Below are 66,301 nucleotides of genomic sequence, written 5' to 3'. Positions count from 1 at the left end.
AGGTACCCTTGAGCGGCCGCAAAATTACGAAAGGAGCGGTACATCCGTAGCCAAAGAGCGCATAAAACTTCTACCGATGATTGTCTCTTAAAGTTGATAGCCAAAGTTATTGTATCAATTTTATGGGAGTAATGAAATCTTGCGGCCTGTTAGCTATTGATAAGTGAATAGATTCCCATTTATTCCACGACAAATCATCACAAAAAAGTCTTTACAGATACGTTCGGCATGAGTTCTTTGGCCAAGTCAAGATTTTGATGGCTATGTAAAATCTATCGGAAATGGAGTATGCTCGAAATCCCCTGCAGCTTTATTCGAAACGAGCTATAAGTAGTTTCGCGCGTGTCGCAAAATGCCTGGTTTGAAGAGCAAGACAGATCCTGGTCTGCTAAAGACACCCCATCTCCAGAAGCGAAAGAGACATGTATCGTTTGTTTATTTATTCTACTCTTATCTCGACGGTCTTTGGCGGAATGTTTCAGATCATTGACCATAATAATCAATGTTTTGTGTATTCTACGGGGAACTTCGACTGCACCGGGATCTCGGAGTCGTTCGCGCCTCTTAATGGCATATCATGTTCCAGTAAGTAACGCGATCCATTCCCGAGGAGAAATTTTTCTGACATCTTTGAGACCTCAACCCAGAAACCAAAGGCACACACTCTAATTCATCGTCGTTTAAAGCCATACTATGTGACTCTGATCAGGGTACCGCATGGGTTGAGGTACATCGAAGCGGCTTGATCAACTTCCATAATGAAGAAGGGGATGCGGCAAGTTGCAAGGTCGCGGAGCCCCTGGTTAAGGGAAGCTTGTGTACCGCCAGCAATAAACCAAGGACTTCGACGAAAGGCATTGAACCCCAACTGACTTCTTTGTCTACCACAACCATCCATGTGTCAGTGACAGCGCCATCGGCGGCCCCGACTACTCCCTCGGGCCCAAACAGCTCTTCGAACACGACAGATTGCTGAACACAAAAACGTGTTTGATTTTTAAAGCTTTTGCTGGGCTATGTTACTTCTGTTCTATCAATCAAGACTACCATTTGACTATGAAGCCCTAAGCCCAGCACGGGTCTTTTCTTGCACCTCGCTGCCCAGGTCTCCGATTCACAATTTACAAGCAGCCTACCTTTTTAGCACAAAAATGAGATGAAATGGAATAAAATCAAATAAAAATTCGTTGTATGCCTGAAGCTTATATCAGAGCCCTGCTCCTATTGAGATAACACGAATATTCAACCCAATGGATCTGACAAAAGGGAGCCAGAGTTTCAAAGCACAAACTGGTTGATTGGTGTCTAATGTAATGATGTTGTCTGCTTTTACTATAATTCCCGGGCGATAGGTCGATCATTTATTCCTTGCCACTACATTTATCGGGATGGGCAACTTCTTCGGGGGTTCATGGTTCCAGAGAAGGGTTCTAGAAACCGCGGGATTGATAGCATGGCTAGTTTATTGGTGCCCTCACGCAGTCAAGAGGAGCAAGAAGAGTGTGGTTTGGCCGTAACGGGTCACCTGTTGCTGCGGTCGTAGACCGTAGCGTCAGATAGGGCCCGTCCGCGCTCCCCTGAAGGGAGGCAATGTGTTTGTATTGTAGTGGATTCTATATACAGAGGGAAGGCGGGAGGGACAAAATCAAGACTTGACTGCGTGAGAGATGACGAGCTACCCGCAGAGGCAAGCAACTGACTCTCGTGAAGCAGTTGTGGGAGGAAGAGGCCCTCAGTAATGTCGGTGTAGATATCACGTGAGGCTACAGGCATTGTGAGCCTCACAATGTGAGGCAACCCCAATAAAACCACTCCCTATATCAATATTTACTACATGCATCACACGCGAATTACATTAAAATGCGGCTATACATTATTTATTTGTAACCGGTGGCAGGCGAGGAAAATCATTTTGGAGGCAAAAGCAAATTCATCTCACATCTTCGGGGAAATATTTCATACTTTAAAGCGGCCGGGACCTCAGACGCAAGCCATGAAACGGAAGGGGTGGTCATGGCGTAACATGAACATCATGTTCTCGAAACTTGAATCTTCTCGATATTAGAAAAAGCCGGCCAGCCCTCCAATGTCAATCGACCGCGAAACTTAGGGTCGTAGGCAGGACTCGTATTGTCCAAGGTTGCTACATAACGGTTGCAACCGCCTGTTTTGGCATGAGTCTGGTAGTGAGCTTTCAAATTGTCCGAGCGTTTGAAGCTGCGATGACATTCTGGTACCCAGCATATGTACGGTCTTTCATCTGAGTGGCAGGTCAGAAGTCTCTCGAGGGCCGTTCGGCGCTTGAATTGACGGTCACAGCTCTGGTATGTGCATTCGAACTGTCGCTGAGGTATTTTGCGTTGCAATTTCCGGAAGCTCCAGTCCGGAGGTACCTGAGAGGAAGAAAGAGACGCGGCGTTTGTAGGCCCTAGAGAAACTGGGCTCATTGCAAGCACTTCATTGCTGTCAAGTCGCTTAGAAAAGTGGCGATTGCATAATCCCGAGGCCAATATGCGACGGGGGAGGTCTGGGCGGCAAAATTCTGAGTGTGTGATAGACTGAGGCTGCCAGTAGCTTGATACAAACGGCGAGCAGATATACAAAAGAAAACGTCGATATGCAAATCGGCGGAAGTAGGGAAATTTTCCTATTTCTTTCCCAGAAGACTTTTGACAACGTCCCGTTGGTTCAATTTACAAGTATAGCAAAAGTGCAAAAACATGTTTGAGCGACATCTCATTTATCACTGTTTCAACGGCTGAAGTGTCGGTGATGGTTCCACGCTGAGACAGCCAAAGCTTATTCCGACTGTCACTTTTAAACTTTTCTCTTGTGCGAGTTTCTTCATTTTTTGTCAGTAATTACCAAGTTAACGTTACTTCACTTCTTTCAAACTGTGTTATTTGTTGACCACATATTCCTTGCTAATAAAATATTGGTGATAACAACATCACCAAGTGTCGAGCATTATGGAGAACCGAATTTGCGGGCTTTATCGGTCTTCGTGGCTATAAATTAGATGAAATGGAGCTTAAGCTGTCCATGCCACATCTATTCAGATCCTCAAATATATTACTTTGAACAGGGAAATGGATCCTTTTGCTGCGTGCCACGACATAGAAGGGGACGGAAAGACCGATTCCGATCCAAATGCAAGCGCAGATGAGCGACTGAACCCGGAATTGGCAGCTGAAGGAACTCCTACCCAGGTAAGAACTATTTTAACCTCTAATGTCGTACATGATGCTAATCAACGCAGCCGGTCTCCCAGCGGCCAGTCGACGACGAACAAACCCCAGCAGCAGAACCCTTCCAGCCGATACTACAGCTTCTTGCAGAGCTTGAACGGGATGATCCAAAACTCGCCTTTCAAGCAGCTCGAATCTTGGGACTCTACCGACGACTTTGGGATTCATGCATGTCGAAACATACTGGCAGTGAGAAGCTCCGTCAAACCAACCAGGAGTTGAAAAGAGAGAATACACGGTTGGAAAATGAAAAGGGGCTGCTTCTGGCTCATCATGACGAGCAGCTATCTCAGTTCGATCATCTCAATCAAGCATTGGAGGCGTCTCGGGGACGATTGATCAGCATTCTCAATGACTGGGAGCAGTGCTCGGAAGGCCAAGTGGCAGGGCTGATGAATTGTGAGCGAGGTCAGTGATAGAATCCTGGTCAATTTATCTTCCATTGTACCTACGAGATAGTCAAGTGAATTGTGGTGTTTGTCCAATTTTATGTTTTGCCCTTTGATATTCAAAGTCGGATCCATTTGACCTCACACGTCACACTGTATCAGCAAGGACTTGATCAGATCTGGAGATAGCCGAAAAGATAGGTTGGGCGGTTGATTTGATAATAGCTGTAAGAAGAAAACCAAACTGCTCATGTTTGCCGATGGAAGATCCCTATGTGAAAGGGAACCATACATTGATAAGAAATCACGTTGACACAGTACAAGATAAATAGCTTATAGGTGGCTGGGAATTGAGGTCATGGAAGGAATTTGAGTAACATCACAAGACAGCGATTGATGGGGTCGTAGAGCTTTGCTTTGCTTCATATACATGGTACAGTAAATCACATTTCCAGGGAAGTTCCAGCTGAAGTTGTACTATCGAAAAGAATAAAGATTTCTAAACGGACAAAGGACGTATGGCTCTGTGCATGAATCAAGGCCTATCAATGTGATAGTAAGGGAGGTCGATGGTTTGCAAGGCCGACATGACATTCACATGGAATGCCTTCACTGTCCGTTTTTGACTCTCTAACTCCACTCCCTGCCGGTTGCAGCATTGGAGGAGACTATCGGTCTCTTCTTCCAGCAATTCGTTTAACTCGCACATCTGACGCCGCTCATCTTCGAGCCGGATGCTCTCCGCCGATTTCACAACATAACTTTCCCATAGACATAGATACAAATCCAAGAGTCTTAGGGCCGGTAGGGCGAGGTCGCTATTGCGGCGCAGGATTTGCTCAAGTTGCGTCGTAGGGAGGTTGCTCACTGCGGTAGAGCCTGAGGCGGGTGAAATATCCTCTGCGTTCGGGTCGTCGCAAGTGTCCTCGGAGAGTCTTCGCTGTCTCTTGGCTGGCCGGTCGGCTGGTGAAGATGATGCCGCGAGTGGATTCATTAGGGAAGAATGGGAGAAAATTGAGCGTGCACAACAGAGCGGGTTTCCATAGATTTTAAATAGAGCATATTAATCTGGAAGGAGCATATTAATCTTGGAGAGAAAATCCCTGCCATCAAATATCCTGGGCCCTTCGTCACCCGTGTTGCGTTGACAGACAGTCCACGCACGTTCTAACCTTTGATGCACGACGTTGAAAACCCCGGGGCAAGAGCAACGCATTTTCTGCAGCTTCTCAAGGCAATCTGGTTACCACCACGTATTGTGAGTTCAATGGTGATCTTCCTTTCATGCTCGCTATACGCTGCAGTGCAAGTTGCGCATCGTGTATCAATGCTGGTCGGCACTTTTCTGTAGCCCATATTCAGTACCTCAAGCAGCACTACCTCAGCACCCGTCCACGCAGACTACCCGCGTCCACTATGCCAGGGACCAGTGTGCCTTCATCCATTCACAGCGGGCTCTGCGATCATCGATCTCATACTGAATGGCCCTTCGGATACCCTCGTGTGTCGCGATTGCTCGTGCGACTCGCAAACTGTACGTATCCACCCTTGGATCCGCCAACAGAGCGTCGACGACAGGGACATGGGCGCCTTTGACTGCCAACACCAACGGAGATTCCAGCCATCGGTTCTCCAGGTTGGGGTCAATCCCTTTGTGTCTTAACAGAGTACGGACTATTTCCAGGTCACCCACACGGGCGGCAATTCCCAGAGCCGTGTCATGCATCGTCAAGGTACCTTGGTTGATTCTGAGTCACTGTCCTTGCTGCACTAACAGCCTCACAGCCTCTAAGTGGCCTCCTACCGCCGCTTGGCAGAAAGGAGGATCCATTAAAATTCCACCCGTATTGATTTCGATGCCCTTCTGATTCATAAGGATTCTCATTGCGCTCACTCTGCCTGCAGCAGCGGCGGCAGAAAAAGGGGTCTGTCTTGCAGCGTAGATATTCAGATCAATACCTGGCGCTGCCAACAGCTGCTTCAAAATCGTGGAATCCAACCGAGTCGCGGCCTGGTGTAGTGGTTCCGAGGGTGTGTCTAGCCGACCGGAGCCGCCGATCAAGTTGGCATCAATGTTCTTTACAGCGAGTAGCCTTTCCGTTATCTCGTCATATGACAGTAACGTCGACCACCAAAGCGGGGTCTTTCCAGCATTATCCACACAGTTCACGTCAGAATGAGGATGCTGGAGAAGGAGGTCAACCACTTCCAAGCGTCGACTGCGGACAGCAAGATGGAGTGCTGTCGCACCATGGCTAACGATCGTCGCCACACCAGGACGTTTTTGTCTCAAGAGCACATTCACAGCATCCACCGATCCATGAAGAATCGCCTGATGCAGCGCTGGCACATCGAAATTATCTTGTACTAGGTGAAAATAGTCTTGCCCCTTTAGAAAAACGGCCCTCATAGACGGCCGGTTATATCGGACGGCCCATGCCCAGGGCGAACTGCCAGTTTCGTCGGGTGAGTAGGGGTCACTGCCTTTGGACAGCAACAGTTCCGCCAACCCAATTTTGCCCCACCAGACGGCAAGGTGGAGTGCGGTTTGGCCTCTCTGGTGCCGAAGATCGACTGCACAGTCCGTCAGTTCCAGTATGGGCCGCAGCGTCGAGCATGAGCCATATTTGACTGCACACCACAAGGCGCTTTCGTGCTCACGGTTTTGGACATTGATATCTAGCCTACTACTTTTCAATAGGAGCTTGAGCACGGCGGATGAAGAGTATTTGAGCGCTCTCATGACCGGAGTTCTCCCACGAAAGAAGGCATTGACGTTTGCTCCGTGATGAAGCAACATGAGCGTAAGATCAACATTGTCATCTTTGGCGGCTAGGCCAAGAAGATTGCTGTTCTGATATTCGATGTTGAATTGGAGAATTCCCGTTCGTAGAAGGTGGTACAGGTCTCTGCAGGATCTTGCAAGAGCGAATTTTGCGCTACCATGTAGGTATGTGGCAATCATCAACACTATTTCTGGAGGCAAGTCTCCGATTTGAGACTACTAATCTGTTTAGTTTCCCATGGGCAACACGTCGTGAGAAGACTTAACGAACCATGATGTAAAAGAAGTGTGAGAGGGTGTGAAATTGGGAGAAACCTGGCAGAGGGCCAAGAGGCACGAGGGCAGATTTATGAAGGGCTCCAATCCTGAGCCCAGTCCATCCGACTAGAGCGTCCAGCTATAGGTCGCATCATGCTCCTGGGATCTCTTCGGTGGATCCAGGGGTTTACCTTCTGATGGCAAAATCAGCATTGAAGACCCAATGCGCTTTGTTACTCCTGGGAACGCGGAAGGTGTTCCCCGGCTCACTACAATTCTCTCAGCATGTCACAATTGATGTGACTCCGACCACAGGCTATTTCTGTCCAGAGAATAAGGGGTGAAAGTGTCAAGGCATGCTGAGTGCTGCGACGCTCCAGATAATACCATGCATTTTCAGGCAGCATCGGATCCAGTATGTCGAAATGGCTCACTACTTCACACTTTAGGAGCCGTACAACTCGCCACCAAAGCCTTGAAGAATGTCAAAGAAAACGCCGTCTGAAGAATACCATGGCCACGGTTGTTGGTGTATTTAAAGTAGACTCAGTGTCGCTTCGATTGCATCTCACTTTTATCAAAGTTTCATCCAAATCAGATATCCCCAAGCCACGAACTATCTCGACCGCTCTTCTTATTACAAATTGCTTCGCCATTTTGATAGAAGCAAGAGAATACATCTGCGATCAATCCGATTTCTTTGATTTATATCCGAAGCCATGACAGAGCCTTATGGAATGGCAGCCCCATGCTCCAGAAAATTATGGCGGCCCTGCATCCCCTGTCGCATTTCCAAAAAAGGATGCAGTAGAGATATGCCCGCTTGTCAGTCTTGCTGTGACCGTGGGCAACCAGATCTTTGTTTGTATGAAGAACGGGTCCGTTTGGCCTCCGGGCAGAAGACCTTGGGGCAGAAGACAATGCCGCCAACCCAGCCAGAAAGTTCGAAGCGGCGAAAAGCTGTCTTCGAGGCCGAGCGGACGCATTATAATGAGGGAAATGAGAAGACCATCGATGCACAAAGGGAAACTTGTGAGACCGGGAAAGTTTTCAATCAAACGGGGTATGAATGTCAATCTCCATCTACCGACGTCTTCTCTTCAAGATATTTCCAAGCCAGCAACGGCCTGATAGAAGATTGGAAAAACGAAGGCGAGGAGCGGCCGAGCTCTTTCGGCTCTTGTACAGCGCAGTCATACTTTGATATGGCACTTCCGGTAAACTCTGCAGTCTCGTTGTACATTAGCATTCACGGCTCACGATATCCCAGGTTTCCTTGCCGCCTCGGCTCCAACCCCAAATTCCAGCACCTGGCACTCCTTCAGCCGAGGGCCGCCACACCTTTCATCAGCTCTTACTGGTTCTAAACTACTTATTCATTACTGCAATGCTCCCTGGAAATGAAGGCTCCTTGTGGGCCATAATATACCGCAATGGCCATGATTGGGAGAAAAGCTTTGTTTTGCAGTACTGTCAGTTGCAGTCCTGTCAGTTGCAGTCCTGGCTCACTGATATCCGCGACGCTTTATGCGAATCTCAGGGCTTGCATACCATGTCCTGCGAAGACTTGGAAATGCAGATTTGATATATTCTGTTCCTTCTCGGACAATACTCAACGCAAGAGTCTAGCCTTGTTCAAAGGTGCTTCGAACGGCCCTGTTTTCCTTACAGACCATTCGGTGTCGGAGCAAGTATCGCTCTGATATACTACGCTTTCATGGGTATTGATGCTCTGCATATACAGGGCTACGAGTCGAAAGAGATCTGGTTACGTGACGAGCTATTCTATTCGACTATGCTGGAGCATCTGAGAGTATCACTAATATTCTCCTCTGACCTCTCGATGGGGCAGCTGCAGTCTATCCTCACAAGCCTTCAAAAGGCGTTCCAGAACGAAGAAGTCAGGGTTGCGGCGGTACTGCCCCAAAGAATTAATGTCAAAAACAGAGCGGAGGTGATAGACTATTACACGCATGCATTCTTATCGTTAGATCCGCTCCTTCTTCCCAGAATCTCTCTAGTTTGGGGGATTAAGTCATTTGTTAACTGTACCATTCGTGATTTGGCCACTACCTCTGTAATTTTGTTCTACAGCAAAAGTCTGATCCGAGATCTAGAAGAAGATATTAAAATAATCCCTGAAATTATACAATCAAAGCCCGATCGTATCGTGGTCACGGAAATATTTTATGTCAAAGCGTGGCAGGAGATTTGTCGGGGTGGCCGCTGAGAAGAACTGTACATTAATGTATTTTATGTTTCTGTCGGACCTATGGCATAACGGATGACCTAGAAGGGGCTGGTGTATTGACTGGATGATCAGATACGAGAAAGAAGTCTATTTGCTTAATTCGAATAGAAAGGTCTATTTTGAGGATTTTCGATCGTATGTATCATAACCGAGAGAGTAGGCTGCGGTAAAGTTATAGGAAAAGAATCATGTATGCCCTGCTGTGGTAAAAAGTACTGAAGTTACTGAGCTCGGTTTGATGGCATAGCTAGCCCGATGGCTATTATTTCCTATGCAGCAGAGACAGTATCCAAAAAGACTTCTCTGTGGCGAGACTGAGAACCTCTTTCTACAATCACAACGTTTCAAACTTTGGCCTCCCTGCGGGGGCTGAAAGGGGCCGAGATGTGTGTTTGTGTATCATTAGTTGCTAAACTGGTGAAATTAGTTTAAGTCTCAACGATATAGTGCTAGGTGAATTATCACTGAATGATCTAAATTATGATCTATTACCATCCTATTTCAAAATCTGTTTTGAACAACTGCATAGCTGTATAGCTCGGCGTGATTGCTTTTCTCTTGATATCATCTTACAAAGAAGTGTCTTAGTTGATTTTTTTATACTACATCACCCCCCTATACAAGACTTTGGATGGCTAATTTGTCTATCCCAGCTTCGCCGCATTGCTTTCAGGCTCGTTCTGTATTCACGACTACGAAAAAATGGATCTCGATGACAAACTATTGTACAGATACTCAAAGCTCGACTTTAATCGCTTCCGTAAAAAGCCCGTCGGTATGTGATATCTGATTCCGGCTATGGCAAACATCAATGCTAATCCTGATCAAGACAAGCCTCTATCTCCGATGCATCGCTCCTCTGAAGCTTTTGTGAACCGGCTCCCTTTTTCTATATTCGAAAACCGAGGAGATTGTCTGGAAATAGGAGCAGTCCAAGCTCTGTGGCCAGAGCATCAACACTACCCTATAGTCCACCATCATGCCACAGGATCACCCTTCCAACAGACCTGACAGGGCAGACAGATTCGTTTCTATGCTGAATGGGAAGTGTAATCGTGAAGCCTCCGGCCTACCTGACGAATCTAAAGCCGGAGGAGTATCAGGTTGGATTTCTGCATACAGGAAACCTGACAGATATAAAGATCATTCTCCTTGGGTTACCCGAATGGAAAAAGCCTTCCAAAGTCCGGGAAAGTATGCTTGGTTTTGAGAATTTGCTGGCCAGGAAAAGTTTTCCACTCTTCTATAATTGGTTAACCAAATTTTGGATCTCAGATTCGGTCATTCTCGATCCACGGTCAACCGATGAAACTGAGATGATCAGTAAGGGAAAACGGACGGCAAGTAGTCAAGATTTGAGGTACCTTTGTGCTGGCCTTCCATCAACCACGATGGGACCTCTTTTCAACACGCTTGTGACCTTAGGGGAATGCAGACCCAGCCTGCTTTGAGTATTCGATGGGGTTCATTTGGATTCATACGTCGATAGATAGGAGGAACTTCGAGATAGAGCTTGACACTTCTATCGATCCGTCTTGCGATCGCGTTGATTACATGCTACAGCAGATGAAAGAAAGGTTGTGGTTGGTTCAGGCAAAGCTAGCGATCAAGCTCGAGAGGTCCAGCAGGGTGAAAGCCGCTATCTCGGTTCAGGTTTTGGGCGTTTCTCAAATTCGCATCACTTCTACTCATAAACCAATTACTCATCAGTAGGATGTGTTTCGCTTAGAGCCAGGTGTCATACCTTTCGCCTGGGCCATGTTATTTGTGTCAAACTATCTCCTCAAATTCCATCATCTTCATATCAAGTTAAAAACAATTGCGCTATTCGTCGCGTTGCCGCTGTACCGGAATGACTTACCGAAGGGACGAATTGGTATAAAGAATCGGCCACTGAGCAAAGATTTACCGCCGTGTAATACGTAACATCGACTGACTCGGTGGGTAGGTATATTCATAAAAGGTACATTTAAAAAGCCTTTGCTGTATTCGCAGAAGACAGATGTAGTGTGTACCACGTAGAGAAAGCACCAGAGTGGTCCTAGTCCAAAAATACAACAGCTGCTAATAGTAAGAAAGGGCAAGAGTGTACTCAGCGTAAGAGAGCCCATATGACGAATGCCTGGTGAACTTCTAGCATAGATAATGTCCTCAGAGGCCCCCGAGCTAGTCGAATTTTATCCCCGCTGCGACCGCCGGGTCTGCTCCGTCTTCTGCTCCGGCCCAACTGGCGCATCAGTCATATCACTTTTGATCTGCTCCTCTGCTTCCGCCTCGACAGTCTCCAGCCGATGGAGAAGGTCTGCCAGGTCCTTGCGGAGATCCTCGATACACTTATTTTGGTCCGTCAATTTACAATCTAGGGATCTGGCCTTAGGTTAGCCCTTTGTGCATTGCTTGGAGGGAATGTAAAACTCACTTCGCCCGCACGTCCAGTCTTGAAGTATCCTCTGTTAGTAAACACTTCTGCTTTCACGATAAAGGATGACTCGGACTAACTCTGCGAGGCATGTGAGGGTAAGGACGTTGCTATCTCTGGGCTGAGATAAGTGTCCGCCGTATTGAGGACTCGGAAGCACCCCGTGATCGTGGGTACTGGGAGGGTCGCCCAGTTGCGGAACAGCTTCGTCGTTCTTATTCGAGGGCATCGATGGCTCTTCCTCGGTAGTGTCTCCAGACAGAGACCAGGATGGGATTGGGCTGTATTCGGACTCCGAGGATGACAAGGACAGTGCGCGCTGCAAACGACGTCGGAAGTCTGGCATCTGCCGGGTGCGTGGAATTTTTCGAATGGCTCCCATAGTCGAGTATCGAATCAAGCGGGGTGTTGCCGAGAAATAGATCTGTTTGAAAATTATGACGGGAGTGGCTCTCATATGACTCGTGACGGGTGACACTCTATATGTGTGAAAATAGATCCGGCGAACAAATGGCCGCAGTGGAAGAGGCCATCGGCCTGAGCCCCGGCCAGCCATATCTGGCCTCACATCGTGAAAATTCAAAGAAGCGGGGCGCAATAAGCATTTGGCCACACTTCAACGGAGTTTCAACGGGACAAACGTTGACTAACAAGCTCTCGGCACGAAGTGGACGTCCCAATCCGCGGCTTGCAGAAAGTTGGATTTGCGGTTGGAGTTGCAAGTCAGTGCCCAGCGATTGGTGCAGCAAAGCTGTCACTTTCAATGTGTCCTGCTAGCAAAGATTCATCTGCGTGCACATCGGGCTGGCTAATCTTGTAACATTCTAGCAAGGGTCAATCAAACTGATAATTTACTTAATAAATTCGTTCATTCAGTGCCTATATTAGATAAATGTAGTGAGGAAGGGTAGATGCGTCCAAAATTGGGAGCATGCATCGAGGCATCTACGATGGCAAAATCTACAAACACTAGTTCGAGGGTATGAGTCAGTCAATTTGCCAGAGCCAGCTTATTCTTTCGAACTTACCAGCCAAGTTGAAAGTCGTTTGACCTTTGTCAACAACGTTGAGGCATTTTATTTGTCAGGCCTAGATCCAAGAGAGCCAAGGGACCAGGTGGGGCGTGCCACTCCACCCGCTCTCCACTCCAAACGCTTGAAATTTCTTATTTCAACGTTGATAAACCGCCTCAACACCCATGAAATTAGGGTCGCCCACAGCAAATTTGAAGTCAAAATCTCTGGACTCGGCAAAATGTACGCAAGTGGTCGCTGCCGAAACCCCTACTCAGAATAGCATAAAAGACGCTCTTCACCCGTCGAAAAGAAGAGCAGGACTTTCCTCCTCACACTCCGGGCCTCGCAGCCTTGGGGTGTCTTTTGCAGGTAAGATCTGCGTTACCAAGTACTCTTCGCAGGACGGGCTCTGCGTGACCAAGTGTGCCTCGCAGGGGACCGCTGCGAAACCAAGGAAGACCTCGCAGGAATGAGCCGCTGCGATACCAAGTGTGCCTTCCTCACAGCCAAGAGCGCTGCGTTGTATAAATGTGCTCCCTCACAGCCAATGAGCCCTGTGTTGTATAAATGCGCTCCCTCACAGCCAATGAGCCCTGTCGTTGTAAAAATGTGCTCCCTCACAGCCCATGAGCCCTGTGTTGTATAAATGTGCTCCCTCACAGCCAATGAGCCCTGTGACTGTAAAAATGTGCTCCCTCACAGCCAATGAGCCCTATCGTTGTAAAACTGTGCTCCGCAGGGACGCCTCACAGCCAATGAGCCCTGTGTTGTACACAATGTGCTCCCTCACAGCCTTGAGCCCTGTGATTGTATAATCTTGAGCTTCCATGCAGCCTTGAGCCCTGCGTTATCAAATTTGCGCTCATTAGGCGACCCGTGGCGCCGCGGTTCTCGTCCTGATCCTCTGGCCATTGCAGGCACCTCTTCGTGGTGTCCGAGACTAGTATTCGGGGGAGTCCTCGAAGAAGCCAAGACCTGCTCCAAAGAATCAATAGAATCAAGAATCATCCTGTTTACTTTGTGTCATGCCCTTCAGCCCGTTTGTAGAGTTCAATAGCCATGTTCCTGGTTCGCGTCAAGTTGTTATGGAGCCTTGAATCACGCCCTGTCTTTCGACAATGGGCATTTTCTTCAACGTAGTGCGAAGTAGGGCACTGAGTCATCGGGCCAGTGGGGATCTCAGTGTATGATAGCTTGGTGGCCGATCTGGGCGACGCGTGCAATCCAAAGTAGCCTCCATTTGTGTGAATGCGTATCTTTGCTGGCTACCAGTGGTGGCAAAATCTGTCTCGACGTGGTGAAACGTGGGCTGTCGACAGTGAGTAGGAAGTGTGTTGGCGTGCTGATGATGAAGACGTGTCGATGGTGAGGACACGTTGATGGAGAGGGCTGGAGATGAGGGCTGGAAGTGAGTGACAGTTGAGAGATGGTAATGATCGCAATGGGGGCCGAACCAGTGAATCGTGAATCAACATGGTGATGAGCAGCGCGGATGACTCCCGGGCGGTGAAACGGCGGCCAACAGTAAACACCCATCCCGTCATAGTGAGGGTCTTTGTTCCATATGCAAAAGTTAAGAAACAGTGCGAAACGATGATTTTTAAATATCAGATTCGTGATGGTAGCATTTCCTCCGGTCGGTCTTCTGTGTGACATTCTCTCGGCTCGAGATTCGTTGCGTGCTCTTTGACCATATTCTGTTCAATATCTAAGGTAGTGTTCCCGAATGCTGACTCGATACCTGCAATATATATCATCGGTCCATTTCTATTATGTACATGATCGGGGTAAACTGGCAAAGAACCATTGGGGTACGGGCGATAGAAAGCCTCATTCTTCCAAGCAATTTTCAGTTATTATTTGGAGTCGGCCTGATCGAATGAAAGCCATTTCTAGAGCCCCGAAACGCTGATCTTGCCGGATGTGTGCCCAGAAGAACGGGCGGGTATGATTATTTGTAAATTAGTGGGTATAATCAAGCAAAGTTGGCGCCGCCAACCCTTCTCTTTGCGTGGTCTAGTGGCATTTCACTTGGCTTTCTGTAACGAAGCGGGTTCGATTCCCGCAGGGTACATTAGAACCCGTCCATGCGGTCCGCCTGAACTCAAAGCCCGCTTTTTTTTTCGAACCATTTCCCGAGTATTCGCTCTACGATTTAAATTTTACCTTTTGCTGATCTCCAATGGAAGTGGTGAAACCACCTGTGCGGAGTCGATTGGACATGCCCGCCAAAGTCAGCAACCGGCGGTATTGAAATTGATGTTCGTCGAGGACCTGCCGCACCAGAAACATGCTACGGCGGGCAAAGGCTGGGTGCACTTACGCGTCGCGTAAAACACACATGCCACGCCTGAGACTGAGAGTAACATCAACCGCTACGATCGATGTCAGTGAGAACGTCTTCTTCACATATATCTCAAACCGACCTGCATCTTTCAAATAACTAATAACAACTGCGCCATTGTGACCGTCTCGGCAATCGACTGGCCGGTCCGGCGAGGCTACTTCTGCCGGCGGGTACGTGCGATTCGGTGGTGAAAGCGAGGAGGCATTCGGTCGGCGGGCGGCTGCATCGAGCATAGCATCGGGGGAAAATACCTAATTTCATTACAGTGACTTGACTATGTTTAGTTGCCTTCCGAATTATCCTGGAGATGGAAATGTACTAACCAGGATCAATTATGAATAAGCCATGGTAGCAGCTTTAATGACCGACTGCACCAGGCCACAGCCAAGGCAATTTGCCGTTGGATATACCTGATCTAGCACCGATCATCAGCAGCTGGCGCAAGATAGTTGTTCGCAACTTACCTTGTTCGCGGCCTAGATGAGGTCCCCTTAAACCAGCTATAATGCACATTCTCGATCGGACTCACCAGAACAGCTGAATTAGGGCTGTCTCACTGTCTCTCTATGTTAATATGATTTCTGGTGACCGAGGGTGTGATAGACTTACCGTGAGCAGCCTGGAATCAGCCTAGAGAAACCAGGAACTAGGTAGTGGGATCAGATCCGGGATCACTTTGTACCACTGGGAATAGACTTAGCCATACCTGCCAATGTACGGCTCTGGGCTAATATTCAACCATGCCAGGGTAAAGTATCACTGGGCAAGAGATTCATGGTTCTTTTTTTGCGACAAACTTTGCCCCGACCTAAAAATGACTGCTCTCGCGGCGAGGCATTAAGGGTAGATCTAAGCCATGGGCTGTCTTAACGCTTGATCAACTGAAATCAAGGATTTAAATAACTGGCCTTAAGACTGTTGCCAATAGCTCTTTTCAATTTGCTGATTGATGCCACCTGGGAAAGAGTTGGTTGTCTTTTTCCGTGGCGGTGGATTCTCGGCCTCTCTTCGTTGTCGCGGATGCTCCGATGGCTCGCTCGGTCATTAGTGAGACCGGCTTATGGCTACCGACAAGCCTTTAATTTGGACATGGGCAAGAGGCTTATGGCCGTCAGAATATGGTGAGTTGCTAATACATTGGCTGTTAATTTCTGTTCGGACAGGGTAATGTAGAAGAGAGGAATAGAGAGACTTTGGAAGTTTACCGTATGGCTAAGCAAAGGGCATCAAGCCTTTCTGAAATGGGCTTGCTTAATGCGCCAGGCGAAGTGCCCGTGTCAATCATTTCTTCTGAAACAACAAAGACGCAAGTGTAGTGAGATTAAATGGCTTGGCCCGTCAGGTTGTTGCAGCTGGTTTCGTCTCGAAGACGAGGGGGAACATAGCTCTGTCAGGTCTAGTGTAAAAAATCATCAGCGATATTTTCTGAACAATGGAGAGCCCCGAACAGCCAGCGTTCATTTTGAGATCGAAGTGTAGTACCGGGCGTTGGGAAAGAGCAGGGAAAAGCCTAAGCGTAACTTACAAGATATTGAGTGACTTACGATAGAAAGTTTGCCATCCTACAGAGAGGGCCCTTAGCACATGATATCTGCTATTAATTTTGCCGTAGTTTTTGGACTTACGTTGTCGGTAAATGCTGTTCACTGTAGGAAATTTTGTAAAGTATGACATCTATTTATTATCAATCATTAGTAGGTACCCTGTGAAGGCAGCTTGGAACTTACTGTGCCCCTAGCTTGGACTACTCCAGATCCTTGAAACGTTTGTTCAATAAATTCTCAGTGTTGAGCAGAGGATGGGCTAATATTAAGTATCCTCCACGTTAGTATGGTTTCAAATGATTGGGTACCTACACTTACTTCTTGAAGGATTGACTATTGAGAAAATTAGGCTTTAATGATGTAAGAGGTCAGCTCATTTTATTGTATAATTTGGAAGTTAATCTATACTAAAGAGTAGCCGTGGAGACGAATCATACTTGATACTTTTTGTTCCAGAATTATAAAGGAATTATTGTGAACGATGGTACTGCTGGCCAAGGACCGGGTATTTATAGTTATTCAGCAAGTCATTCACTCTGCGTTAATAAGATCATTATGTTTAATTGCGAGGGCTTAAAAACGAACTTCTCTTCAATGATGACTGACTCAACATTTTATCATTGGTTTAATGCAACTCTCAGAGGAATTAAATTTTGCGTATAGTGATCCAGACAGAAAATAGAAACGTTTCTGGCTGTTGGAATTGTTTAAACAGTTATGATACCGTAGATAAAAACCGATAACAGTTATCAACATTCATCAACGTCAGTCCGCCCTTTACTGCGACGGGCAAGGTGACAAGATCGTGCGATTTCATCCCACTCACCGGCGATGAGCCCGTGACTCTACGCAACAGCAACTCACGAAAGGCAGGCAGACCGCAGGGTTGTTCGTTGCCTACCTCCCATATCGGGTAAAATCCATCACCTACACAATATCAAGTAGATACAAGCTATGATATGGCACGGGACTGATTCGCACAGCCCCATTTCAAAACAGTGTTTATTGTACGAGCCAGTCATTAGTTTAATTACGGGTTTGTAGAACAAACCTCTGAGGTAAGCCACGTCTTTACAAAGGCATTACCCGCATCAATCTCCTGGGAACGAAGCGGATGCGGGTGGGTACTACTACTCGGAATAATAAGCTAATTAGTGCTATCAATGGCCCACATGCTCACAAGTCGTCTTTGAAATTATTGGTTAATAACTGGCCTTGGCTCCCAGGAGCCTGTGGGTCGTAAATATTGATGCGATCATTGGATACCACTAATAGAGCGGAGGAATAATGAGCCAATCGGTGTCATGAATAATCTATATGTGCCACAAAGCCTCCGTAAAATATAGGTCCAAATTTGTCTATGAGTTCCTAGGAGCCAAAGCCAAAACTACACCTACCCTAGCTGAACAGCCCGTCATCAGTGTGATTATTGGACACTATTTATAGAATGACATTTACTGAGGAATAATCAGCCAATCGATGTCATGGAAGATCCATATGTACTACAAAGCCCCAGTGGAAATGGTTGGTCTAAATTTTGCTAAGAGCTCCTGGGAGCCCAAGCCTACCATTACACCTACCATGACTGGATAGCCTACGAGCAGTACCTGTATTGAATTCCCGGGAACTAAGTCGATATGTGAAATTGGGTACCGCTGCAAAGAGATCTAAGCTAATCAGAGCTATGAATGCCTGGGGACGCCTAAGGCCAGAAGCCTGTGATCGTTGATATACACGCTGTCGTTGGATGCCAATGATACTACTGATATAGTCCAAGAGATGATGGGACACTCGGTGCCGTGAATGACTCGAATGCATCAATACTTTTAGTCTGTCAGGTGCAGAAGACTGCCGCGTGAGTAATTTGACCCAGTGGAATAGATTTTTGTTGTTTAGAGGTATGAGTCGTATTATTAGTTCTTGAAGAAATAGGAGGCCATATATACAGTTTGGGGCCAAGTTGATATTAAGTCAACTCGATTGTATATGTAGACATCTCGTAGCTATTTCCGATGGTGCGGCTTGCTTCCTGATCTGTAAATCCTCATCCTACGATGTATTCCCTTGTTGCCCAGACTGATCGTAATGTACTAATCTTCTTCTCTTACCCTGAATTTCTTCGATTGACAAATAGCTTCAGCGCCAGAGCTGTAGACTTACTGCTGTGCTCGGCTGTGTCATTGTGATCATCTAAAGTTATATCTATCTTCTGTGTTAAGCCTAAGACAGGAAATGGAGTTAAGCGGGCTGGCATTGTAGGATTGTAGCTCTCTACGGACTGTCTTTTACCAGGCCCCTTAGTATACAATTATTTTATGTAGTGTAAATCTAGCCTACATGAAAAAGTCACAACCGAGATTTACAGCCATTTCACCCCCTTCTTCACTTAAGATCCCTTTTCATTGGAGCCAATGATATGATTGATTCATCATTGGCAATTTGTATTTTCTGATCCTTCGGAATGACCTAATCTGGTTCAGCTAATGAACATAAAGCCATTCATTACACTTTACGTAATAGCCTGGCTGTATAACGTAATTCACGGTCTCGCCGGTCACACGGTCGGCCCGGTCACCCAACCAAAATCGCGTCTCTCCTCTTACACTTACCGATTCAACCAGCAACCATGCCACCAAAACGCTCTGAATTCAGTCAAAAATTAGCCAAGCAAGAGGGTAGGATCCTATTAGCCCTTGACGATATCAAAAATGGCCGAATCAAAACTCTACGCGCCGCAGCCAAGCTATACGATATACCGTTCTCTACGCTACAAGAACGCGCTACTGGGACATCCTCACGAGTTGATACACGCGCTAGGAGTTATAAATTAACTCAATTAGAGGAGGATTCGCTAGTAGAATGGATTCTCTCGCTTGATTCGCGTGGAGCCGCACCTAGGCCCTCTACTATTCGAGAGATGGCTGATATCCTACTTGCTACGCGTGGCGAATCGCCTTCGCCGACAGTAGGTGTGAATTGGGTATCAACCTTTGTGAAACGCCGTGATGAGCTCCAATCACGCTATTCAAGACGCTACGACTACCAACGTGCTCAAAATGAAGATCCTCGGTCAATTCGGGCGTGGTTTGAGAGCGTGAAGCGTGTGGTAGAGGAGAATGGTATCCTTGCAGAGGATATCTATAACTTTGATGAGACTGGCTTCGCGATGGGCCTAATATCGGCCCAAAAAGTAGTAACTCGCGCTGAATACTACGGTCGGCGATCTCTCCTACAGCCAGGAAATCGCGAATGGGTTACTGCAATCGAAACAATTTGCGCTGATGGCTATTCGCTGCCGCCATGTGTTATCTTCAAGGGCCAGGTCTATATTGCTGGTTGGTTTGAATCAAATCTCCCTAGGGATTGGCGAATCGAAGTATCGAATAATGGCTGGACTACCGATGAAATTAGCCTACGCTGGCTAGAGAAGCACTTTTTTTCCACATACAAATTCGCGTGTACGAGGTCGATATCGGCTATTAATTCTTGATGGCCACGGTAGCCACCTTACACCTCAATTCGACCGAATCTGCGCTGAGAATAATATTATACCGCTCTGTATGCCTTCACATTCTTCGCATTTACTCCAACCGCTTGATGTTGGGTGTTTTGCGCCGCTTAAGCGTGCGTACGGTCGCTTCGTAAGCGACCTTGCCCGTGCAAGCTATAACCACATCGATAAGCTTGACTTCCTTGCAGAATATCCTCGGGCGCGAAATGAGGCCTTTAGGCCACAGACTATCCAGACTAGCTTCGCTGCTACTGGTATTGCACCATTTGAGCCAGAGCGTGTACTATCAAACTTGAATATTTCGCTCTATACACCAACACCACCTGGAAGCCGGCCAAGCAGCAGATCTAGCCAATTTACGCCAAAAACACCTAAAACAGTGATTCAGCTACAAAAGCAGGCTGCCGTACTCAAGAATCTATTAAAACAGCGCTCAAATAGCCCACCGTCGCCCTCCAAAACCGCTGTAGATCAGATTATCAAGAGTGCCTATCTCTCGATGCATAGCGCTGCATTATTAGCGCAAGAAAACGCTACCCTACGCCGCGCAAATGAGAAGAAACGCCAGAAACGTACACGCTCGAATCGCCAAATGCCTCACAATGGAGGCCTTACTATCGCAGAGGGCCTACAACTAGCTCAGCAGCTAGAGCAGCTAGTGGAAGATAGCCAGGTAGTATCACATGAGCAGGGCGATTTACCTATTGGGCAAGCTCAGCTACGCAAGAGGGCTCCGCCTACGTGTAGTGGATGTGGAGTGATTGGCCACAAGATTAATCAATGTAAGAATCGCTAGTTTAGTATTAATTGATGCGTTTTGGTTGAATTATCCCGAATATAACATTGGTAATGGGTTGAGTGACCGGGCCGACCGTGTGACCGGCGAGACCGTGAATTACGTTACCGCCCGCATAGTACATATGATGAGCTGGATCTAAACTATGTCAGCTCTCCCATAATGTAAGCTTAGATGATGGAAAATCACCTCAAGTGCAATGTCCCATTTTCTTGAAATCGCACCAAAGATAGCGACTCCTAGCAATATAGCACCCATATTTGATAAATGGGTCAAGATAAAATGCAGCTTCTTCCGGCCCTGCGTGGCGCATTTTACTAACCACAGGCACCAAGCCATTTCACTGAGATGATCCAGGAAAAGTAGGAAGGGAGTGGTGAAATGAATATCACCCAGCGAGAATATTCCAATAAATGTGAATATTATTTTCAAGACCGTTGATGTCAAAGCATAGATTCTGAATACGATACGTGCCGATCGATTTATGAATGGATTATTGAGCTGCTGGAGGTCGATGCGGAGAAACTAGGCCAGAATTAGCGTAGAACTGGCTTTCTCAAGCTATAACGAATATTTTGCATAGAAGGAATTGTTGAAAGAATTCCAAGGAGAATTTGAATCTATATCGATTTCTTCTCGCTCCAGAAAAGCCCTGTCAATACAGCGGACAGGAGAAAGGATAAGACGTATAGGGCCAAGTCCGTCTTATGAAATGGCCAATCATCTCCGAACACCTATAAGAGGAGCAGCCTGGCTATCAAAGCAAATAGAAGCAATGTAATTAGCAGTGCTTGGAAATATATTTCGAAAGTCATGACAAAAGATATTGAAATAGCATGTCACGGTGAGAAGAGGGTCCCGATTGCGAAATAAAGATCGTTAAATACAGTGACACTTGATTAAAAGCCAGAGGAGCCTTAGTATATCCAAGGAGGAGGAGAGTCGTCATTCTTTGCGCTAAGAATATTTGCCTTGCTACCGGGTTTGAGCTCGCGCAATGAACTATTCACACCAAGTTCCTGGGAACTCTGCTAAAGATGTGTCGAGGACTGGCATTCAGTATACACGATTTGTGCAGAGTTAAGTCCCACATGGCTCATCAGTGCTTCTCTGAACAAGAAGAAGCTAAATATTTTTCTGTTGCCTCGCGCTAAGTCTTGCGTCTATGATCAGCTTGTAGTTTCCTACTTTTGGCGGTTAATGCTTCGAAAAACACCATCCGTATCTACAGCTACATTAGCCCATGACAGCTTCATTCCTGGGAGCCAATTGCTTGCTCTGCGGAATCGATCTCTTCTGGGAACTACAGCGATCCATATTATAATTGGATGAGCTTTAAGTAAAGCTGAAAATCGGAGCAGACCAACTATGGGAGCTCATACGTGAAAATATGTGAATGCAGATCAAATATTCTCAAGGTCAAAGATGCTCGGAATAAAATCTCACTATAAATATCGCCTTGAATGTCTTTGTGCTTAGTTAATTGTCGCATGATACAGCAAAGAGATCTCCTTTATTGAGATACAAATCATCTAGCGAAAATATAGCGCGATAATCTCATCCTTTTCGAAAACATGGCGCGCCCCCCACCTTTCGTTCGTGAGTCACCTCCACTTATTCAAGCATAAGTAAGACCAAAGGTAGCTAATCCGTCTGATGAGATCAGCGCTTCTAAAACCCTCTTGTCTTGTTGGTCTATTGCCATGCGGCAAGCCTCTAAATGTCTCTTACCCCAAACAATGGGCACAAGCCGCCCTGTCCTTTGCTCTCATGCAAGGAAAACTGACAACCGTCCGAACGCTTCTCCGTCAACGTGATATTAATATCAATGGTCGGAGCCCGAAAGCCCTACCTCCACTCCTGATAGCCCTCGAATATCAACAACATGAGATCTTGAGGATGCTTCTGAAAGATCCGCAACTCAATATCAACATTCAAAATCACCGAGGGTACACCGCACTTCATCTGGCTGTGATATACGACGACCCGGTCGCAATAGAAATCCTGTTGAGTCACAAACACATCGACGTCAACATTCTCGATCCCCCGGGAGAAGCGCACTTCTTCTAGCTACCATGGCATACGACGGCCTGGACCCCGTGAGGAATAATATCATAGATCTTCTACTTTTGAATCGGAAGACTATCGTGAATGAGCGAGACCAGAGAGGCCGCTCGGTACTGTGGCATGCAGCAAACACTGGTAACAAAAGATTGATCCTTCAACTGGCTCAGCTGCCGGATCTGGAGTCCGAAATTCCCGACAATGATGGTGTTTCTCCCGTGGACCAAGCTAGGAAAAGAGGGAGCATCGAGATAGTTGCGCTTCTGCAGAGCCTTGTTGCACGTGATGGTCCAGAGCGGGGTATCTAGGCATGCCATACGATAGCCTGATAGTCGCAAAATGGAAATGTGTTGATAAAAAGCTAGGTCGTTCAAACCGGCAATAAAATAATTTCGGGATTTTTAGCCGACTTTCAAATTTTGGCAGCTATTTAAAAATACCTATGATAAATGCCTATAGCTGCCCGATACCAGCTTGGGTGCCGTCTAGACTATCAGCCTTGCCATCAGTGTCGACTTCATACGACATAATCAAGTTTGAATGGCTTTGCACACTCTCACGAGCATCATTGATAAGGAGTTTGAGCACCTGAAGAATATGCGGGAGAACCGATTGAACAAAGAAATTATGAATTGCCTCCATAAATCACAAAACGAGATCCAACTCAGGGGCATATTTAACCCCAGAGGCCCGTATAAGCAGTCGTTGATTCATTATGCCGCGATGGGAGACTGCACCGCGCTTCTTCAAAGCCTACTGGACGTCCGTGCTACCGTCGGAACGAACACCTCTCTCCTGGGCCGCAAAGTTTGGCTCGCTCGGCGCCACCAAAATTCTCCTGAAGAATAGTGCCAAAGTCAATTCTCTGGATGACATGTATTGCTCGCCGCTTACATGGTTGATCCATGCTGGTAGTCCTCGCGAAGCTACCAGATCATACCTCAAAGAGAACGGGGCCATTACGAAGGGTGCAAAACACGCATGGATACTTAATAAATTGCGACTCTTCTGAGGACGAGAATTGGGCTGCGCTTGTAGTCTATCAAAAACTTATATTGATTCTGGAAGAAGATGAAATTTGAGAGAAGAACTGGGATTCGTTTTGCCAGTGCCTCATGGCCATCAAATAGAGCGTTATTCACGATGCAATGAATACTTTTTTGATATCCGTGTCCAGATCACTGGTGCATGTTGCACTGCTTCAGCTCTCCCAATGCCTTATTGTACTCATGATACAAGGTCCATGAATAATTGCGCAGACGTTCGAGTTCAGAAATGAGACTCCGTTCACGATTTTCAAGTAGTGATACCTGCTCCTCAATTTGGCAAAATAAAAGATAGAATCGGGTTCTTGCTTGATGCCCTCTTAGATCTTCAAGGAAAGCTATTCAAAGTTAGTAGGAATATTTTGATTGTGCACAGCAGACTCACGGTAGCGCCTGGAACGGCGATCAGAGGCGAGGGCCGTGGATGACACATATCTGTCGGGAGTCATTTCGCAGGCTAACTTTGGGGGTGTACGCCAGTCGAGAGTCCGATGGGTTATGATGGTAGCAGGTATGACTGCACGTTGAATACTTATACCCTGGCTGAGGAGGGTTGCCGTGATTCGGCATGCCTCCAATCCTATTCCCAGGATCTAAGTCGCGCTTCCTCGAGCCACGAGCCCGTTCCTAGAGCTGTGAAGAATCAAAAAGATGTACTTTTAAGATGAATGACGTGAAGGAGCAGGGAAAATATATCTCTCTGTTTATGTACTATCATAATATTGTCCCCCATCAGTATTGAGCAATGAGTGGCCCTCTTACGAAGCTAGACGGGGTGAAATCTACACTTTTGTATATGCCGAGACTAGAAATGCAGAGGCAGACTGCACTTGTTAAGTCTAGAGTCATGTAGCACACTTTCAAGTGTCAATCTAGCCAGTCAGGCGCATAAAATATGATTATGAAGCAAGGGGTGTGGATTTCGCCACTCAACACACATTCAAGAATGCCAAGCCGAACCCCAGCCTCCTCTTGAGCACACACAATGCGGACTCTCTTCGAACGTACGTTGAACTTACTGTACTCACCCTTTCAATTCGCCGCTCTATTCAGACTGCTTGTTATGGGCCTCCATATTTAAGCGAATGCTTCCATGCAGCACCCTTTCCGTGCTAGCTATGTATGTACTTGTCATTATGGGAGATAAAGTCGTGCGCTCAGAATCGTCGAGAATAGCCAAGAAGCTCACAATATACCGAAGAAAAGGAAAGAAAATCCTGATTCTTATGGCATTTTCACTCCATTATCGGCTCTTGAATATCCTGATTGGTTGATTTAGAGCGAGAAGGGATGTTTTGTGAGTCTGGAATAGCCTTCATTATCTGACACACTCTCTTCCCAGCACTCTCAAGGGCAGCTCGTTAATTTTGATGTCCGCAGTAATTGGGAAATTGTGACCCTGAACCACTTAGTTGAGGCTCTCTGATGTGTTTTGCTTCATGTTTCTGATGCTTCCGCCTTCGCTGCAAGGTATCGCTAATAGGGACATGGCGATGCCGTGGCTAATGGCTTTCATTTAAAAGAGGTCCGCCCTCCCCTCATATGTCTTCCTCCAAGGTCCACTGTAATTGAAGACCCCGCTGAGGATGAATGTGTCATCGATTTATGCAATCGCCGCTGGAGGCTGCTTTTTAGCTCTCTTCCTAATCCAGACCCAAACCACAATGATTAACTGGGTCGAGGCCTGTTCAGTTATGATCTCTCGGCACCTCACACTTCCTGCTCTCATCCACAGGCATCGAATTTGGGGCCCCTGGTCCCGGTTGAATGTTCTCATCTATTTTGCCTACATTGTGGTCAATATCATTATGGTCTTCTTCCATGGAGACTCCATCGCCCAGGCCGGCCGCCGGGCCGGGGAGCTGGCTCTCATCAACCTTGCCTTTCCCCTCTCCGCCGCTCACCTCGGTTACCTGGCTGATCTTCTGGGTATTACCTGGCGCACTTGCTGCAAGATTCACCAAGCATCAGGTTGGATGTCCGTTGCTCTGCTGTCTTTTCACGTGATTGCAGAATGCCAGAGCCGGGAATTCAATTTTCCTCTCGGGGAAACACGTAACATGTTTACCCTGATTGTAAGTTTCCTTCTCGCTGCCATGAATTCTGGGCTAACGCTGATAGGGGTCAATTTCCTTGGCCACACTTGCCCTCATCTCCCTCCCCTGGCTTCGTCGACGGTGCTATGAAGTCTTCCTCCGAAGCCATCAAATTCTGACTGCTCTCTTTGTATATGGTACGTGGCGACATCTCCCAGATCAGAGTCGCTTGCCAAAATTGTACCTTTACGTGCCGCTAGCGTCCCTGGCCCTGACTACATTCCTGGAGATTGTCAACTTATGTTACACGAACGGGCTATTTTCGGGCCACGGTGCTCCTCGGGCATTTGTATCCTTCACTCCAGAAGGATCTCTGGCACATCCTAAGCTCAGAAAAGCGGCCCAGATTCGTCTGGTTCTGCCCCGATCTATCAAGATCGATGCGGGCCAGTATATCAACCTGTGGATGCCGCCAGTTGGATCTTGGTCGTGGCTTCAAACACACCCTTTCATAGTCACATCGTGGTCGCGCGGAAGACATGGCACGGTTGAGTTATTTGTGCAGCCACGCAGTGGCATGACATCAGACCTACTGAGTCTTGCCGCTGGCGCTCCTGGCTATCCGGTACCATTCCTGGCCATGTTCACAGGACCACATGGTACCAGTGAGATTGTTGACGGGTATGAAACCGTGCTACTGATTGCGAGTGGTTTTGGGATCGCCGCAACAATTCCGTATCTGAAGAAGATGATACATGGCTATAATACCTGCACACTTCATGTCCGTCGGCTCCATTTGGTGTGGCAGATAGAATCAATTGGTGAGAAGACCCTTCCGTTTCCAGTCAGCCAGCACCAGCACTAACAAATTAGAAATGGTCAGCGCAGCCGAGGACCTGCTCAACCCCCTCCTGGAGGACGATATCATAGATAAAGGCTATGTATGTCACCGGCTTCAAAATGGAAACTTTGTTTAGTATTGACGAAAATTTGTATACAGATTCTCAGCATTTCAATCTACGTCGAAAAAGGGCTTGCTCATGATAAGACGCCAATAGGAAAACATGAAAGAGCCTGCTTTTACCAAGGTGTACCCTATTATGACAACATAGTCTCGCTCGAGGCATCGGGAGACCAGATCGAGAGGCTACCGAACATTCGCGATGAGCAAGGCCGGACCTTAGTGATGGGTAAGTGACCCTACTGTAGCCTGGCTCTATTCTGTCGTATACTAATTTCTTTCTAGTTTCAGCGGCAGGTGGTCTCAGAGACCAGATCCGAAAGACCGTCAAGGGATTTTTGCATCGTGGTGTGAGGCTTTCGGAGCTGGAATACCAGCCGGAGTAATTACATGAAAGGGAGTTGGCATGGAGCAAACGCAATGAGTAGTCCCGAGCATATGATGCTATTTGGAGCTAACTTCCATGCACTTGAAAGAGTAGTAAAATATGATATTTGGGCAATTTAATTACGATTTAAGACGGAAAAACTTGCCGATTTGGTCTCTGAATCTCCCTGATCTGTTACGCCAACCGTACAGTGAGGTATAGGAAATGCGGAGGAGGTGCCTATCCACCACCGGGGCCGCCTGTTGATACATCACCTCGCTTACCTGCTTGCATACGCACAGAGGATCCCCTCAAAAGGAGGAGCTGGATCTTCTTAAGAACGATACAATCACTAGCTTTTTTGTTCGGCGCTGTGTCTTTTTCGCCTTTTTGGGGAAGTCGCCAACGGTTGATCCCATTAATAACAGAAGATGCGGCGATTTGAATGCAGACCAAGGGATAGAAGAGGAGGTGGAATCGCCGTTGTTTGTTGAGAAGGACGGTGCGCCGGGCTTGGATACGTCAGCCCGGCACATGGACACATCAGGCAGATCATCTCTTTTCGGAAGGAGCAATACTTCAACACGCCAGCTACTCTCCTGTGAGATTGACAATTCAGAAACTGCACCCGAGCCTATGGAATTAGATCTTCTGGAGCCAGCTCAAGACCAGGACATCTTTGATCACAGAAGTCCATCGGATGGAGATCACTCTACTCCCAGAGGGTCACTGAGTGAATCAGTGCTGGAAATGGTCCCTTCTCGCTACTCACCCCAGGTAGATACAGAGTATGGAGATTCTAGGAGTGAATGCACCCAGATCTCGCTGGAAACAGTCTCACTCGAATGGGGTCAGGGTGAGCGAACAACAGGGGAGGAACCCAGCCCAGACACTGGATCTGCGCTCGGAATTGCTGATCCTGCAGCACAGCGACGACGTTCCTCAGAAACGGTAATATTGTCAGAAGAAAACCGGGCCTCTAGGTCTGAAGAACTAGAAACTTTTCTCGATGGCCTGAGGAGAGCCCAAGTGGAGCAAGAGGAGTTGGAAAAAAGGATGGAGAGCGACCGGCTCAATGAAGAGCTCAATATGCTCTATCATAATCAAGCTTCACCCAGAGACTTGCTTCAATCAGGTCACACTCAGAATTTGTTACTGCCAATCTCTGCTGATCAGCAAGCGGAAGCAACAAACAGAGAGGCCGAGCACATCCGAACAAGAAATGCCGACCCTAATTGCCAAGCATCTACACAACGGCTTATCGATATCAAGTTCTGGTCACTCGAACGAGGTCAGTGGAATCAATCAGACTGTCTCCTTGTAGACCCATCGGACCCCTCACCCATGGAGCGGCTTGCACGAAAGTACTCATGCAAAGGATATACACTCTACGATGTGAACCTCAAGAGCATTCGTCCCGCCCATTGTTACCGCGCAGCAACAGCGGATGATACCAAAGCGATTTTCTTGATTTCCGCACATGAGGAGAAAACCATTGTGGCCACAGAAGGATTAAGGAAGGAGGAGAAACTGATGTCCATGGCCGCTCGCGTCGTAGACGTGCAGGAGAGCGATGAACCAATATGCCCGGCGGTCCGCAGTACAACCAGGATCTTCATGTGAATCATTGGTTCCTAAGAATTTCTTCTTGGGGAGCTGATGAGGACAAGAATCTTCTTTTGAGAAGGCTCTATTTCTAGGAAAAGTCTCCCAGAAGGCCCTTGTTCTTGTGAAGCGCTGCCAATTAAGAGGGTCTTGGGCGAGCATCGAAATCTACTTGCATCTCGTAATGCAGCCACGTTTGTAAAGAGGATAACATCTAATAATTTGACTAATTTTGGCCTTATATGCTTCCTCGCTCGCTATCTGGCAATGGCTAGAAAAGGTTGGAAAATAACTTGAAGAAATTGTTTCGATGCCACCTCCTAGCAATGCGTTGTGTAGTAAGAGATGAATAGTTACAGAGTGGCCAAGGGATTCAGGTGGCAATTTTGTTTCGTATGGCCATACTTATCAAAGCAGACTGGTCAACAGGTACGCCTACCAGTTTATCGTTGGGTGTATCACCGAAATGACTAATTGTCATCGTTGATAACAAGCTACATGTCGCCGCCGAATTATCTTTGACTGGTTAGAGCTCATATTGATAAAAGTTGACACGATGTGTTGTTGGTTTTTTAATTTCATTGATGCGTCGCGAACGTTGAAGCAATGTTGAGGCCGTGGAATATGACCTCGGAATAGATATCCATCGACCTGAAAATGCGGTGCCACCCACATCAGCATATACTCAATGGTGAAACAGTTGAACAGACCAAAATATGAGGTCAATTCGGTTGAAACCTTGTTCACAGCTGCACGAGCGACATGGCGGCTGCAGGTCTATAAAGAAGCCCCCGGGCCCAGCACAACGATCATTTTGAAAATACCCTAGCCAGCCCAGACTAAGACATAAGCAGTTTATCTTCCGCCTTGCCCGTTTTTTGTGCCGATGGGATTTCACATATTAAGCTCGGCCTCTGCATATTCCCAGGACGAGATAACACCCAGTGGCACAAGTCTGCATTGGAGTTTGACCTTCACCTTCGCTCGGTACGGAGCCTGATCTCTCCTACTTGTGACTATACTGACGCCCGAGACACAACCTCTAGGTTACCGAAGCTGGATGTAGTACTCCATTCAGGGCAGGTATGTGTATCTACGCTGGCACTTGACACTACGCTGACTTCGAAGATTCTTAGATAATTGACCACATTGCTAGCATTCCCACCAATCCAGTCGACGTCTGCGCCTAGACTGAATTTTCAAGCTGGACGAATCTTGAGTAATGCAGAGCCTCCCCCATAATCTCTGATGACAATTTATGATAAGTCACGCCGAAAGCAGTCCCGCACGTTGTTCAATGCTACCGCTATAAGCCAAAGGTCGCCGAAAGCTGGCTGTGGGGTCTTCTTAGCGGGGCTTCGTGGTCGGTCACCCCTGGCTGACGATTCGCTGCGGTTGTCAATGCTCGCCGATCCTCCACGGTCACCAGCAGATCAAGTCCACCCATGCGCATTGCCACCATTGTCATTAATTGACATGGCCGTGATATCCAAAATTAAATTTCGGTCGGTAAAATGTCCTTTGTCATACAAAGCGAGTCGCTGATGTTTCTTGTTTTTTTCTAGATCCAATATCACTATTGAGCCCGACGTGATCAAGCCGGGCCGATGCGTCGCGTGAAATCAACGGATTGGCATGCAACACCTGTCGTGGTGGGTGAGTCCGGTGAAGACAGCCATCGGCGCTTGGTGCAATTGCGTTGCCACCATCCAGATATATCTGATTGAACACCTGGTCCTCTTGCAGATTGAGCATCAGTTCGGAGGACTCGGTGTCCTTCAACTGACCAAGAGGGAGTATCGAAGAGGGTGTGTTAATCTCCCTCTGGCCTCGTTTTCTCACCCGATGCTAACAGCTGTCACATGGACAGCTACTCATCAGACTCCCGGTTACAAATCAGGTCGAACAGAAAGGATGGCTTTGAAGAAGAATAAGATATGAGTATTGAAGAGATTGGTAGCTCTGTCAGGCCCCCAGTTCGTCGAAGCTCTTCATCTCAGTCAAGGCCCCTCGCGTTTTTAGTTCATCGTGCATATAGCTCATCGTGTATGCAAAGTCCCATATCGTTAAACTTGATCAATGATTAAAAAGGGGTGGTATGCAGAATTTTCCTCGAAAATCGGTGTGAGAAACTCGGGCGGCCTTGAGTCAGGCCGTTGCTGCTCACTCTTTTCTGTGATGTATATGAGAGACCAGAAATCTGACATGGCCCTATCTGTCTAAACGACCTGATTCAGCTATCGAATGGGTATCAGAACCTAGATCGTAGTAGCTCGCCAGACGTCTTCGGATATCGAGGCCCTTGACTGGAATGAAACAAAAACTCTCTAGTATAGTCTAGAGAAATTACACGAGATCTTTAATATGGACTAACAATGGACTTGATCGGTGCATTAGCTGGTTTGATTACTTGGACCAGGTGCTTGATTTCTTCATATTGAGAAACAGAATAGAGAATAAAAGTCTTCTTCAATTAGAAAATGCTTTGACCTCTTGAGGTGTCAAAGATCTTACTGAGGTCTATTGGAGCATTCCTGCATTGCATCTCTACCTTAGTTTTCCTGCACCACCTGAATGAAATGACATGACACTTCACTTTATCGCTGTCCTCCATGATACATATCTTAAAACTCTTCATGCAGGGCCGAAAAAAAACTGCGCTTTGTCCGACTTTATATACTGTGTTGTCTTTACTGCCGGGCGCTTTTCTTCTTGGTGAGATTCCTAGGGTATGGGCTACTGCGTTTGGGATGCTCTTTTTCACCTGTCAAGCTTACATGATAAGACAGCTGAGAAGATTTAGTTTCAGTTTGTAAAAATTTTGCACTATTTATGAGGTAATTATACGACCAATTTATTAGAGGACTCAATTCTTGCGAGCCACTAGAATCTGTCTCCAACGGCTACCCGATTTCGAAAAGAATTTGTTTCAGCAGCACTGCATCCAATTCATACCAAATATTTCCCTGTACCTGTGAAGATCACACAACATTCGGCTCGATGTTTCTCACAATAATCAAGTAGGAAAGTAGGATATCGACTGGCGACATTTGAGTATTTCCTCAATGTAAGGTTGAAGCACGGAGGACTTCTGGATCCACTGCCTCACACACACTACCAACTTTGAGTCCATCGCTCATTGTACAGGCCGAAATGTTTCCTTGCTTGTTGAAGAAAGTGATCCGCCCAGTCTTCTCCAACAGGATCCATACTGCTGGCAGGCCTTTTTCCGTAGTGCATGCTTCAACCGAGACCATGGGAAGGTTCTGACTCTTGTCATTGGTTTTTCCGCCTAGTTCTAATTGACTGTTAGTCCCCTCATCAATTTCCATTGGATCAAATTGCTCACTTGAACAGTCTTCTCCATTTGGCAGACTAAATGGTGTCGAATGTCCCGTGCAGCCGTGATTATCATTCGACCATATCATGCACTGGCTACCAACATCGACAATGCTTAGCGTGCCAGCAATAGAGTGCTTTGCATAGAAAACAGCAGCAGTGGAAAGATTAAGAGGCGCATACTGTCAGTTGCTGTCACGATGGAGAGTAGAGAGGAAATTTGAAAGAATTATTTGCAAGGTACTGTTACAGTGGCGACCGTTATTGCCTTCCATATTCGGAGATATATAGATACTCTTTTGTCGGTATGAGTGGGGAATTGGTATTGTAAGGCATGGTCAGAATGTATCATTGTAACTTAGCCAAGAGTCTTAGTCATGGTCGGTCGCATACAAATTAGTATGTGAGCGAACATAACAAAAATTAGACAACTACCCATGGACCTGATTGGACGTACATTTCTGTTCCGACAGTTATGAGCCCGGCTTGCTAAGTGAATATATTGCCTATTCTGTCGAATCTGAGGCTATTCATACCGTTTATCTGTCGAATTGACCCCGTCGGTCAATTACCCCTAAGAGCGAACCGATCTGTACACAGTATCTGCATCGAAAGCAGCACTGTTGAATACAACCCGATACCGCTATGGAAAACGCTGTTATCTCCGCTTCGCAGAGCGTCAAGCTGCGAACGTCGGCCGATTGGATCGATTGGATACGTGCTATCCGCGATGTCGCCGAAACCGACCGTGTATGGAAGTTCATCGATCCCGATACCCCTGAGAGTATTCTTCCTGAACCGAGAGAGTGCCCTGAACTACCGTCTCCCGAAGCGAATGCAACGGCGATCGATCTATATAAGATAAATTATCAGCGATGGGATCGAGAGGAGAGAGGACTAGCCAATATCAAGAGAGTGATTATGGCAACCGTTGAACCTGCAGTTAGGGATTAGCTGTATGATAAACCTACTGTGCATGGACGTCTAGTGATGTTGAGAGACCGATACTCTGACTCTGGAAACCTGAATGAGGAATATCGCCAGGACTATATGTACAATGCAGTGTATCCACTGCGGAAAGGTGAGGATGTAAAAGCATTTGTACGTCGTTGGGAGAAGATGAGAGATCGGATGATTGCTATTGGTGAGACCCAAATGAAGTTTAACAAGGACTTCCTGTTAGCAGTGAAGCATTTGGCACCAATGTGGCACACACAACAACTTCGACCTATTACGATCGAGAGCACTAAGATGGATAATAGTACATTGGTGAATGACTTCCTGGCTCACTACTGCGAGTACTTTGGTAGCGCACCAGCACCAGCGCCACCGACTAATCTCCGAGGTTATTCAGCACCAAGAGCTGTATTCTCAACTCTTTAAGGTAGCACTGAGGCTGTACCAGATTCGCCAAGTGCAACAAAACCGGCTAAGAAGCGGTCGTTGAAGGATGTGCCAATGGCTGAGCGATGGTGCCTGTGTGGTAAAAGAAACCACAAACCATGGGAATGTCTATATATCAATGAAAAGGAGAGATCGGCCAATTGGAGTGCCGATTCGAGAACTTAAGGAAGGATCAACCAGATGCTCAAGGATCATCCTGATTGGAAGGAGTTTATTGACAAGGAGATTAAGTTAGCCAATCAGTATTATTCAGCTGAAAAATAGGGTGCTGCCCTAGGTACTTGGTCAATGACTACGCTGGCACTGAATTGTCTTAATCAAAGGCCTCACCTTAGGGATGAATGGGTATTTGATACAGCAACTCATCGCCATATCTGTGTGGACCGAGATCTGTTCATTGAGTATACCCCTGATGAATTAGTCGTCAAAACTGGTGACAGTGTCACTCGCACCTTAGGGTATGGAACTGCAGTAATGTCCTGTATTAACCCTAGAACGGGTGCGCGAAGCAGCGTCAAATTGCATAATGCCTGTCATTCACCTACCTTCTAAGCCAACCTAGTCTCGTATGGTTGTGCAAAGGAACGTGGCTGCCAATGGGATGAGATGAACAACTGTATAAGAGATCCGAGAGGCATCCTATTTGCACGTGTAGCCTGGAATGATAATGCGAAACTGTGGCTGTTTGATAAGCCACAGGGTGATGCAACTAATTGACTAGCCGATGGAACTGCCACCTTAGAGAGTGAGTGTGATATCGAGTACGCAATGGCAGTGCGGAAATCGATTGTACCAAGGATCTCTGAGGCATCGTCGGATGTATGGCATCGCAGATTGGGCCATATACATCCAAATGCAGTGAAGAAAACAGCTGAGATGGTAGAAGGAATCAAAATCAAGGACCCTGAGGCTACTGGCATAACTGAGTCCCCGTGCCAGGTGTGTAGTATGTCACACGCACCACGTCAGATATCACAGAGACCGGTAGGTCGTACGTTTGGCAGGTTTGGCCAGCTGTATTACGACCTAATCGAAATGCCAAAGGAGTCATATAATGGCCACCGATATATCACATATTTCTATGTATCAGGCATTCGGTTCCACTGGGTGTATACGCACGCGCGTAAATCAGAGTGTCAAAACGGAATAAGGGCGTTTTTGTATCTGGCCACCCGTTTACTGAAGATACCCCTGATTGGAATTCACTCAGATAACGAGAGATCAGTGATAGCTGATACTGAACGAGAGCTCGAGGGAATAGGCTTTGTGGTGATACATACTGTGGTACATAGCGCTGAGATGAACGGCCCCGGCGAACGCTCAGGGGGTATCGTCATTCATAAGGCCAGAAAGCTGCGTATTGAGGGCCAATTGCCTGAGGGCCTGTGGCCAGAGATGGTATACGCTGCGGTGTATATACTGAACAGGACTCCAACCTATCTAGAGGATAGAAGTTAGATAGTGCCCTGGGATGAAGCACGATCACACCTGGACCAGAACTTTGTGAGAAAGTCAGACCTGTCATGTCTGAGATTGTATGGCAGTCTTACCTATTGCCGGATACCGAATATTCCCCGTTCTCACAAACTTCGCCCTCGTGCGGAAGTTGGTTTCTTGGTTGGTTATCAGGCTTCGAATGTGTGGCGAGTTTAGATGCCCTCGTCGGGTAGGATTCAAACCGTACGCAACGCAGTATTCGATGAATCGTGTCGCTGGCACCCTGGCATACAGTTTTGGAGGGAGCACCCACTACCGATCCCAGAAACCCGTGATATCCTCAACGACCGTGAGGAATGGTGCGTTATTCACCACGAAATAGGTCTCCCTGACGACTGGATTGAGAGACGAATCGGACATGAATCTGAGGCCGAATAATCGAATCCAGCACCTACTGATGCTGAGAGCGTTAGTAGAGAGCCTGAAATTGAGGATAGCAGTGAAGATGACCCTGAGGAAGTAGCTGATCGTGAAGCGACACCTGTACCTACTCATCTTGAGGCTGTACAACAGTATACTCCGCCACCTACTATTGAAAGACCATCTCAACAGTCTCCGCTGGGACATCGTTTTCCGGCCGGAAAACCTGCTACAGAGACTGAGGGGGTGAACAAAGAAACGACTTCGAATTCTATAGGAAACGAAGATCAGCAGGATGACCAGCCTCAGCAGCAGCAGAATGAGTTGTTTGAACCGGAGCCTCTATCTGAGAGTGAAGCTTAATTATACGAAGAACTGGCTACGCCGTTGCCGGCTGTAGCACCTCGAGACATTGATCTGTCGTTGAGCCCTTCCAATATTATTGAGGGTAAGCGCGAGCGTAGGTCAATACGGCGAGATGACTATACATATCTGGTTACCGAGGACGAACTGTCGGTCGAACCACCTGAGTTGTTATATGCATTCGCTACTGCGTTGAACGCTGAGAAACCGAGTCGTTACCGAGACGACCTGCTATCAGCACCTGAGCACTGGAATGATATGGTCCGATACTCTAACCGTGACGCATTCATGGCAGCAGCCGCCCTGGAGGTTCGGAACTTGAAAAGCAAAGGCACGTTTGAAGTGGTTGATCGTCCGAATGATCGATCTGTTCAGGTCTTGCCACTACGTTGGGTCTTTAACTATAAGTTTGACCAGGATGGCAACCTATTGAAACACAAAGCTTGTCTATGTGTGAGAGGTGACCTTGAGAGAGTAACTTCAGAGGAGAAGCGTGCTGCTACCCTCTCTGCCCGTACGGCACGGATTATCTTCGGTTTAGTTGCTGCGTTTGACTGGGATCTAAGGCAATTTGATGCAGTAAATGCCTTCCTGAACAGTACACTACCGAAGCCGGTGTATGTGAAGCCACTGGATGGATCAAACCTGCCGAAAGCAGTATGCTGGAAGCTTGTGAAGGCACTGTATGGCCTAAGGACCTCGCCAAAGCTTTGGCAGCAGGAGGCCTGTGGCGTGTTAGGTAAGCTTGGTTTGACACCACTACCTGAGGATCCTTGTGTGTTCGTTGGTAAGGGAATTATTGTATTCTTCTACGTGGATGATATTATTCTGGCTAGCGCACCTGATCAACGAGATCGCGCCTATGAGATCGAGCGACAGCTCCACACACACTGGGAGCTTACAGATCATGGAGATGTCCGCTGGTTTCTGGGTATTCGGATCATACGCGATCGATCAATGAAGAAGCTGTGGTTGTGTCAGGATGCCTATATTGCGAATATGGCGGTTAAATTCAACCTTGCGAATAAGCCCCGGGTGACGACGCCAATGACAGCACCTGATAGCCTAAAGCCTTACGACGGTACACTGCGCAGAGAGTATATTGAAGAGTTCTCGACCAAATTGGGATCAGCTCAGTATGCTACTACAATCACCCGCGTTGATGCCGCGAAAGCCACTGCTCGATTGGCACAGTTCTTGACCAATCCGGGACCTCAGCATATTGATGCTATTGATCGAGTGATCACCTACCTATATCATACACGATTTTGGGCAATTGCATATGGAATTGGTAGTGGGTTGGAATCTATTGCATTCGCAAGCGATGCCTTATTCGCAGATAACCTCGACAAGACGAGCTCTGCTGGATATCTATGTCAGATATATGGAGGACCAGTTGACTGGAAGGCGTCAAAGCTACGCACTGTCACTACCTCAACCACTGAAGCAGAGCTGCTTGCTCTATCGGAGGCCGCTCGGGCGATGCAATATACGATTCGCCTTCTACGCCACCTTGGTTTCCGACCAAACCATGAGATTACACTACGGTGTGACAATAGACAAACTGTCGATCTGATCACCAGCACCAACACTAAACTGCATACGAAGCTCAAGCACATCGATATACACAACCACTGGCTTCGATAAGAAGTGGCAGACGGTAGGTTGACGATCAGATGGGTGCCCACCGCAGAGATGGCTGCGGATGGCCTCACTAAGCCGCTCACACGGCAAAACCACGAACGATTTGTCCAAATGCTTCGATTACATGATGTTCGAAGATATATTGAGGACTGAGGCAGCCGTTCCTGCCTATTTGGGACCTTCAACGGTCTACATCGATTGGATACAGCATTCAACACGCTGATATTGGAAACCTCAGGTGCTTTGAATACTGAGGGGTGTGTCGGTATGAGTGGGGAATTGGTATTGTAAGGCATGGTCAGAATGTATCATTGTAACTTAGCCAAGAGTCTTAGTCATGGTCGGTCGCATACAAATTAGTATGTGAGCGAACATAACAAAAATTAGACAACTACCCATGGACCTGATTGGACGTACATTTCTGTTCCGACACATACACGCTAAGCCTAGAACGTGGACCCACATGGCGCATCTGGGTTCCCCTGAACGCGAAGAAGCTAACTTTCTTTTGCTTCCTCGCGTTACGTCTTGTATCTAGAGTCGACTATATCTTTTGTTAATATGATTTATCAATGAAAAGACACGCTCCTCATCAAGAGATACGTGATACCCTCACATACCCTCACACCCACCATCATTGCATAGTTTGTCAGCAAGATCCACATCGGATTCCCGTGAGCTAAGTGGGTATGTCAAGTAGGGTACCGCTGCAAAGAGGTATAAGCCAATCGGAGCCATGAACTCCCTTTAGCCTTGATGAATTCTCGAGAATCCTAAAAAAATGCGGTATGAATTGCAAGAATCTGCGAAACTGAGTATGCTTGCAAAGTGAGCAGACTGTTTCATTTTTTGTAAGGCATGAATTCTCAATTTCATTTCATCCTTGCCTTTTTCTCATCTACACTAACCTCAAAAATAAGGGAGGATAGTTTTAAATATGCTGCCTCGCGTTCTTTGAGTGCGCAATACATTGAAGCAAAATCCAACTGCAATTTGATAGGGCACGTTTTTGTCTAGTCCTGACCCCAAAGACTCAAATAGGTTACGAAAGCTTCTAGGTTTCGTCTTTAAAAGGGCACTTTCTTCGTTTCACCGCACTGTGATTTTGCAGACAAATTTTTCCTGATTTTGTGGGAGCTTTCTTCCAAGTACCAGACCGATATCATGGGAAGGGTTTTGAACATCTTTACAAGATTTCGCAGAAAGCCCCGTACCAAAAAGTTCGAACTCAACCACGTACCATTGTGCACGCCTCAGTCCGCTCTTGACAAGAAGATCTTTTATCCCAACTGGAAGCCTAGGCCCGAATGGAGACGTCGAAGAGGCCTTGACTTTGTTGGGAACCCTTGCTGGATATTCACGAGCCCAGATGACCCAGATCTCCACTTCGACGAGATGCAACTGAAGCTCTACCGAAACCTCTCCTTTCGTCCGGTCTTCGAAAATTTACAACTCACCTACGAGCACACCAAAGACCCTCCGCTTGAATGCATCACCAGTCCGGCTGCTTTGGAAACCGCAAAACCGTATTGCATCGGCGAATATTGTTAGTCGATGCCATATCCTGGATCGAAGCCATCGTGTCTCAGTGGACGTGTATTCTAGGCTCTTGGAAAGATGAAGTCATTGTGGAGGATAGCTGGGACCTTAAGCTTCAGTGCATCTAATTGAACTTTCTTCCTTTACGAATCTGTGACTCGGATTATCACAATACATTTTTTATAGATTGATTTATATTATGTGTTAAAATTGGACTGGATTACGATTAAAACTTGTAGTGTATGGATTGTTAGAATACCAAAATCGTGCACCCTAATTCGTAACTCTTCAGAAATATGAGTGGTCAGGCTACCGTCGCTAGAAAAACTAGTACTGTTCAAATATGTCCGTAAGTATCTGAAGATAGACGCGAATCAATCGAATGAACCTTCAAACACATAATAGTTTTTTATTTCTAAATATAGCCCAGCAGTGTCTATACACGCAGGCGCGCTCAATCTATTTACACCAGGCTGTGCAGCCGAAAGGGCAAGTAGCACTAATCAATTGTACCTACATGCCCCTAATATATGCCGTGTCTGCTCAGAGCCCATTCATATTTGATTTTCGTATATGCCATCTCAGCTACCAAGATTGCGATGGGTTCTCGTAGGTTAGTCATTGCTAGCTGGCTGGCATGACGGCGTCTCTTCAAGTGCTCAAAATCCTACTTTCGGCAGTTACAGCGCATCTTCCCATTATGGCACAAGTATATAAGAGGGAGCTATCTGAAGGGATGGGTTCATCTGTGTTAGTCGACATGGCTAGGTGGCGTCATGCCAGCCCGTGGCGATTGCAAACCGTATTGAGGCTCGCACTGCTTCTAGATTGGGGGTTTTTATTTGGTCACCTGATGGGGATTTTATGCCCAGAAAGAAAGATATATCGCTATGGTGGGTATAGGTACATTGCAGCATTGTCGTCTGGTGTGCGGCCCTCATCTGGTATCGCAAGTGAAAGTGCTCTACGGTCTGTTCTTTTTTGCAAAATTGGCTGTTTTGTTTATAAAAAGCCAATAAAATTTCTTTCAGCGTCACAAGAAACCGCCTTTATCTTTTCAGGCGACTCATGTCTGATCATTATGTTGATAACAAACATTCCTTTTTTGACGGGGCTTTACCTCAAGGAAAAAAGGGCTCTTAATACTCGATTTACTTTTTTTCCCTTGTGTCTTTCTGAGGTGTTGAGATTGAAGTTTCATGATATTCTATCAATTTTATTAGCTCTAATATACACTGATATCCATCCTACAAATCCTTTTTATTTTTCATTTTCAATTTATTCATATACATTTTGATTCCTCTGAGACGGGTTAGGGTAGAATAAGTTTGAAGAAGAGTTCCAACCAAATTTTGAAAGCCACTTGAACGATGCATTCCAAATTAGCTACTTTGTTAGCTGCAATGATAGAGGCTTCCATTGTGGGAGCTCACCTAGTCATGGTCGACCCCGTCCCTTACAATTCAAACCCTTCAAATAATTCTCCTCTTGACGCATCTGGAAGCAACTTCCCCTGCAAGATCACGGGTGATTATTCTGTCATTGAGGAGAACCATATGGTAAAGGGTGAGAGCCAGTCCTTGATCTTCCACGGGGGTACTACTCACGGTGGTGGCTCTTGCCAAATCAGTATTACTTCGGATCGGCCCCCCCGCAAAGATACTACATGGAGCGTCATTAAGTCAATTGAGGGTGGGTGTATGGATGCGACTGAGAGTGACGTCAGCATGGGGAACAGTCCAACGATGGCCACTCCTTTCTCACTCAACTTCAGCATCCCTGACAGCTTCAAAACGGGTCAGTATACAATTGCCTGGACGTGGTTCAACCGTATTGGTAATCGCGAGATGTACATGAACTGTGCCCCCATAACCATCACCGAGAGTAGCTCCTCCTCGAAGGGATCCGGATCCGCTGAAATCGAGGAAACCTCCCTAGAAGACCTCCCTCCCCTATTCATTGCCAACATCAATGGTTGCTTGACCAGGGAGCTGTACGATATTCGTTTTCCCAACCCAGGCAATACTATTGAGTATCTTGGACCTGAAGAAAGACTTATTGGACTTGACGACAACGTTTGCTTCACCGGTTCCGCTGCCTGGGGAAAGGAAGGCTATAGTGCTACTGGGGACTCTGTGCTTTCAGCTAAAGTCTCCGGCTCGAACAAGTTTTCCGCCATAACTGCCGATGATAAACCTTCCACTACGGCTGGTAGTACTTCAGAGTCCTCAGCCAGCGGGTCACTTTCCGCGAATGTGGCGAACTACATCACCAAATGTGCGGGCTCTATCAAGAGCGCTCCGATAACCTTAACCTCCGCCAATTCCGTGGTCAACTCTACGGTCGACAATTCCAATAGCTCTATTTCCGCCTCCAGCTCCAGCTCCAGTACGTTCGCGGGGTCATGTCTCGAAGAAGGGATCTGGAACTGCATAGGAGGCACTTTTTGGCAGCGCTGTGCTGGAGGCATCTGGACATCTAAACAGTCAATGCCCGACGGCACGGTGTGTACGTCCGGTCTAAGCCAAAACTTTATCATCAAGACTGCGTCTTCCAAGTCCCAAAAAAACGAGCATTACAAGAATCATAGACACGGTGCCCGAGGGCACTCTTGGACACTCTATGGCTCAGATAATAAAGATCTGGAGTGGATTTACTATAGTTCCTTTCATTCGTTTACTCTAAAGACGTCTGGTGATCTTAGAATTTGCTGTTCCTAAAATGATGCCATTAACGGGATGTATAATTTTGTCTAGATAGCTAGGTTATGCAATTTGATAAATTTGCCTCATTGCCTACAGCCGTAATATGCTCTATAATTTTCTTCTGCCATTTAAGGAACTCTTGGAATCAAGAAATGGATTGAGATTTTGACACTTTCTATGCTCTGTTTTATTCCCGCGAGGGTCTCAAGGCGATGAATGAATATCATATTAACACCTCGCCTACTCCGAGCTTGCCGTATGCTAGGATAAATTAACTACCACTAACGAACGGTTAGTTAGACAGGAGTCCGCTTTTTTTGTTTCGCATGATAAATTGGTATAGCCCGTGTATTGAAAATCGAGCATATGCAGATAGAAGGGTTGTTTTCAATTTGCCAATCATCGCATATCTAACTCTGAATAAATCAGTTTTTATCTTGAATTGGTTCTGCTTGAGTTCATTCGCTCCGAATAAATATTAGTCCATATGCTTCTAGTAAGTGCTGGCACTTTGTTTTGCTTCCTCGCGCTACATATTGTACGCAAATTGCTCCTCCCTAGTTCCCCCAGAACAAAAACACTACTCACTCACCATCACTCAGCTCCCAAATTTTTGTTGCTGTCAGTTCTGTGGCTTCCCTTGAGATCTCTGCTTTTTATTCAGCCAGAATGAATCCCCCTTAAATGTCCGAATGCTAAATTTGTCCCTTAGGGGCGAGGGGCTGTTCTGGTGGAACTCGGACAATTTTGTGATCCGCCTAAAGTTTCGTTTTCTGCAAAAGGGCGATTATCACTGTTGGAAAGTACATGTCCAAGCTAATGCTGCGTCTATTTGGCACCATACAGGATTTCTTCCAGTAGTTGTCATCTCAGATGTCGATATCTTAGCAGGTCCTAGACCGTGTCTAACGGGGCTATGCTACGGATGTGGGCCACTGATGGCACCGGTTGGTTGAAAATTACTTGGCAGGCATCATTCTATCCGTAGTATGCATAATATACTGTAACACGATGCGCAATCTGCAGGCTCCTGAGAGCTACGTCCAAGATTGATCACTTACTTCACTGGGGATTGTGCACATGAGGATTATACAGGAAACTAACTGACTCTTCCCTTGTAGTAACAAGTACCCATCTTCCCAGCTTTACTTTGCTTGAGGTTTGTGAGAGTCTCGCACATCTGTTGATGATAAACTTGCTTTTCGGATGGGTAATTAATATCAAGGAAAGCTTCCCAAGTGACTCTAGATACAAGACGTAGCGCGAGGCAGCAAAGTAATAAAACTTCCTTTGTACAAAGATGACCTGCCCCGAATTCAATACTGGGCTTCACATTTAAGATTAAATTCCGATCAAAGACTGGTTCCTGTTGAGGCAAGGTCATCCCCACTGAAACTATAGCAGTCGTCGATACCAGCCCATGTTGCAGTTGCAAGAGCAATACTAGAGTCATTGAGGTACGACTATATCGGAACGATTTTCATGATACTGTACTAAATTTCCTTACTAGTCTTGCTGTTTCAGAGGCTGATCGCAGAGTCAGAAGCCCATTTGATCAATCCAGTGGAAAAGGAGCAAGAGGGCAGCCTTTTGCAATTTGACCACTGCTTTCTAGATGCTTTTGGTGCCGCTTTTCTTGCTTGTCTCAAAGCTCTCGTATCCTCAGCATCAATAAGCCGCTGCCGCCCCAGAATCGGGGAAATTCCCATCTTGGAATCCAAGAATAACCATCAATTAGATTTTTCTGATCATCGAGCTTCAAATTCTCCCAATAAACCTTCAACCACATGCATGGGTTGGTCTCGTAATCTTTACATGGATTGCGTGCTTCTGCAACCACCCCAACCACGTCCTTTACGTTCTTGGACGTATACCGCCACATCGGATTACCAGAGCTGTCTATATCTTCCAGGGCAGAGATTCGCTTGGTGCGATCCGAGATGCTAGCCAGAGAGTCGTTTTTATAGTTCGGCCGGTACTCGAATCGATATTTGGCTGCGTCATGCGGTCCACATTGGATGATCACGAACGTCGATCGGCGTAAGCTTCCCCACCCATCTACTAGATCATTGTTAGTGGTGGCTCGGTTGGATGCTGACTCTGATGCGCTATGGCTGACTGGACATAGGCTGACTAGAGACCCATTGTCAGGAGTAGCATTATCGGTGCGACTTTCTAAATGGTTGCTACGTTGGCGAGATGAGCCCGCCGCACCAAGCTCTTTTCCCATCGAAAACGGATCGGCAGAATGATTCTTCTCCGTGGCATCCCTTTCTAATTCGGAATCACTCATTCCCACAGGCCTCTCGCGGCCTATATCATCTGAAAGAAACGGCGAAGTCTGAAGATCTCCGGTAGCTTCAGGGCTACCGGGACGCCATGGGTCCTCACTGACTCCTTGATCAGAATGGCTACTATGACAAGAGTGCATGGCTGGGGTACTCGCAGTCTTTTCTTGGACTCCTGACTGGAGCTGGCCGTCGACTGTGTTGAACTGTGCATCGAACTTTTGGGGATCGCTTAGGTAGTAATCACTCAGAACACTATGAAGCTCTCCAAGCATTTGATTTTCCGAAAACGAGAGCTTCCCTTTCTTCATCAATGCTCGGTAAGTATCCATGCACGCTTCCGCAAATTCTTCAATTCCTACATCGTCAACCTCTTCGATGTCTTGCTGCTGCTGATTACTGACGTTACTTATCGATGGCTGGGCTTCGCCGCTATCAGCGTTGTCGGGGGCTAATGAGCCTTCAGTTGCTGCCCGTTCCCCAGATTGCAGGGCCGAGAATGCATCGATTAGGTGTTCGAAGCTGCCTTCCTTGCTAATCTCATCACATACGCGTTTTTCACCCGGAGTGAGCATTGTCGGCAAAGAGAACAATGAAAGAACAATGGGGTGAGGAGATCAGCATCTGGATAGACTCTCGATGCTATTTATATCAGCTCCACACGACCTAATGCAGATACCAGAAACGGCACTTTTGTGCTCTATTTTCAACTAATAGCTACATCTTTTGCACTGTGTTGCAATCAAAAGCTTTTCAGTGAGGTCGACTTATAAGTTTGTCGATCAGAAAAGCAGACCCGCAAGCACTTGCTTGAACGTACAAACCCTGGCCTCAATATACGACGGAACCAAATGCAGAATGTGAATCACCTTCAACTTTGATCAGCCGAAAAATGTCAGTAATGATTCGTGATTAGAAGAAGATCAGATAGCCTCATCTATGCCGCCTCTCGTAAAAATGAGGCGCGGACCCACGTTGAGACGTGATAGCTATTACACAGGCGCTGTCTAAGGACTGCTAACTCGTAAAAATTCTCAATTCCTCATCAGCGGAGCAGTAGTTCCCAAGCGTCCTTCATCGTTTCGATTAAACCATGTTGGACGCTTCTCATCTCTCATGACTACTCTTCGGTATAGACTGAGGTCAAAGTCTTGCACTTAGCTTAAGACCAAGGTAACAGTTCTCGTCGCACTAGCGTGCTATTTTTATGCTTAAGTCTTCAGACAGCAAACGAGTGTGGCTACTCCATCTTTTTTGGTCGGCGAGCTTTACAGTAGTCTGAATCGAGAATCGTCGAGTCCTCATCTTTAGTTACAAAATCGAGATATCAATTCCGGAGGCGCTCATGGGATTATCCTTGTATTTAAAAGATCCAATGCTGTATTTAAATAGTGGAGTCCGAGTGAGACCACTGGCTTATAGATCTAAAACCGGACGCAACAAGAAGAAAAAATAAAGGATAGCATGAAATACTGATAACGTCGCTACACTTGAAGTCGCTTCCTACTACAAGCACATTGGGCCGTGTTGAGAGAGATCAGCGCAGAAGTTGTGGTGGCAAATGCTGAAGTATACGGTGAATGAAGCGAGCTTGATTCTGGGTGAGATGAAAAAGGGAATACATGAGGTAGGGAAACTAATCGAGAAGGCGTGGTAGTTGACGTCCCGTCGCACGCACTGGCGCTCTTACCCTCCCAATGTGCAGCAGATACCATGCCAATAACATTAGGAGCGCACAGGCTAGGACCATTGGTCCAGCCCAAAAGGCGATTGGCAGTGTCTGAGGCGTAGCAGTGAGTGGCAATCCCCTGACCCAAGTTACCGCTAGAGGCAACAGTACCAGAATTGTAAGCCCGAGCGGCCTTGTAGAATGAAGCCACGTCTGTCGAACCGCCCTCCTGAGCTATCAATGCCTTCAAACCGGGCCCGGCTGGGGTTCCCTCGACACCATCTATGATCATTTGATGGATTTCGCTTTGGGGACAAGGGTTTTGAATGATTCCACCTTTATTGCAGGAACCAGAGCCCGCGTGGCTTTGCATTAGTCCCGGATTGATGACACCGTTGTCAGTCGTCTGAACACGAACGCACCCTTGACTCTCTTGCATGACGATTGAAAAAATGAAGCGGGCGTCGACGCCGCTCGAATTCGCTACTTGGTGGATGGCATCTTTGATGGAATCGGTTTCGTCTTCCGAGTTATTGGAGAGACCCCATTGGGAGCAGCTGGCGGATACCACACCTTGATTATTCTCGAACATAATTTCAAAAGACCCAATCCATTGGTCAATGCTGGGCCAGCCATCGGAAATCATACCGTTACCACCCAATACCGCGGCATAACGACCAGCGCTGCGCTCATGAAGAGAATTTTCGGCCTTTCCCACGAGACTAGATAGATTTGAAGAAGCATTAGACGCTTCAGCAATCAATTGGAGGCTTAAAATCGTCAGAAAGGAGGACCAAATCGCCATTTTGAGACTGAGAAACCGGCTGGTTTGGAGAAAAGGCTGAACTTGACAGGAAGGAGGCCCCCTGATGTGATGTCCGACTGCTACAGTAGTATTGAGACTTGTAGAGAAAATTTAGAAAAGTTTTAGTTGATATGTACCTCGAAGGAGTGGGAAGCCTGTACTGAGACTCAATTTGATTTTGGCACGTTGATTCAAAATAGCTAAGAAAAATAGCATCATCAGCGGCTAGATGTATAAAAAAAGGCTCTGTGAGAAAATGTGCTTATTGCGTTGACCACTGAAAGGCAGGTCCCATTGCTGCGCTTAGAAAGTAGCGCCGGGGGTATCGTAGCTCAAGAAATTCTTTCTGATGTCACGAATATTGCAGACGACTCACGCCTCAGAAAAGGCATATCAGTCGACAAAGGTATCCAATTTCAATACTGTATGCCCCAAACTGTGATGCGTATTGAGCTAAGTCGCCACCCTGAGGGAGCGCTTTTGGCTAGAAATTCATCAAGACTAAACAAATTAAACATTCTAGATATTCTCACCATCCCTCAAGAAGGAGCCCTTGCCAAAACAATTGCCTGATATCCCAGACACTTTTGTCCAATTCCACCAACCTTGGACCGAATTCTTTTAATAATATTTCAATCTCGAGCCCCTCCTCATGAATCACTTTATGATACATATCTTCTGTGTCAAGGCTTGCGATTCTCTAAGTTCTTTTCCATCGTTCAATCGCGACTGTCGTTTCTCCACAATCATCAATAAGCTTCTGGGGCGGCAAAGGCTTACAGTATTGATGCTGAGGATAAAACAGTCAAGATAGAAAAGATCTTCTCTTTCTCCTTTTCCACTAGAGTTGACAGAAAGGTCTTAAGGTCACCGATGAGACTATGTGACTGGAAGCTGAACCGAGGATTTCAGCAGCATTGAAGTTTTTCGGATACGACTACGCCACAATGACTCTGATACTGCCCATGTGAGATTCGGTCTCGGCTAACATGGTGTTTTCAATTCTGATGCCTTTTCTGTGGTAGCAACCGGACTTCCTACTCTAAACGTGATTGAGAAGCCCTTATGTTTTCAAACGACCTTCGAAGACAGCGGTCGGGGTATAGATTTGATTGTGCAGAGAGGAAATTTTTCATGATTGAATAAAATTACTTTCATTGGATGAACCGAAGTATACTACCGAGCTCAACAGAGATATCCTGAGTATAGATTATGCACATGACTTTGATCCAGAGGGAACATACTTGGGATCCTCTGAATGTAAGGAGATACTTTGCTACCTCGCGTGGGCTTTATATCTTGAATAATTACGACAATCTTTGGATTGATTGCTTTTAAGAAAGAATAACTCGTTATTAGAAACACGTAATACCCTGGAAGCCCCCGTCCGGGATATACAAAAGGCATACACACTGACGGAGGACGGGGACCCACAGGACGCATCTAGTTCCCTGAATGCGAGATGGCATCCTTCTTTTGCTTCCTCGCGCTACGTCTTGTATATAGAGTCGGCTAGAACCTTCTGAATAGTAATTATTCCTTCGAAATACATGCTTCTCATCTACAGATACGTGACATCCTCACAGCTAGCTGTGTTTTATCGAACGCCTAGGCATTGACCCCTTCTATGTTGTACGCAAAGAGCTAAAACATCCTCTAGAGAGGTTCCCCGTAATGACTGTCCATGCAATCATCTGGTGCTGGTGTGGCCCTTCAATTCGGAGGGATTAAAACGCTCTGGTCTAGTTTCCCAGGCCTTTGACTACCGGAGTGTTAGGATATCCCTCGCCGACGAAGCCATAAGTTTATATCATGTAACTGCTGCTCTCTGTTTTATCCTAACGACAAAAATCGATATAATTAGAAATCAGATCCATCTCTTTATCTACCTTTACGCCCGTGATTTTGTCACTTTCAAGAGGCCTGGAAAAGGGCTGGATCGATGAGATAAAAGACAAGACGGTTTTGATTAAATGGCTCTACAGGTCAGTGAAAGAGTACTGGGTCATTGATGATGACTAAAGTATTACCTTTGTTCTGAAGCCCTGGTCAAAATTTGCTCAAGTTCCATGCATTGAGAGGCCTATCAGCACTCAGTCCCGCTACCGGCCATCATTTGGACGATGTGGGTGTGATTCAATTGATGGGCGATCTCTAGCGCACTTTTAGCCTCCTTGTTCCGTCTCGTAGGCTCAATGCCTTTACATTCGAGTAGCCTGTTCACGAGGGGAAGATTGCCATTGCGAACTGCGGCAATGAGATAAGTATCTCCCTTTTGGTTGTTCTGGCAATTAATGTCAAGTCGGCTGTCGTTCAAGAAAAGTGGAACTACCGACAACGAACGCGTTTGGATTGCCAACCACAGAGGATCGTCCTCCCTTTCGTCACTTGCGTTGATCCGAATACCATCTGCCTTGAGCAGCATTTCCACTACCTCATAGGCGCCTTGATACGCAGCAGCTCCAAGAGGACTGTGTCTGCCGTCTCCTGGAATGTTTGGATTCACTCTGTGTAAACGTGTCGATGAAAGAATACAGGAGACCATCCGGACATTCGTGCGAAAACAGGCGATGTAGAGAGCTGTGGTTTGCCATCGTGGATTGGTGCCACCCCTGACATTGATATCCACTCTGCTGTCATTGAGAAACCGCTCGCTGATATCGTCACGCCCGAGGTGTACAGACAGCCAGAAGGCAGAGTTGCCTTGGCGGTCCCTGCAATTTACGTCAAGGCGTTCACTAGATAGGAGCAAATTGACTGCACCTAGCTGACCGTGACAAGTAGCAAGATGCAATGCCGTGTACCCATGCCGACTTTCCGCGTAGAGATTGATGTTCCTGTGCTCTAGCAGTACATTGATGACTTTGAGGTCACCGCAGCGCACTGCTTGCATCAACGGTGTTTCGTCGTCCGAGTTAAGAATAGTATTGACATCTGCACCCAACTCCAGAAGAAACCTCATGACATCGGCGCTGTCGGGAGTATTGGCGTGATTCGAAAAAAGTTCATCAAGACTCGGGCCGTCCTGAAGCATCTCAGATACGGGCACAGTCGGTCGAGAATGCAGTAACATCCAGGCTATGATTCTGTCGATGGCGTCACCCTGCATTAAAGCAACATGAATGGGTGCCACCCTTTCATAGTCCGCCACAGTAGGGTCCGCGCCACACTTAATAAGAAATTCGGCTTTCTTATAGTCCCGCGTCTTTACATAGTACCATAGCATTGTTCGACCCTGAGCATCCGATACATCGACGTGTGCATTCATGCATTTCAAAACATCAAAAAAGCCCTCAACATTCTCTTGAGAGAGGGCTTTCAAAAAGCGAGTGCGTAATTTCATGATGCTGGACTGAGTGAAAAGTTAGCTGCAACCCTTCGATCCCTATTCTCTGTGATGTAACTTACCATTGGGAGGTTTTGTGAGGCTAGGTGAGGCTATTTGAGATGTGGAAATAATCAGAGTCGAAGTGAGAAGAGTGGTTGATAATAAATGGCGAGAAAAGAGCAGGCCGCAGCTATATTTATATCACATCCCGTTGGCAAGGACTAACCATACAAAATTCATATCGTCGTATGGAGCCGTATTCCATTCCTGCGCCCTCAACGGGATATCGCTTGCGTTCTAGTACCAGCAACAAGCATTGAAGCTTCAAGGAACTGAATCCCAGATCCTAGGAGCAATCTGCTCCAATCCTGGAAAGGCCATAAGTCCCCTCGGAGGTCCAAGCAACTCTACCGCCCCTATTATTGCAAGATTAGGTTGTTTCAGTGACTAGGAAAACACGACAAAATGAAATCAAGACAGCAGGGTTTGAGTTATGCCTGGTCGATACCTGTCACGGTGTTGATAGCTTGTATGGGCTTTCGCCCACTTTACATGCAAAAACAGTGATATGGAATCTAAGCACGCGCTGAAAGATTAGCCAGAGTTAAGAAAGGGGGTCAATTTCCTCTTTCGGAATTCGACACAATTTTCTGCCGCTATCCTCGTCTTGTCAAGGCAATAGCCACCCCAATCTCCTGGGAACGAAGTGGATGCGAGAAAGGGGGTACTACAATAAGCACATATGGCTCAATTAGTGCCATGGATTACAAGACCCACACATACAGGAGTCTTCAGTCAATTATTGGCCGATGTCAGGAAATGGTTCCCAGGAGCATGTGGATCGTCCACATCATAGCATCATTGGATGATTCTAACGCTAGATCAGGGTTGCCAATGAAAATGGGACAGTCGGGTCCATGCATGTCCCACATGCGCTATATAGCCTTGGAAGAAATGATTGGCCCTGGCCCCACTGTGAGCTTATTGAGTCCTGGGAATGACAGAGCTCGTTACCATACCATTGCATTTTATGGACCTGGCCCAAAGCGAGACATGGGCGAAAAACATATAAATACATGCACCTCGTCCTGGTTCTTTCCTGTTCTCTACATGGAAAATCAACCGAGCCATTTCTACAACTGAGTGATCTCATCTTTGTCATCAAGACCCAAGCGTCCGTGTTTTCATTCGGAGATGTCAATCGAATTTACGTCGAATAACCACTACGTCCAGGTGGGAACCAATCATGGCAACATCGATGTCTTTGCCGAACCAAGATCGGCCAGTCATTCCGAAGACACTCTCGATTTCAAAGTGGGTGGCAGCATCGATGCTGCCACTAGACGAGCTTTGGATCAAGCTCTAGTCAACGTCCAAAGATATCTTGACATTGTTCAGCGAGATATATCTCTACATTCGCGAATCATTGGCATGATGGCACAGATGAGAAGTCTTCTTCTGAACATCAAAGAGCTCAAACCTGGACAATGGGGCTCCCTAGGCAGCGAGGTCGTATCGAATGTCTTTTCACTCTTGTATTGCTGCACCATAGACTGCCGCGAGCTCTCTTCTACTCCCCTTACGAACTCTCCGCCTTACGATGGGCTTACCGCATGCCATTTGGCACTCCAATGCGTGTATGGCGCAGCTCTGATGTATGTTTCGGGCTTCTCATGTGGCGCTTACAGTATAAGTTATCTAATCAGGTTGGCATTCTAGGAATCCGGATGACATGTACCACAGCAACAGAAACTCACGGAGACCATGGAGCAATTAGATGACATGGAAGCTCAGTATGCTGCCAGAGCAGAGCAACCAGGTCTAGTCATATACCATTCCCAAAGGGTTCTTGGTCTATTGAAACGGGGCTATGAGCCAGATTGTAAGGCGAGATTTAGGGGCACGCATGTCAGCTTCGGTGAAGGAAACCGTGGCGTACAGGCAGTTGAGTATCATGGGAGTATGAGATATGTCAACCATCCCCTCTAAAATAAGCGGGGCTTCGAATTGATTGAGTAAGAAGTGCATTTTCTAGTTTTTCCTCCATACATGTGCTCTTTTTTTAACCATAAGATCGAAGGCAGAAGGCCTATGCCCAGCAGAAAGTCCACAAAGCTGGTTTCTTTTCCAAAAGTCCAGTCTGTAAAGACGTCAAAGTATTTTTTTTACATAGTATCAGACTAGATTAGCTAGGTCTTGAAAGCATGGCTGTTCTTTAACTTCCGTGAGAGTCTGGCGGATAGGCCAGCGTCTGTTAGGACAATCCCCTGGGGGTGTCCTCATACGATAAGGATACGAGTGAAGAATGTGAGATATGCCTGATATGGGTATGATGATATTCAGACTAATCGCTGGTCCTCCTAAGAGGATCCAGCTCCTCCTTTTAAGAGGATGCCTGTGTGCGTATGCAAGCAGGCAAGCGAGGTGATGTATCAACAAACGGCTCCGGTGGTGGATAGGCACCTCCTCCGCATCTCCTATACCTCATTGTATGGTTGGCGTAACATTATCCCCCTTCTTCGTAGCGCTGCGACCCGAAGTGCTTGGTAGTTGGATGGTAGATGAAAGATGAATGAGCCTATTCCGGTGACTTTGGGTGCTTGCGTGGACGTCCACGACGTCGCCTTGGTGCGCTTTCTGGCAGTACACCGTCCTTTCTAGGCCGTCCTCGCGGTCTTTTGGGGGTCTTTGCAGTTTCGGTTCTTGCTTTCTTCGCATTTAACTGTCCCTGTTGCCCTTCGAATATCTCTAGTGCTTCTGTATCCTCCATGTTAGAGCGTGGCTCCCAGGTATTCTCGCTGTCGCCGTAACCCTTCCATTTGACCAGATATCGTACCCCTCGGCCCCACCGCTTTGCCTCCAAGATACGCTCTACGTAGAACTCAGGCGCACCGTCAACCATCACAGGGTCAGGGTGCTCATCCCGTACAGGAGGACCTTGGTAGGGTTCAAGACGTGAGACGTGCTGGGTCGGATGGACATTGCGGTAGCGGGGTGTCATGATGAGCTTATAAGCCTGTTTACCAGCTAGGCCGGCGATCTGGAAGGGTCCCACACGCTTGTGGTCAAGCTTCTCGTTCGGGCGGTCCCGATCCATGTGCCTGTTATCAGCCATCACCCAATCTCCGATGCGGAAGGTCATCTCTTGATGCTTGCGGTCATATGCCTTCTTCATATTCTCTTTTGAGCGTTGGAGACGGTGCTCCAGCTCTCTGCGGAGGCGTTGAACAGCTGTGGTGCGGTGTTTCGCATCGGCATGAACAGGCTTGGAAGGATTGTTCACGGAGGTACGTAGCTCAGGTCGAACGCCATAGAGAGCTTCAGCAGGTGAGATGCCCAAGGCACTGTGGGTTGTCGTATTATATACGAATTGTGCGAGGGGCAGCCACTTTGCCCAGTCATTTTGCCTCCAGCACACGTAATGTCGCAGGTAATACTCCAGCGTCTGGTTCTGCCGCTCTGTCTGCCCATCTGTCTGTGGATGGTAGGCAGTCGATAGGCGGCGACGAGTGCCCAGCTGGTGGCAGAAGGATGACCAGAATTCGCTCGTGAATAAGGTTCCTCTGTCACTGACGAGATTCTCAGGCATACCGTAATGGGTCATGACCTTCTCGTAGAATAGGTCCGCTAGGCCTGCGGCGTCTAGCTCCTTGGTGGTAGGCACGTACAATGAGTGCTTTGTGAAGAGGTCGACCACGACCATAATGGCGTTGTAGGTCTTTTCATTCCACTTAGATGGTGGTAGGCCGGTGATAAAGTCGACACTCATCCACTGCCATGGCTGCTGAGGCACCGGCAGTGGCTCCAATAACCCGTATGGCTTGTGTCGATGCACTGCATCGAGCTGGCAAGTGTGGCAATGCCTCACGTACTCCTGGATCTGTGGGCGCATACCATCCCAGTGGTACTTGCTCCGGATAGCCTCATATGTGCGCTTTTCCCTGTAGTGTCCCGCGTACGGGTCATCATGGTGCACCTTAAGGATCTCAGCAATAAGGGCTGGCTCACGCGGGATGAATACCCTGCCGTTGAACCGCAGTAGTCCCTCTTCTGTCCTGCTCCAGGGAGTGCCTCCCAAGCGTCCTGCACCGTCTGTTGTCTCTATCTTGTGGTTGATCTGCTGCAGCTGCGGGTCTCGAGCTTGCACTTCGCGGATGTATTCAACCATAGAGGCGGTCGACGTGACATTCAGCGCTGTCTCTCCAGCCAGGGCCTGTCTGGCCCTTGCGCGGGTGAATAGAAGCTCTGGGCTATCGATGTCACCAACAGCTTGGCACTCCTGGCCTTGCATCAGGGTAGCAGCCATTGTAGGCGCTTCAGGGTCATCGTCTGCGAGCGGTCCCTGTTTGAGGCTGGTTCTCAGCTTCTCGAATAGCTTCTGCTGGTACGAGTCAACCTGATGCGAGGGCGCATCGCGGGCATAGTCTGGCCTTCTGCTAGGCGCGTCCGCGGGGTTCTTGAGACCTGGTTTGTGGAGGATAAGGAAGTCGAAGGCAGCGAGGCGCTCGGCCCAACGTGCTTGCCGTTTCGACAGCTCCTTGGTACTCATGAATGCCCTCAGGTTTGCATGGTCTGACCATACTACCACGGGCTTCTGTGTCCCTTCTAGGTAGTGGCGCCACGTCTTGAAAGCGTTGACGATAGCTAGCATCTCCAGGTCATGAGTCTCATAGCGCGTCTCCGCGGGGATCAACTTTCTTGAATAGAAAGCGACTGGGTGCCACTGGCCATCGTCTTGCTTTTGTGAGTAGATTCCAGAGATAGCATACCCTGATGCGTCTGTCTCTAGCTGTGAATCTCTCAATGGATCATAGTGGGCTAGCACAGGGGCGTCTACGAAGCATCGTTTTGTCTCCTCAAACGCCTCTTGGGCCGCTTGTGTGAAGATGAAACCTTCCTGCCTCTTATTACGCCCCTTCTTCTGTGCATCAGGGCCCCTGATGAGGTCGTTCAATGCAGCTATCTTAACACTGTAGTGCCGTATGAAACGCCTATAGAAATTGGCAAAGCCAACGAATTGCTGCACATCAAAAATACTCTGAGGTGCAGGCCAGCTCATGATGCTGTCAATTCTGCTCTTGTCCATCTCGACACCTCTTGGTGTGACGATGAACCCCAGGAATTCCACTTGCGTGGTATGAAACAGGCACTTGGAACGCTTTACGTATAACCGATAGTGCCTGAGCCTGGAAAGTACCTCTCGCACGTGGTGCCGGTGCGACTCCTCATCATTTGAATAGATGAGAATGTCGTCCAGATACACCACTACGAACACGTCTAGCGTGTCGCTGAGAGCGCGGTTGATATAAGCTTGGAAGGTTGCTGGTGCATTGGCCAATCCAAAAGGCATCACGCAGTACTCATAGTGTCCGTACCGCGTCCTAAACGCGGTCTTCCACTCATCACCTTCCTTGATACGGATGCGGTGATAGGCATCTCTAAGATCTAGCTTCGTATAGATCTTCGCACCTGCGAGGCGATCGAGACTCTCCTGCACCAGAGGTAGCGGGTGTCTGTTTTTGATCGTGACCTCATTCAACCCTCGGTAATCGACGCATAGTCGGAGGGAGCCATCTTTCTTCTGTACGAAGAGGATGGGAGCACCTGCTGGACTCCTGGATGGACGGATCCAACCTCGATTGAGATTATCCTGCAGGTATGCTCTTAACACTTCTAACTCATTGGGTGACAATGAATAGATTGGCCTGTGTGGCGGCTGCTTGCCAGGAACAGGTCAATAGCATGATCATGTGAGGCATGTTCTGGTAATCTGTCAGCGTTGTCCGAATCAAAAACGTCTTCAAAGTCTTCATATTCTGGTGGCAGTGCTTCTCCTTCATGTATCATATTGAGGTGGATGGAATCACCCCAGGGCTGGCACCATAGGATGCCAAGCATTCCTCCGCGGCGGACCTCCTTACGTATTTTGCCGCCATCAACAAATGCAATAAAAGTGTTCTCTTCGTTCTGTTGTTGCGAAGGAGACAGAGGTCGCCAGAGCCAGGTGCCTAACGCCCAATTGATGTCTGGGTTGGCGTGCTGCAGCCAGTCATAGCCCAGGATCATGTCGTATCCCTGCATGTTGACTGCTTCGCACGTCACATCTTCGTCGCGCATAGCTCCTGACGCGTCGGTAAGCTGGAGCTCCATGTCCCTGCTTCCGTACGACTTGATCTGGTGGCCGTCCACTGCAGTGACGAGCCTGGGTGCTTCCTGCGCGGCACGCAGGTGCTTCTTTGCCCATTCCTGGTTGACAAAACTCTTCTGAGCTCCTGAATCAATCAGTGCCCACGCACACTGCCACCCTGCGGGTGTAGCCACGAGGATCTTATGTGCGAGGGCAGAAGAGTGGTGCCGCGGTGGTTCGACGACGAGACCTAGTACTGACGCGGTTTGCAGTGCTAGGTCATCTATTTTTTTGACTTGTGAGGCCAGTCCGCGGGGAATCCGTGCTTCCGGTAGCAGACATCCTCAGTGTGTCCAGTTAGCTTGCAATGTGTGCAGTGCTCCCTGCCTTCCGCGTCGTCGCGCTTCCGCTTTTCGCCTGAGTTAGGCGCTTCCTCTGGTCGCGGTGGTCGGTTAGACGACCCCTTGAATCCCCTACGACCCTTCTTGACAGGGTGCTGGCGGTCGCTCTTGTGCTGGTCTTGAGGGTTCGAAGGCCTCTCACTCGGCATGCGAGGTATGCTCCTTCTTCTTGATAGCAGTCTGCCTCTCGGGGAGTTGCTTCTCAATCTTTTCGTAGAAACGCAGCCAGGCATTATATGCGTCGCTTTCTGCTGGTTTATTGACATACTTGCGAGCTTCAACGCTGATTTCCTCAACAAGGCCCGACCTTAGCCTCTCAATCTTCTGTTCGCGTGTGCGTTCAGGCCGCATGAGCCTCTCCAGCTGGACTAGCTTAGTGGAGTACTCCGTGACACTCTGGTTCTTGTACTGCTTGGTACGGTACCATTCGTCGACGCTATCCTTCGCTACCATGTCTGGGTCTGCTACAAGAGAGGTAGCCCAATCTTCGAAGGTTCGCCAGGTGAGGTTCCCACGTGCGAGGTTTTCTCGGTAGTTTAACCACTGACTCGTTCTCTCTTCATCTAGAAGCCCCGCAGCTGCGTCAACCCTTCTTCTGTCTAGCTGGTAGAAGGTCTCGTGACGCAGGAAATGCACCATCATCTGGTTCTTGAAACGCATCCAGTCTGCGAGATCCTTGGCAGTGAATGGAGAGATAGAGGGTAGCGGCGGCACTTTATCATTCGTGGTTGTGGAAGACGCTGCGCTCCTTGGAGTTCTACGCCCGGTCATGGTGCTTGGGGCTATCGAAAACTCCGTCGGCTGCGGAGACGGGGCTCGAGCAGGTGGTACTAGGGTAGTACTTCCTTCCTGCGACCACGATGGGTCCCAGGACGACGATCCATGGGGTGCAGGCACAAGAGGAGGGCCCATAGCTGCCAGTCGCGCCTCTTGCCTCTGCTGTTCTTCGCGCATATCCAGCACCTTCTGTTGCCTTTCGCGTATCTTTTCCTGAGCCTTCACATAGCGGTCCCAATTCGCGAGATCCGCTCGTTGCTTGTCCAGGTCGCGCTTCGTGATACGCTTTGGCGGAGGGGCCACGGCGATGACGGGTTCCACTGGGGCATCTGACTGCGCCGAGACAGATCGAGCGTGCGAGGAATCAACTTCGTCCTCTACTGATGCACGCCGGGCACGGGTTCGGGTGAAAGGCATTCTCAACTCGACGGTCGCATCCGAGATGCAGCGATTAGAATGTTAGGACAATCCCCTGGGGGTGTCCTCATACGATAAGGATACGAGTGAAGAATGTGAGATATGCCCGATATGGGTATGATGATATTCAGACTAATCGCTGGTCCTCCTAAGAGGATCCAGCTCCTCCTTTTAAGAGGATGCCTGTGTGCGTATGCAAGCAGGCAAGCGAGGTGATGTATCAACAAACGGCTCCGGTGGTGGATAGGCACCTCCTCCGCATCTCCTATACCTCATTGTATGGTTGGCGTAACAGCGTCGATGATTACTTTGATATCGAGCATATTAAGAACAGGTTTTGAAGTGTGGAGCCAGCGTTCTATCCACGATCGTCTCAAATATGTAGCGTAGAGACCCAGAAAGAGGAGCAAAATCAGTTCTTGCTTTCACGATCTCCCCACAGAGATTCGGTACCACAACCAGCCAGTAATGAGGTGAAAATTAGTTTGAAAGGAACCCAGCCCATATTCATGGTGTCCAGTCTCCATGAGCATAACAAACTTTTGAATATTCGGACATCTTCTCCAAAAAATGTTTTGCTCAATCAAAATCAAACATGAATGAGAACTTGCAGGCCAGCGCAGAACTGGCTCCCACGCTCCACACACTACCCGCCCATGGGGAAAAATACGACGTCGTAGCCAGCGAGCGCATTTCCCATCAGCCAAACAGTTCAGATGTTGAAATGAGCGTATAAATTAGGCCATTAGGACCCACGGATTGAGTATTTATGCTATGCAGCCTAAGTCAAAGAAGTCATTCATACGGCCCATCCGAAGCATCACAACGTTAATCAATGCTGGGAAAATGTATCCTGTTGCCGTTCACCTTCCACGGTTCCGAAAAGTGGCGATGCCCTGAGTGAAGGTACTCAAATATTAGTGGAGATAAAACAACTCGGATGGAGCCAGGACGAGCTGACAACGGAAGGAGCCAGGAGCGAGAGCCAGATATGAACTGCATCTGAATTCGAGGTCGACATTCAGGCACAGCAGCCACCTTTATCCGACTGGGGCAGTGTGTCGGAAATAGGCAGGTCCTTTAGGCCGGAAGCACTAAATACCTTCCTTGCTTGTCTGAGGCTGGCCCAGGAGGAGGGAGAACAGTTTGAAAAAAGGATGGCGATCGAGCGGCTCGACGGAGAGCTCAACCTGCTTCATCATCAGTCTTCGCCTTCGTTCAGGGAGCGAACACTGCTAACCCCTGGTTACCAGCCTGCGGAAGTAGCACACAGAGACACCTAACATACGCCAACACAGAATGGTCTCACAAACACTTGCCGCCCCTCCTATCACAATAACGTGTATACCCATGTTGATGAATGTTGAACGTGTCGTCGGCGCTATTCTGCGGTTTCACTGTGCGTGTTGAAACGATAACAACGGTGAGGTGGGCTTTTTATATACTAAATCATCAACAGAATGGACAAGAAGTCGTGATGTCGCCGAATACTGCCTCAATCACAGGTTAAACGTTAGGTCAACTGCAATTTGAGGCCCAGCGATGTTGAGACCCTCACAATTGGCAGCATTCATGACATCAGCGCAAAGGTCAGGGCTGAGTACAAGGCTATAAGTACCTGGGCTTTCGTCAGTAGAATGATCGTTCTCAAATATTTCTCTACATATTACCCCGCAAAAAATATCGAGAACTTCTCGACTTCGCCAGCTGCCTTCGGTATGGACTGACCCGACCCAAAACTGTGATGTACGTGTGATCGAACTGACCTGGCGTATCGCTCCTAGTCTGCCTATGCTCGACATCGAAATCCGTAAACAGCAGGTAAGCTTAGCTACCCGATAATTTGACATCATGCTAACGTGGAGGATGTTTCACACCAGCTCCGTCTCTGCTTCTCTGGAAGTTCAATTCAAGGAACTGGATTGATCTCAATGATAGACTCAGGTTGCGAAGTCAGTGAGTTATAAAAGCCCTATAAACTACCTACTGATGGTTTATCATAGATCGAAACCATCCACTAACAAACCGGCTCAACCAAACTCGAATGCCGCATGCAGCAGTAACAGGCAAAGTAAGTTCCGATCACTTTGGCAGCTTCTAGAATGGTTGACCTGTGCTGACGGCTCTATATAAAAGAAGCTAATTGTTTTGCCATGAGCAACCCGATGCCTTATAAGTTACCCCATGAGTGGCCACTGTCTACTCCTAAAGCCGGGACTGCATTTTGAACCTCACTGTGGAACTCATCTGTTTACTGCTCTCTGTTCTTCAGAAATATCGCTGATGTCTCTTTCTCCTCATAGGGCGAATGTCAATATTGCACTCTGCTGGGCCAAACCGCTGACTCCCAGTCTGCTTGCCCTTTTGGTTTGTCTGAAGATGTGGTTGCCAGGGCCACTTCGCCTGGCGTTGCTAGGGTGCCAATTCAGGAAGGATTGATGCCCTCCAGTTAGCCATGTGGTAACATTCCAGAGTATTTTTTTTATCTCTCTACCTCTTCCCTGTCTGATCAAAGGTTAACGGTCAATATGTTAGGAACTTGCCGTATTTTGATGGCTCCGTACCTCTTACCCCACGTCCAGTCCGAAGCCTCGCCGGCAGCCATAATCCGACCCCATGCTAGACTGAGCGAGCCATAGCAGCATCTGACAATGAGGAGTTGTCTAACATCAGTGCCGACCTACCCATTCTCTGGCAAATCCTTAGACAGACCGTGGACAACTTCAGATACAATCGAATCTGCGGGAAAGTGAGTTATAAAGTGCCTTCATAAGCTACCTACCTACTTACCATCATTCAGAGATTGATGACATGTTTTATGTAACTGCTTTGATCGTGCCAGAATGTAGCAGACAAGTATAGCTGACAGCGTAAGTTTTTATCATTGCGGCAGTTTTAAGACTACTTGTTCCATGCTGACGCTTCATAGGAAGGCAAATAGTCGATTGCAAGCCCCCGAACGTCTTCTAACTCACCCTGGTGCGTCGCCTCTACCTATTCGCATGGCTGGGGCCGCATTTTGAATTTCATGCGAATGTGATTTTCTTCATTCTTGATCTCGCCTTGCTCTCTGACTATCAGAAACAGTTCTGATGCCTCTGCCTAGCCGTAGAACATTTACCAAGAAGCTAATCATCAAGGCCGGTCCACACTTTCCCATGGCCTTAAAGTTAAGGATGCACGACTGGTCAGGCCACTGGCCATCAATATGCTTTGCCTTTGTTGTTTCAGGGACATTTCGCTGGTGTTGACGGAAAACCCCCTGGGAACCTGAGTCCTCTTCGATTTGCATATGATAGATGTCCAACATGCTTTCATCTCCTACATGCCCCCTCCTTCCAACTAAAGGTTAACTGTCACAGCATGAAAGATCTTCCGTATATCGACAGGCTTAATCTTGACCCATGATAGACCGACTGATCTATCGCAGCATCCTGCGACAGCAAAGAAAAGCCGAGCATTAAGGACCACCGAGGAGGACCACGGTTTCTCCAACAAAAGCGCCAATCCGGAATGGGTTGAGCTTTTTGGTCATACTATGAGGACCAGCTCTGTTAGAGCCTGGTTGCAGCTGAGCAAGCGACATTGTAGGCCACGGCATTGAATCCACCCCGGATCTCTCGCCACGAGCGCGGTAATCTTAAGGTCAGTTCCTAGCCTCCTCGGAACAACATACCATGACTATCTCCTCCAGTCATGTCCTTCACTGACACAGCTGGAAGTTTGCCTAGGGATACGCATTGGCAGTTATAGCCCATTCATTCCTGTTGTACGGAGCAATGCCGGGCCCTTTGACGTGTAAATGAGGCGAGACAGCTACCTCGTGTCTAGTCTGCCTATGCTGGTGCCAGGCTTCACTGCAGTAGGTTTGCACTACCCTCATCGTCTGGGATCATGCTAATATGGAGAGGTAGTGAGACACCCGTGGTTCGGCCGCTCCCGCGGGTCCAATCGGGGTTCTGTTTGCGGGCTGGTATTAGGGAAGCTCATCTATACCACGAGCATGGTGAGTTGCGAAGACTTCTCTTGCGCCAGCAGCGAACAATGTGTGCTAGATTGAGTATATCCCTCAGTCAGCAAACTGCTCTTGCTGTGTCTCAATGCAGAAAGCGATACCTCAGGCTGTGGCCATGGCCCGCTTTGCGAACGAAGCTGGCAACACGTTCTCATAACTGCACGCTTGGGGTAATCAATTGACCTTTTTGCCAAACCGCTGATATGAAGATAGCTTTTCCCTTCCAAACGTGGTCGCAAGCCAATCGAATGCTCCAAAGGTGAAGTCTGGCAATCCTTATATCACGCATCATGACCGAGTTCGCTGCAAAGTTGCTGCCGATAGAAGGTTGTTGCATGGCCGAAAACAGGAATCGACCTGGAGCTGGGCGGGAGTGCATTGTAGGGCCGACGGGTGCGAGCCAAGGGAGTCACTCTGCCATACTCGAGGTTGATTCCTTTCTGGCAATAAACCGCAATTTTGGCATTCTTGTGCCCGGGTCACCACCGAACGGCACGAATTCACCAGCGGACGCAGCCTCGCGAATTACGGCCGTTCGATTGCCGCAGCGGTTGCAATTGCTCAATTATTACTCGAAGGATGCCAGGTGGGGTTGTGATAACTGGTAGAAAAGTCGTACTTATTGACCTCGGACGTAGCTGTGATGTTCTGCCATTGTGGGCCTGTCACTTGTGCCCGACGCGAGACGCTGCGACGCGGCGACGCGTGAGTGCATGGCCTTGTCGCCCGTAGTATACCGCCGGGTGCTGCCTTAGGCCGGTGTCAAGGGATGACAGAAAACACGAAGCCCACGAGAAAAAAACACGCGAGACGAACCGGAAACAAGCCGGTCGTGAACACGATGTATGAGCGAAAACCGTCTGTCTGATGAATGGTCATTCAGATGCACCCTGCGGGAATCGAACCCGGTTCGTTAAGGAAGCAAACGTGGTATATTCGACTGGACCACGCGAGCAGATGCGCTGGCGGCGCGATATTTGCCTCACTATATCCAGCATCTTCTTAGAATATCATAGCCACCGATAGTCTCGACCAGTACTCAGCTATATTACCCCTTTGAGCTCCACAAGAGTCTCTCATTTGGCAATACAATGGAATATGATATTCGAAAAGAGGGCCAGAAGAACGGACCTGAATCGCTGACATTCTGATGGTTTTTCCAATTCTACTGCTACCATGTACGTGCGCATCTGAGGATATATATTACGCACATAATGGTCATTTGTCGACATTCCCTAAGAGCTGTGTACCACCAAAGAATATGCGACGAAGCTCGAGCCGCGTAGAAGAGCGACCCCAGTGAAAATACTGATACAGACTATCGTCAATAGATGGACATAGTGTACCCTCTAACATATTTTGAATTGGGAACCGAAGTTGGTTGCACCATCACGCAACTCCAAGCCCAAGGTCCAGTTTTTTCAAAAAAGACTATCCACAGATAATTAAATTGCGATCTGCTGTAATGACAGATTCCAGCTAATGAACTGCATCATGCTTCACCGTCTATCATCTTTTACATAATTGGTAGGCCAACGAAGATCCCACGGTAACGGCCATGGGGGTAGTCACCGTTGGCAGCCACTTCACCGCTCGGCAGTTACGCCGCGCCGCAAATCAATATGTTGACCACTGGTTCCCATCGATCATGATTATCACCAATCCTCAACCGTCACTCACCTCCAGCCCTCACCATCAACGTGTCCTCAAAATCAACACGCCTTCATCAGCACGCCAACACTACCTACTCACTGTCGAAAGCCCGCATTTCACCACGTCGAGACAGATTTTGCCACCACTGGTAGCCAGCAAGACACGCATTCACATAAATGGAGACTACTTTGGATTGCACGCGTCGCCCAGATTGGCCACCAAGCTATCATACACTGAGATCCCCACTGGCCCGATGACTCAGTGCTCCATTTCGCACTACGGTGAAGAAAATGCCCATTGTCGAAAGACAGGGCGTGATTCAAGCCTCCATAACAAATTTAGGCGAACCAGGAACATGGATATTGAACTCTACAAACAGGCTGAAGGGCATGACAAAGTATACTGGATGATTCTTGATTTTATTGATTCTTTGGAGCAGGTCTTGGCTTCTTCGAGGACTCCCCCGAATACTAGTCTCTGACACCACGAAGAGGTGCCTGCAATCGCCAGAGGATCAGGACGAGGACCGCGGCGCCACGGGTCGCCTAATGAGCGCAAATTTGATAACGCAGGGCTCAGGGCTGCATGGAAGCTCAAGATTATACAATCACAGGGCTCAAGGCTGTGAGGGAGGACTTGGTGTCGCAGCGGCCTCCTGCGGAGGTTCTTGGTAACGCAGGCGTCCCTGCGGAGCACATGTATACAACGCAGGGCTCATTGCTGCGAGGGAGCACGTTCCTACAGCACAGGGCTCATCGTCTGTGAGGGAGCACGTTTTTACAATCACAGGGCTAATGGGCTGTGAGGGAGAACTTGTTGACGTAGCGGTCTCCTGCGGAGAACTTGGTATCGCAGCGTCTCCTGCGGGTCTCCTTGGTTTCGCAGCGTCCCCTGCGGAGGCTCTTGATGTCGCGAAGGTCCCCGCGGAGCACACTTATACAACATGCACACTTGTTGACGCGGAGCCCGTCCCGCGAGGCACACTTGTTGACGCGGAGCCCGTCCTGCGAGGCACACTTGATAACGCAGAGCCCGTCCTGCGAGGCACACTTGTTGACGCGGAGCCCGTCCCGCGAGGCACACTTGTTGACGCGGAGCCCGTCCCGCGAGGCACACTTGTTGACGCGGAGCCCGTCCTGCGAGGCACACTTGTTGACGCGGAGCCCGTCCCGCGAGGCACACTTGATAACGCAGAGCCCGTCCCGCGAAGAGTACTTGGTAGCGCAGATCTTACCTGCAAAAGACACCCCAAGGCTGCGAGGCCCGGAGTGTGAGGAGGAAAGTCCTACTTTTATTTTGACGGGAAAGGATCGTCTTTTTATGCCATTTCCAATACGTTTTTCAGCAGCAACCACTTGCGTACATCCTGCTGGACCCAGAGATTTTGACTCGAGATATGCACCGGGCGACCCTGATTTTGCTGGGTGTTGAGGCGGTTGATTGAACGTTGAAATAAGAAATTTCAAAAATTCTGCAGTGGAGAGCGGGTGGAGTGGCTGGATCTACCTGTAGCCGTGGTTGGCTCAAAGCTAATATGTGACAAATCATTTCCCTCATCAATGTTGCTGAGATACTTTTCTCCTTCAAGCGATCACGTGAAGTTGGCCGAAGTTTACGTCGGGAATTGTGGGGGCGCTAGCTGTGCATAGTCTAGCGAGAGTTGATATCTTGTGGAAAGGCGTTGGAGCTGAAGTGTTTCCAAGCACATTGGGGTATCTTGAAGCATTCGTGGCGGAATGAGTCAAGCTTCGAGTCAGCGCGTGGTATGATTTCTACGCAACCCTTTTGCTGGATTCAATATGGTCAATCCATTCCATCTGGCGCCCAGAAGAAAGTCGTATCGGAGAGATTGGAACGTGTAATGTCGTCAAGCTGGTGATTTAATCTTTCAACGCGCCTGCAAATCACTTCTCAGCAGTCACCGGTGGTACTGTACGCCGATGACGGTTGAAATAATTCAACGTTATAGCCCAGAGTCGCGTTCCATCGTACCGTGTTTAGCCTAATTCCACAAAAGTAACATCCATGGATCATGAAAACTTTACAATCAAGTCAATTGGTTGAAATTTGTTGCAGACGTTATGTATTCTTCTTCACCCTCTTGCCCCCCCCCCCTGATTCTTAATAGTTTTCGACTCATCTCTCGGGCCTTTGAGAACGAAGGAAAAAATTCCTTTGAAAGACCCTCTTGACCGAAATCTTGATCATCAGCCTCGCGAACATATGGAGCAAGTCCTGAAAATACTGAAAGGCAAAGCCATGGAGGGGGAGAAATCTGGGCCCCTAGATGCAAACAGTCATCAACCTCAAACGAATGCCTCAATCCAGACAGAACGTGCCGGTGCACCTGCAGGTAAAAACCTCCAAAATCGGCCTTCAAGCAACAGGGTCGTCCCAACCAAACGTGTCCGCGAACCAAAGGCAGTCGATGGCTCGAAATGCGGCGAGTGTCAACATATGAATCATGCATCCGAGCAGTAAGCAAACATCTCCAATCATGCGTCCTGTTCTGATTATCTTCCTCTAACTAATACTTTTCAGACATGCCAGCCCACTCAAGTAAGTGCGCTTTGGATTGTCCCCTGTTAGGCGAGCTTTAAACTGACAGCATCATGCAGAGGACCAGACGGAAATGCTGCTAAGCGTCTCCTGCGGAGAAATCTCGCAGTTGATATTGAAATGCTGAAAGAGGAAATGGAGCACATGAAGGCGATGCTTGCCTCCCACGAATCACTTTTGACTCAGCGATTTAAAAAAAAGCGGGTTTCCTTCACAGACGAACGCTAGATGGCTGCGAAAGGATTGCTTGAGTCGGTACATTCCATTCGATGTGAATCACATCCTTTGTTTAAGGGCACATTTAACGTAACGAATCTGGAAAAGGATCGATAGTTGAGGGTGCCAGTATATGCCTAGTGTTGTAGCTCAGATGTATGAAATTTGTTCTTCTAGAGGGAAACATGAGGCTACATTTAGCGAGAAGACAAGAATGATTTTCAAAAATCTTGGTTCTTTGCATATATACTTCGGGTATCTGACAAAGTGGCTTCTGTTCAACACCACTGCTCCCTTCCTTATTCGAGATATCGTGTCTCTGTTCGCGGATCCCCAGCTTAATATTACTGTGAAACACGATCGAGAGACCAAAATAGCTTCTTGGAAGGTCCCAGGTGAGTAAAAAATGACCGTGAAGATCCATGTAGCAATTGATTTACTAGATCACCGATTCCCGGTCGCAATCTACTAGGTAAACATGGAAGAGGAACGCCGAGGTCATACGTGGTAATTTATGTTTGAAAGACAATATGTATTAAGCACTGTACGCAT

At 47.7% G+C, this 66,301-nt stretch overlaps 6 protein-coding genes across 6 annotated transcripts; 2 read left to right on the top strand and 4 right to left on the bottom strand.

Annotated features, from left to right (window-relative positions):
- Positions 1-38,414: 38,414 nt before the first annotated feature.
- On the top strand, positions 38,415-38,917 carry N7509_008277 (uncharacterized protein; the record flags this gene model as incomplete). Its single annotated transcript, XM_056632914.1, has 2 exons — positions 38,415-38,796; positions 38,856-38,917. The coding sequence occupies 2 exons, from the start codon at positions 38,415-38,417 to the stop codon at positions 38,915-38,917; spliced, it is 444 nt and encodes a 147-aa protein (XP_056483534.1).
- Positions 38,918-43,139: 4,222 nt separating this feature from the next.
- N7509_008276 (uncharacterized protein) lies at positions 43,140-44,357 on the bottom strand (the record flags this gene model as incomplete). Its single annotated transcript, XM_056632913.1, has 1 exon — positions 43,140-44,357. The coding sequence occupies one exon, from the start codon at positions 44,355-44,357 to the stop codon at positions 43,140-43,142; it is 1,218 nt and encodes a 405-aa protein (XP_056483533.1).
- A 909-nt stretch (positions 44,358-45,266) lies between these two features.
- On the bottom strand, positions 45,267-46,256 carry N7509_008275 (uncharacterized protein; the record flags this gene model as incomplete). The annotated part of the gene is made up of 1 exon (XM_056632912.1): positions 45,267-46,256. The coding sequence occupies one exon, from the start codon at positions 46,254-46,256 to the stop codon at positions 45,267-45,269; it is 990 nt and encodes a 329-aa protein (XP_056483532.1).
- A 2,086-nt stretch (positions 46,257-48,342) lies between these two features.
- Positions 48,343-49,599, bottom strand: N7509_008274 (ankyrin repeat domain-containing protein; the record flags this gene model as incomplete). Its single annotated transcript, XM_056632911.1, has 1 exon — positions 48,343-49,599. The coding sequence occupies one exon, from the start codon at positions 49,597-49,599 to the stop codon at positions 48,343-48,345; it is 1,257 nt and encodes a 418-aa protein (XP_056483531.1).
- Positions 49,600-56,250: 6,651 nt separating this feature from the next.
- N7509_008273 (uncharacterized protein) lies at positions 56,251-57,306 on the bottom strand (the record flags this gene model as incomplete). Its single annotated transcript, XM_056632910.1, has 1 exon — positions 56,251-57,306. One exon carries the CDS (start codon positions 57,304-57,306, stop codon positions 56,251-56,253), a length of 1,056 nt encoding a protein of 351 aa, XP_056483530.1.
- Positions 57,307-65,197: 7,891 nt separating this feature from the next.
- On the top strand, positions 65,198-65,761 carry N7509_008272 (uncharacterized protein; the record flags this gene model as incomplete). Its single annotated transcript, XM_056632909.1, has 3 exons — positions 65,198-65,451; positions 65,516-65,533; positions 65,593-65,761. 3 exons carry the CDS (start codon positions 65,198-65,200, stop codon positions 65,759-65,761), a joined length of 441 nt encoding a protein of 146 aa, XP_056483529.1.
- Positions 65,762-66,301: the final 540 nt, after the last annotated feature.

The sequence above is a fragment of the Penicillium cosmopolitanum genome (genome assembly GCF_028827165.1).
Source record: "Penicillium cosmopolitanum strain IBT 29677 chromosome Unknown utg000009l:1.0-9042332.0:1.0-9050551.0, whole genome shotgun sequence".
In the NCBI taxonomy this organism is placed as follows: Eukaryota; Fungi; Ascomycota; class Eurotiomycetes; order Eurotiales; family Aspergillaceae; genus Penicillium; species Penicillium cosmopolitanum.
The sequence above is the reverse complement of the archived record's forward strand: the minus strand, read 5'-3'. Positions and strand labels throughout refer to the sequence as shown.